Below are 60,259 nucleotides of genomic sequence, written 5' to 3' on the forward strand. Positions count from 1 at the left end.
AGTCTCCCACAGTCCTTCTGGTGAACTCTTGTCCAGATTGAATCTGAGTTTTCTTCAACAGTGTCTTTCTCTTTGCCACTCTCCCATAAAGCTCTGACTGGTGAAGAACCCGGCCAACAGTTGTTGTCTGCAGAGTCTCTCCATCTCAGCTGCTGAAGCTTGGAGCTCCTTCAGAGTAGTCATAGGTGTCTTGGTGTCCTCTCTCACTAGTCTCCTTCTTGCACGCCCACTCAGTCTGTGAGGACGGTCTGATCTAGGCAGATTTACACATGTGACATATTCCTTCATTTCTTCATGATGGATTTAACTGAACTCTGGGGGATGTTCAGAGACTTGGAGATGTTTCTGTCTCCATCCTCTGACTTAGACTTTTCAATAACCTTTTCTCTGAGTGTTCTTTTGTCTTCATGGTGTAATGGTAGCCAGGAATACTGATGAACCAGAGACTGGAGCTTCCAGACTCAGGTGTCTTTATCCTACAATCACTGAGAGACATTCACTGACCTCAGCTGATGCTCATTTCACTGATTCTGAGACTGCTAGAACCAGCTGTCTGAGGGTGAATATTTATGCAGTCTCTGATTTTACATCACAGATTTTCATTAAACTGAAATTACTTTGTAGAAATCTGTTTTCACCAAGTTTTTTTTTCCAAAAAGCCTAATTATATTCACCATGATTGGTTTATAAAATCAATAAACAGGTAAAAAAAATCCAGGGGGTGAGTAGTTTTTATAAATGAGTATCTTGAAGCCCCTTGGAGCCAGAGGACCCTGGCTGTGAAGGTGGTGCCTGCAGTCCTGATGGCTCTCTGCATTTTAAACTGCTGCAGGCTCCTTGGATTCACCTTAAAACAGATTTTACTGTAAATGAGGTAAAACACCTGGATAAGCTCATTTCACTTTATTTATCTTTTTTATTTGGGGCTTTTGTGCCGTCGTTGATAGAGGACAGTGGATCTGGTCAGAAACAGGGATGAGAGGGCAGGGAGAGATATGTGGCAATGGGCCAGGCCAGATTTGAACCTGGGCCTCCTTAAACCACAAGGATTGGCTCATTTTAACACGGCTGCGGGGTTTCTTCTGTTTTGGACTCAGGAAGACTAACAGACTTCCTTTTGTAACAGCAGAGATCAGAACCTTTTTATTAAATACTAGGGATGCACCAAAAAATCGGCCACTGAAACAACAAGGCCGAAACATGACGTTGTGATGATGCAAGCAACAACCGCGGCCAGCACACACTTGGATCAGTGGTTCTCAAATAGGGGTATGCGAGATTTTAAAATACATGCTGGCTATGTAAGAAAAATAGCGCCTTTCATTGCACGTCAGGAGCGACATGTTGTTGCGAGTATATTACTACATTCTAAAATCACATTTGTGCTGCAAACGTCTGCGGTGTGTTTTCTCTGTCCTCTGACAAACAGTGATATTTTTCGAAGCGGAAGCTAAAAGGAGGTGTGTCCCTCTCTGTCCTTCACTCCGTGCGTAACGCGGCACTTTTACGCACAGCCAGGCTGTCAGTGCCGTTTTGTCTCACGGTTTCATTCACTGCCAGCCACGTTTGTAAGAGGAGGGACTGACTTTTCATTCATTCCATGTCAAATATGATCAATAAGAGTTATAATATCGCACACCTGAGGCTCACGGTGAGAGGAGTTAACTCTCCACAGACTGGCTCACCTGTTTGTGTTCCAGACTGGTCAGAGGAGTCATTTAGCTGGTTGATCTGGAGCTTTTATCAGTCATATGTCTGAGGTCAGAGGAGACGGTGTTGGTAAATATTTCACTAAAGTCCCGTTAGTTTAGAAACAGCTCCAGCTGTGTGAGTTTCGCTCCAACGAGCGCACATGGTGGTGGTGGTGCCGATTTTTAAGGCAGACAGAGGAACAGAAACGTCCTCCTCTCCAACACCACCTGATGTTTGATATCTCCTCATATCTGTCTGTATCAGTTCTTGTGTTTTTGCCTCTTTTTTTTAGCCTGGTAGAGAGGGAGACAGGCAGCAGGCAGCCCCACATGTCTATGTGAACGTAAATGCGTTACTTAAATATCAGCAGCAATGTCGTGCTGCCAAATGATGTTGCAGGAGAGGAAGCTTACTTTGACTCCCTACAGGTTCTAAATGTAAATATTTTGTGTAAATAATTTGCATGAAATAAATTGCATATAGAGTGTAAGGACCTTAAGTTTATAAACTGGAGTTAATATTTTGTAGGCTCTTAAATGTAATCACCCTAAACCCCCTGAGTCTCCCCCATGGCAGGATGGTTTGACCCACACTGGAGCATGCCTGTCAGTCACTGCATTCACAACCTCTCCATTCATAAAAAGGTTTATTATTTATTTTTTGTGAAGAAATGCTGATCTATAACTAAGTTCCTGATTTCAGTTTGAGAAGAGAGAAGTCTTTTTATAACTTGTTTATTATTTACAGGTTCTAAGTTCTTTCTAGCTCTGTGTTTTTATTTCCAAATAGAGAGACCGCTGCAGCCGAGCAGAGTTTTGCACACTTCTGGGTTTAAAGCCTTTCAGTCACTGTTTTCAACAGCTACATTCATTTGAATTCCCACATTTAGAGATGAGATGTGCCATGACTTTAGTCATGTATTTTTAACATTTAAAATGTATGGAAAGAAATCTAATATTTGTAATTTCAAAGTGTTTTTCAGTTACAAAGTCTGATAAATCAGACGGCTGTCACAGCACTCTTTAATGTCTTTCTTTTTGGCCAAAAAGCTTTGAGCTGTTTAGGGGGTACTTAGCTGAAAAAATACTTCACAGGGGGTTCATGACTGACAAAAGTTTGAGAACCACTGATTTAATGTAGACATGAGTGAAGTTAAACATTTTATTTTGTATTTTATTTTATATTGTGTATTGTTGGAATGAGGTGCTTAATAAATATTTACATAATTCTGTAATTGATTTATTCTTTGAAGCATTAATTTTAATTTTTGCAATTGCAATTGATTTTAGTGAGGTTAGTACACAGTCATAGCCATAAATGTAATGGTACTAATAATTGGCATAATAATTTCTTTCTGTGTTTTGGTTTTCGGCCTTGGTTTCCTCATTTTCGATTTTTGGTTTTTGGTTTCAGCCAAGAATTTTCATTTCGGCGCATCCCTACTAAATACTTGAATAATTTTCCCTGATAGGCTTTGTGCCAAAAAACTGTTTCCTCTTTCAGTAGCCATGTAATGAAGGAGCTGATAAACTGAGAGAAGTCATCATCATGGAGGAACCCCCACAGTGTCTCTGCTAGTCCGAGTCCTCCTAAACCAAACCACTAACATGTATCGACTGTATTTAACCCCAGACTCCACCTCAGTAGGCTCCTCTCAGCTTTGAAACAAGGACATGTTTGTTCATTTCTTCTGAATGTTATTCTCCTCTAACCTCAGGCTGTTGGTCAGTTTGAGTGAGTAAAGGTACAAAGCTTCAATCAACAAACCAATGGCTAAAGGGTGTTTAGATTTCATCGTTTTGCTCAGAAACTCACCTGTCAGGTGAAAACTGAGGTGATGACACATCAGCATCAACGACTGTTGGATCAGCTGATTGAAGAGTAAACAAATGAGGGGATAACTGACACTAAGATCACCATAGATCAGTTTGAAAACATAAGTAAATAATACTATGCTTATATAGAGATATGAGTTTAGTGATGATAAACACTGCAGAATTATTTTTGGCACAGTCATTTCTTATGTTGGCCACTGTCAGGGGTTGTGGCCACACCCTAGGGTCAAATGTCAAGCTTTTAACAACTCAACCTCTCCAATTCCTCTGAACTGAGCAAAGAAATTCTGGAGTCAATCAGATCTCTGAGGTCTTTTTGTTAAATGCAACCCTGGTGATTCAGCCCAAAAATGGCAGAATTTTGACCTTTTAACTGTTTATGACTGACTTCATGTGCATTTTTCAAACTGGCAATAATCTGTGTCTTGTTCATCTGATGTGATACTAATATTAACCAGCCACGTATGCAGCCACGTGTGCAGCCACGTATGCCACCATGCAACCATGTATGCAGCCAAGTATGCCACCACGTGTGCGGCCACGTGTGCAGCAACGTATGCAGCCATGCAGCCAAGTATGCAGCCACGTATGCAGCCACGTATGCTGCCACGTATGTGTCCACGTATGCAACCATGTATGCAGCCAAGTATGCCACCACGTGTGCGGCCACGTGTGCAGCAACGTATGCAGCCATGCAGCCAAGTATGCAGCCACGTATGCAGCCACGTATGCTGCCACGTATGTGTCCACGTATGCAGCCATGTGTGCAGCCATGTATGCGACCATGTGTGCAGCCATGCAGCCACGTTTGCAGCCACATGTGCAGCCATGCAGCCTGGACCTTGTTGAAGGGCTATCCAAAAACAGACATGGAGTCTGGACAACCCATTGTCTTTTCCTTGCAGAGCCAGCAGAGCCAGTTTTAACCTCCGGTGGAGTGTTTTAAGGAAAAGTTTTTAACATTTGTCAGCGTTCCATCCTGATGTAACCCCGTCAGAGCGAGCACCCCAGGTAGGGCAGGTAGCAGTACAGTGATGGTCATGTGGTAGAGAAGGAGAGAGGGAAAGCATTTGCATGTTAGTGTGGACGTCGGTGAGAGCTGGCGTGGGGGAGGAGGCTCTGATCACCGCCCAGCCTCCTGGAGGTGGGTGGGACTAAATAAGCCAAACTCCGGTGAAAGTGTGTTCCCATTTGACGACCATAATGAGGCGTTGGCTTCCTGCTGCCTGGCGGTCTGAGCTCATGAAGGCGAGTAGTGAGGGCTTCACTGGGTTTGAGGATCTCTAAAGTCAAAGATCAGCCTTTCAGTAGAGCAAAAGCATGTTTTATGAACTAAAGACCAACAGTGAACATTAGTGGTGCATCATTGATGATTTATTTGCACATTATTAGCTGACAATCTACCTCCACTTTAACAGAAGTGGCTTTAAACCACACAGTGCCCCGCCTTAGACTGACTGCAGACAAACCTGGACTTCTGAAAATGTTAAAGAAATAAAAGACGGTCTCATATTTGTATTTAAAGCAGTGATGGATAAAAATAAATAAAAGGCAGAGAAGAGATGAATAAAGAAAACAGCCTGTAGTTGTGCTTTGTCTGATCTGTGACTCCTCTTAGTTCATGATGTTTAGTTTGTGCTCCACTCTGGATTATAAAAAACAGAAGATAAATCAAATCTAACACCACTGTGACATCACACCGAGGCCGCGTTTCCATATTTACACCATAAATAAAATAATAATAATGCATGGATAACTGAACATGTTGTCATGATGTACTGACACAGACTGCAGAGAGATCACATGGTTTATATTTGTCCACAAACATCTTTGTCTAGGCTCCAGGGGGGCTGGACCTGGTCTGATCTGGTCCTTACTGGTCAGCCTCGGTCTCTGCGCCATCATGGCTCGGCCCCGACATCTGCATGAAGAGCTCTCTCAGCTCTGTGATGTCATCATCGAGGGACTGCAGGGGCTGGGCGGGCCGCTGCTCGCGCTCCTCGATGAAATCCCACAGACGGACGCTGTTCATGAACTGGAAGGACACATCATGTCAACCATTTTGGATTACAAACCCCAGAAGCTGTGATTTGATGGACCTGAAGTCCAGATGTAAATAAAAACATGTCTGACCCGGACGCTGCCCTCGGAGCTCAGCTGTTTGCGTGGCCGGTCGGGTTCTGCTCTGGTCCCGTCTGGAAAGGTGTGAAGATACAAACACTTCCCTCCGAACGGACACGAACCCCGACCCTGATCGAAGTACTTACAGGGCTTTTTACTGCAGAGACAAGAACAAACCAGTCCAGTTTTACAGTCAGCTGATGTCAGACAATCACAGTTTATCACAGTCAGCAGCACAAAACAGGAATGAGGGACAGCAATTATGAAGTAAAAGTTTGGAGTTGAAATTATGACATAAAATACAAAATAACTGGTGAAGAAAGTCAAAATATCACTTAACAATTATAATTATGAATCTTTAAGCTCAAAATATTCATGAGAAGTCCAGATTATGAGTGTAAATGCTGAAAGTGTGAAATAAAAAGTCAGAATTCTAAGTTTGAGTCCTAATTGTGAGATGCTAAATAGAAAATGTGAAATTAAAACACAAATAAATCTCTTTTCACACATTCCTGACTTCTTATCTAAATATTTTTACTCCTTACTTTTTCAGATTTTTTGACTTAACAAGGAAATCTTAAATCATCAGGATAAGTTCACATTTTTATACTTGAGGAAATCTGCAGACCTCAGACTGATGGGACAGTTAGAACAGAAATATGATAGAATCTTTGCCGGATTTAACTGTTTCAAGGGCCGGCTTTGGCCCCCGGGACACGTGTGCTTTAACCAATCACCGAAAAGCATTTTTAATCCTGTGTGTGCTACAGATGCTAACGGCTAAAATAATATATGCTAGCTGCTGTTAATCCTCAAACAGCGTCCAGAAGGATAAAAACTATGACAAGGCATTTTGCCTATGTGAGTACTGAAGCCTGAACCTAGAGCCAACCTAGAGTTGGTGTAAACACCAACACTGACATCTAGTGGTGAAGGCTGTAACTGAACCGGGGATAAACCAGTGATGCTTTTCCCAAAGGCTCTATCAGACCTCTGGTTTGGATTCTTTGTGGTATTGATCCGTATTTGCTTCTTCTGCAGCTGGTGGCTTTTGTCTTCTAACCAAGAAGAGAGGAGGTGATTGGTTAATGAGTTTCTCTTCTCCTGTACCTTTGGGATGAAGAACAGCCAGAAGCTGAGCTTTAAAAAAAAAACAAAAAACACCTGAGCTAACTGGAAATATAAAAGCTGCAATCCCCGATGAAGACACCCAAAGAAAAGGATCACACCTGTAGTCTGGCAGGTCTGTCGGCCAATGCCGGACATCTCTGTCCATCAGCCAGTGTCCAGACCTCAGAGGAGTAAGACTGGGAGGACTGACCCACCGTTCATCACTGAGGCCTAGTCTCTGATCTCTGCCTGTACTGGGAACGTTTTATAAACCAGTTTGGGATCAGCTGATTGGAAACACAGACTTTTAACTCACCCAACTCCAGACTTGAAGAGCTCTATGAGGTGGTCTTTGTCGTCCTGGTTCTCCACCCAGTAGACCGAGGGGATGACGAACTCTGAGGCCACGCGACACTCTGGACACGCCCTGATAGAGACACAAAGAGGGACACCTCAGCAGACACGCTCCAACAATGTCCTAATCTACAAAACCCTACCGCAGACATTCAAAGCACCCTTTCTAGTCCCGTAGATCAGTGTTTCCCAACCATTTTTCCTTGGAGCCCTCCCCCCTACATGCACCTTAGAAAAGCAGAGTGCCCCCAGGACCCAAGAGAGAAGAAAAAATGACACACTGGTGCCAAAAATCATCATAAATTTTATTTTTTTCACTGGTACAACCCTAAAAAAATGCCTATGCGTGCTTTTCTTATCAGACGACCTTTGTATAAACTACTTAATAATTGCTTTTTTATGGTTTGGGTCAATATTTGCAAATCTAATTTTGGCAGCCTCAGAGGAAACAACGCCTTGAACCCCAACTAAGAACTCTGGCGCCCCCCCTTGGGGGTCCCAGACCCCAGGTTGGAAACCAATGGCATAAATGTCCAAACCCTGTCCTGATCTCACAGATGCTGTGATTCCACAGAACAGATTCCCTGCCCACTGTCACATGTAGGACTGTTATTTCTCTGCCTGCCTGTCTAATCTCATGTAATCTAATCTGATCTGTTCTAACTGATCTGATCTGATCTAATCTAATCTAATCTAATCTAATCTAATCAGATCTGATCTGATCTAATCTAATCTAATCTAATCTAATCTAATCAGATCTGTTCTAATCTAATCTATTTTAATTTAATCTAATCTAATACGATCTGATCTGATCTTATCTTATCTAATCTAATCTAATCTAATCCAATCTGATCTAATCTAATCTGTTCTAATCTAATCTGTTCTAATCTAATCTGATCTAATCTGATCTGATCTGATCTGATCTTATCTAATCTTATCTAATCTGATCTGATCTAATCTGATCTAATATAATCTCATCTAATCTATTTTAATCTGATCTGATCTTGGCTAATCTGATCTAATCTAATCTAATATAATCTGATCTGATCTAATCTAATCTGATCTAATCTAATCTGTTCTAATCTAATCTGATCTAATCTGATCTGATCTGATCTGATCTAATCTGATCTTATCTAATCTAATCTGATCTGATCTAATCTGATCTAATATAATCTCATCTAATCTATTTTAATCTGATCTGATCTTGGCTAATCTGATCTAATCTAATCTAATCTAATCTGATCTAATATAATCTAATCTGATCTGATCTTATCTGATCTGATCTGATCTGATCTGGTCTAGTCTGATCTAATCCAATCCAATCTAATCTAATCCAATCTAATCTAATCTGATCTGGTCTAATCCAATCTAATCCAATCTAATCTAATCTAATCTAATCTAATCTAATCTAATCTAATCTAATCTAATCTAATCTGGTCTAATCTAATCTGGTCTAATCTAATCTGGTCTAATCTAATCTGATCTCTTTGCAGGGCTGCTTTTATGTTCAGTGTTGTTAAAGCAGGTTTAAATTGGCCAGATGAAAACTAGTAAATGTCAGCAGAAGTAGAGACCAGTCCTCAGTAAACACTCTTACTTGATGATTTTGTTGCTGAAGTTTCTTGTGCAGCGCCACTTCCTGATGCAGGCCAGACAGAAGGTGTGACAGCAGGCGGACAGGATGCCGAACCTGCGGTCCGACGGGTTTGCCTTCTGGACCACCACCTCCATACAGATAGAGCACACCTGAACAACAACAGCAGCAGCAGCTTTGGTAATCTTTATGAGAACGGTCTCTGCACTGAGGTGAAGAGATCCATTTAAAGATTAATCAGGGTCTAAATGAGCATTTTAGCAGCAGATTCACCAACCTTATCCTGACTCAGCTGGGCGGCAAACGCCTTCTCCATGTCAGCCTCAAACGCCAGCATACACATCTGCAGACAGACAGACAAGAGAGACAGACAGTCAGACAGGCAGACAGACAGACAGGCGGACAGGCAGACAGACAGACAGACAGACAGACAGTCAGACAGACAGACAGGCAGACAGACAGACAGGCGGACAGGCAGACAGACAGACAGACAGACAGACAGGCAGACAAACAGGCAGACAGAAAGAGAGAGAGACAGAAAGACAGAGAGAGACAGACAGAAAGACAGACAAGCAGACGGACAGACAGTCAGACAGAGAGTCAGATAGACAGATAAACAGACAGACACACAGACAGACAGTCAGACAGACTGTCAGATAAACAGACAGACAGACAGACAGTCAGACAGACTGTCAGATAAACAGACAGACAGACAGACAGTCAGACAGACTGTCAGATAAACAGACAGACAGACAGACAGTCAGACAAGCAGACAGACAAGCAGACGGACAGACAGACAGTCAGACAGACAGACAGTTAGTCAGTCAGACTGTCAGATAAACAGACAGACAGACAGACAGTCAGACAGACTGTCAGATAAACAGACAGACAGACAGACAGTCAGACAAGCAGACAGACAAGCAGACGGACAGACACACAGACAGACAGACAGACAGGTAGACAAACGGACAGTCAGACACACAGACAGACATTCAGGCAGACAGACAAACAGACAAAAACAGACAGTCAGACAGTTATTCAGACAGACAGACAGACAGTAAGACAGTCAGAGAGACAGACAAACAGACAGAGAGTAAGACAGAAAGTCAATCAGACAGACAGAAAGTCAGAGAGTCAGACAGACAGTCAGTCAGAAAGACAGACAGACAGACAGAAAAACAGTCAGTCAGACGGACAGACAGACTGTCAGTCAGACAGACAGACAGACAGACAGTCAATCAGACAGAAAGTCAGACGGATGGACAGACATTCAGTCAGTCAGACAGACAGACAGACAGTCAGACAGACAGTCAGTCAGACAGTCAGACAGGCAGACAGGCAGACAGAAAGGCAGACAGTCAGACAGGCAGACAGACAGACAGGCGGACAGGCAGACAGACAGACAGACAGACAGACAGTCAGACAGACAGACAGGCAGACAGACAGACAGGCGGACAGGCAGACAGGCAGACAGGCAGACAGACAGAAAGACTATCAGATAAACAGACAGACAGACAGTCAGACAAGCAAACAGACAAGCAGACAGACAGACAGACAGACAGTTAGTCAGTCAGACGGACTGTCAGACAGTCAGAAAGAGAGACAGACAGTCAGACAGACAGTCAGACAGACAGACAGACAGTTAGTCAGTCAGACAGACTGTCAGACAGTCAGACAAGCAGACAGACAGAGACAGACGGACAGTCTGACAGAAAGGCAGACAGACAGACAGTTAGTCAGTCAGACAGACTGTCAGACAGTCAGAAAGAGAGACAGACAGTCAGACAGACAGACAGACAGTTAGTCAGTCAGACAGTCAGACAGACAGACAGGTAGACATTCAGGCAGACAGACAAACAGACAAAAACAGACAGTCAGACAGACAGACAGGCAGGCAGACAGACAGGCGGACAGGCAGACAGACAGACAGACAGACAGACAGTCAGACAGACAGACAGGCAGACAGACAGACAGGCGGACAGGCAGACAGACAGACAGACAGACAGACAGGCAGACAAACAGGCAGACAGAAAGAGAGAGAGACAGAAAGACAGAGAGAGACAGACAGAAAGACAGACAAGCAGACGGACAGACAGTCAGACAGAGAGTCAGATAGACAGATAAACAGACAGACACACAGACAGACAGTCAGACAGACTGTCAGATAAACAGACAGACAGACAGACAGTCAGACAGACTGTCAGATAAACAGACAGACAGACAGACAGTCAGACAGACTGTCAGATAAACAGACAGACAGACAGACAGTCAGACAAGCAGACAGACAAGCAGACGGACAGACAGACAGTCAGACAGACAGACAGTTAGTCAGTCAGACTGTCAGATAAACAGACAGACAGACAGACAGTCAGACAGACTGTCAGATAAACAGACAGACAGACAGACAGTCAGACAAGCAGACAGACAAGCAGACGGACAGACACACAGACAGACAGACAGACAGGTAGACAAACGGACAGTCAGACACACAGACAGACATTCAGGCAGACAGACAAACAGACAAAAACAGACAGTCAGACAGTTATTCAGACAGACAGACAGACAGTAAGACAGTCAGAGAGACAGACAAACAGACAGAGAGTAAGACAGAAAGTCAATCAGACAGACAGAAAGTCAGAGAGTCAGACAGACAGTCAGTCAGAAAGACAGACAGGCAGACAGACAGACAGGCGGACAGGCAGACAGACAGACAGACAGACAGACAGGCAGACAAACAGGCAGACAGAAAGAGAGAGAGACAGAAAGACAGAGAGAGACAGACAGAAAGACAGACAAGCAGACGGACAGACAGTCAGACAGAGAGTCAGATAGACAGATAAACAGACAGACACACAGACAGACAGTCAGACAGACTGTCAGATAAACAGACAGACAGACAGACAGTCAGACAGACTGTCAGATAAACAGACAGACAGACAGACAGTCAGACAGACTGTCAGATAAACAGACAGACAGACAGACAGTCAGACAAGCAGACAGACAAGCAGACGGACAGACAGACAGTCAGACAGACAGACAGTTAGTCAGTCAGACTGTCAGATAAACAGACAGACAGACAGACAGTCAGACAGACTGTCAGATAAACAGACAGACAGACAGACAGTCAGACAAGCAGACAGACAAGCAGACGGACAGACACACAGACAGACAGACAGACAGGTAGACAAACGGACAGTCAGACACACAGACAGACATTCAGGCAGACAGACAAACAGACAAAAACAGACAGTCAGACAGTTATTCAGACAGACAGACAGACAGTAAGACAGTCAGAGAGACAGACAAACAGACAGAGAGTAAGACAGAAAGTCAATCAGACAGACAGAAAGTCAGAGAGTCAGACAGACAGTCAGTCAGAAAGACAGACAGACAGACAGAAAAACAGTCAGTCAGACGGACAGACAGGCAGACAGGCAGACAGAAAGGCAGACAGTCAGACAGGCAGACAGACAGACAGACAGTCAATCAGACAGAAAGTCAGACGGATGGACAGACATTCAGTCAGTCAGACAGACAGACAGACAGTCAGACAGACAGTCAGTCAGACAGTCAGACAGGCAGACAGGCAGACAGAAAGGCAGACAGTCAGACAGGCAGACAGACAGACAGGCGGACAGGCAGACAGACAGACAGACAGACAGACAGTCAGACAGACAGACAGGCAGACAGACAGACAGGCGGACAGGCAGACAGGCAGACAGGCAGACAGACAGAAAGACTATCAGATAAACAGACAGACAGACAGTCAGACAAGCAAACAGACAAGCAGACAGACAGACAGACAGACAGTTAGTCAGTCAGACGGACTGTCAGACAGTCAGAAAGAGAGACAGACAGTCAGACAGACAGTCAGACAGACAGACAGACAGTTAGTCAGTCAGACAGACTGTCAGACAGTCAGACAAGCAGACAGACAGAGACAGACGGACAGTCTGACAGAAAGGCAGACAGACAGACAGTTAGTCAGTCAGACAGACTGTCAGACAGTCAGAAAGAGAGACAGACAGTCAGACAGACAGACAGACAGTTAGTCAGTCAGACATACAGACAGACAGACAGGTAGACATTCAGGCAGACAGACAAACAGACAAAAACAGACAGTCAGACAGACAGACAGGCAGGCAGACAGACAGGCAGGCAGGCAGACAAACAGACAGACAGTCAGACAGTCAGACAGACATACAGACAGACAGACAGGCAGGCAGGCAGGCAGGCAGGCAGGCAGGCAGGCAAACAAACAGACAGACAGTCAGACAGTCAGACAGACATACAGACAGACAGACAGACAGGCAGGCAGGCAGGCAGACAGGCAGGCAGGCAGGCAGACAGACAGACAGACAGACAGACAGACAGACAGACAGACAGTCAGACCTAGAGTCAGACAGACAGTCAGACAGTCAGACAGACAGACGGATAGACAGACAGACATTTCTGGTGTTTAATTACAGACTAATACTCCTGCAGCTCCATTTATATAAATGATGTGTAATCATGCAGACCTTTTCATGAGCTCTCCTCTGCTCGCTGTCGTGAGGGTGGAGCACCTGTAGACCACACACCTCACACAGATCCCCATGGAGATACGTACAGTTCTCCTCATAGTAACAGTGTCCAGCTGCTGCATAGGGACAGAGCTGGGGGAGGTCCTGGTAAGCTCCACCAACAGAGGGAGGGGCTGCAGAAGTCAGTAAAAGCAGAATGAAACTCTGAACATGTAGTCTTAACCCTGATTCAGGTCCTCAGCATCCATCTCAAGGCACGGACCCTGATGTACCCCCAGGAAATACAGCCAGTCTCTATTCATCAGAATATGATGTCAGACTTAACCTTCTATTAATTCTAGATTCATCACATACAAAGTCAAATATATCTAGACGTTTGTGTTTTGATCTTGATGATTACAGCGTACAGCTCACAGAAATCTAAAATCCACTATCTCTGAATATTAAACTATTTTGTCTTTCTTGCACACTCATCAGGAGGTTAAATGGAATACTCAGAGGATGTGACACAGGAACTTAGAAAAATGGCTCCACTTGAATTTGCAAAAAGGAGTCTACATTTACGGATGTTTCTTAAGCTGCATGCTTTAATGGCCTGATAAGATCTACAAAAGAATCCTGGACCTGTACCCTAGACCAACCATGTAGAATCAATGAGCAGGAATGTTTACGGGACCTTTTCCAAGAGTCCTTCTAGGACTAACGTCTCCTAGAGGGCTGATCTAATCTGGTTTCAACCCTGCATTAACGTGATTATTATTGTCAGGTTATATTTATCATTTATTATCTGAACGCTCCCGTCTTGGTTATATTTATCATTTATTATCTGAACGCTCCTGTCTTGCTTATATTTATCATTTATTATCTAAATGCTCCCGTCTTGGTTATATTTATCATTTATTATCTGAACGCTCCTGTCTTAGTTATATTTATCATTTATTATCTGAACGCTCCTGTCTTAGTTATATTTATCATTTATTATCTGAACGCTCCTGTCTTAGTTATATTTATCATTTATTATCTGAACGCTCCTGTCTTAGTTATATTTATCATTTATTATCTGAATGCTCCAGTCTTGCTTATATTTATCATTTATTATCTGAACGCTCCTGTCTTGGTTATATTTATCATTTATTATCTGAATGCTCCAGTCTTGCTTATATTTATCATTTATTATCTGAACGCTCCTGTCTTAGTTATATTTATCATTTATTATCTGAACGCTCCTGTCTTAGTTATATTTATCATTTATTATCTGAACGCTCCTGTCTTGCTTATATTTATCATTTATTATCTGAACGCTCCCGTCTTGGTTATATTTATCATTTATTATCTGAACGCTCCTGTCTTAGTTATATTTATCATTTATTATCTGAACGCTCCTGTCTTAGTTATATTTATCATTTATTATCTGAACGCTCCTGTCTTAGTTATATTTATCATTTATTATCTGAATGCTCCAGTCTTGCTTATATTTATCATTTATTATCTGAACGCTCCTGTCTTGGTTATATTTATCATTTATTATCTGAATGCTCCAGTCTTGCTTATATTTATCATTTATTATCTGAACGCTCCTGTCTTAGTTATATTTATCATTTATTATCTGAATGCTCCTGTCTTGGTTATATTTATCATTTATTATCTGAACGCTCCTGTCTTAGTTATATTTATCATTTATTATCTGAACGCTCCTGTCTTGCTTATATTTATCATTTATTATCTGAAAGCTCCTGTCTTAGTTATATTTATCATTTATTATCTGAATGCTCCTGTCTTAGTTATATTTATCATTTATTATCTGAACGCTCCTGTCTTAGTTATATTTATCATTTATTATCTGAACGCTCCTGTCTTAGTTATATTTATCATTTATTATCTGAATGCTCCTGTCTTGGTTATATTTATCATTTATTATCTGAACGCTCCTGTCTTAGTTATATTTATCATTTATTATCTGAACGCTCCTGTCTTAGTTATATTTATCATTTATTATCTGAACGCTCCTGTCTTGGTTATATTTATCATTTATTATCTGAACGCTCCTGTCTTAGTTATATTTATCATTTATTATCTGAACGCTCCTGTCTTAGTTATATTTATCATTTATTATCTGAATGCTCCTGTCTTGCTTATATTTATCATTTATTATCTGAATGCTCCTGTCTTAGTTATATTTATCATTTATTATCTGAATGCTCCAGTCTTAGTTATATTTATCATTTATTATCTGAATGCTCCAGTCTTAGTTATATTTATCATTTATTATCTGAACGCTCCCGTCTTGCTTATATTTATCATTTATTATCTGAAAGCTCCTGTCTTAGTTATATTTATCATTTATTATCTGAATGCTCCTGTCTTAGTTATATTTATCATTTATTATCTGAACGCTCCTGTCTTAGTTATATTTATCATTTATTATCTGAACGCTCCTGTCTTAGTTATATTTATCATTTATTATCTGAATGCTCCTGTCTTAGTTATATTTATCATTTATTATCTGAACGCTCCCGTCTTGCTTATATTTATCATTTATTATCTGAATGCTCCTGTCTTGGTTATATTTATCATTTATTATCTGAATGCTCCTGTCTTGGTTATATTTATCATTTATTATCTGAATGCTCCAGTCTTGGTTATATTTATCATTTATTATCTGAATGCTCCTGTCTTGGTTATATTTATCATTTATTATCTGAACGCTCCTGTCTTGGTTATATTTATCATTTATTATCTGAACGCTCCTGTCTTGCTTATATTTATCATTTATTATCTGAACGCTCCTGTCTTGGTTATATTTATCATTTATTATCTGAACGCTCCTGTCTTGGTTATATTTATCATTTATTATCTGAACGCTCCTGTCTTGGTTATATTTATCATTTATTATCTGAACGCTCCTGTCTTGCTTATATTTATCATTTATTATCTGAACGCTCCTGTCTTGGTTATATTTATCATTTATTATCTGAACGCTCCTGTCTTGCTTATATTTATCATTTATTATCTGAACGCTCCTGTCTTGCTTATATTTATCATTTATTATCTGAACGCTCCTGTCTTAGTTATATTTATCATTTATTATCTGAACGCTCCTGTCTTGGTTATATTTATCATTTATTATCTGAATGCTCCAGTCTTGGTTATATTTATCATTTATTATCTGAACGCTCCTGTCTTAGTTATATTTATCATTTATTATCTAAATGCTCCAGTCTTAGTTATATTTATCATTTATTATCTAAATGCTCCAGTCTTAGTTATATTTATCATCTATTATCTGAATGCTCCAGTCTTGGTTATATTTATCATTTATTATCTGAACGCTCCTGTCTTAGTTATATTTATCATTTATTATCTGAATGCTCCAGTCTTGGTTATATTTATCATTTATTATCTGAACACTCCTGTCTTAGTTATATTTATCATTTATTATCTGAACGCTCCTGTCTTAGTTATATTTATCATTTATTATCTGAACGCTCCTGTCTTAGTTATATTTATCATTTATTATCTAAATGCTCCAGTCTTAGTTATATTTATCATTTATTATCTGAATGCTCCAGTCTTGGTTATATTTATCATTTATTATCTGAACGCTCCTGTCTTAGTTATATTTATCATTTATTATCTGAACGCTCCTGTCTTAGTTATATTTATCATTTATTATCTGAACGCTCCTGTCTTAGTTATATTCATCATTTATTATCTGAACGCTCCTGTCTTAGTTATATTTATCATTTATTATCTGAATGCTCCCGTCTTAGTTATATTTATCATTTATTATCTGAACGCTCCCGTCTTAGTTATATTTATCATTTATTATCTGAACGCTCCCGTCTTGCTTATATTTATCATTTATTATCTGAACGCTCCTGTCTTAGTTATATTTATCATTTATTATCTGAACGCTCCAGTCTTAGTTATATTTATCATTTATTATCTAAATGCTCCAGTCTTAGTTATATTTATCATTTATTATCTAAATGCTCCAGTCTTAGTTATATTTATCATTTATTATCTGAACGCTCCTGTCTTAGTTATATTTATCATTTATTATCTGAACGCTCCCGTCTTGGTTATATTTATCATTTATTATCTGAACGCTCCTGTCTTAGTTATATTTATCATTTATTATCTGAATGCTCCAGTCTTGGTTATATTTATCATTTATTATCTGAACGCTCCTGTCTTAGTTATATTTATCATTTATTATCTGAACGCTCCTGTCTTGGTTATATTTATCATTTATTATCTGAACGCTCCTGTCTTAGTTATATTTATCATTTATTATCTGAACGCTCCTGTCTTGGTTATATTTATCATTTATTATCTGAACGCTCCTGTCTTAGTTATATTTATCATTTATTATCTGAATGCTCCAGTCTTGGTTATATTTATCATTTATTATCTGAACGCTCCTGTCTTAGTTATATTTATCATTTATTATCTGAACGCTCCTGTCTTAGTTATATTTATCATTTATTATCTGAACGCTCCTGTCTTGGTTATATTTATCATTTATTATCTGAACGCTCCCGTCTTGCTTATATTTATCATTTATTATCTGAACGCTCCTGTCTTGGTTATATTTATCATTTATTATCTGAACGCTCCTGTCTTGGTTATATTTATCATTTATTATCTGACGCTCCTGTCTTTGTTATATTTATCATTTATTATCTGAACGCTCCTGTCTTGGTTATATTTATCATTTATTATCTGACGCTCCTGTCTTGGTTATATTTATCATTTATTATCTGAACACTCCTGTCTTAGTTATATTTATCATTTATTATCTGAACGCTCCTGTCTTAGTTATATTTATCATTTATTATCTGAACGCTCCCGTCTTGCTTATATTTATCATTTATTATCTGACGCTCCTGTCTTGCTTATATTTATCATTTATTATCTGAACGCTCCTGTCTTGGTTATATTTATCATTTATTATCTGAACGCTCCTGTCTTAGTTATATTTATCATTTATTATCTGAACGCTCCTGTCTTGGTTATATTTATCATTTATTATCTGAACGCTCCTGTCTTAGTTATATTTATCATTTATTATCTGAACGCTCCTGTCTTGGTTATATTTATCATTTATTATCTGAACGCTCCCGTCTTGCTTATATTTATCATTTATTATCTGAACGCTCCTGTCTTGGTTATATTTATCATTTATTATCTGAACGCTCCTGTCTTGGTTATATTTATCATTTATTATCTGAACGCTCCTGTCTTAGTTATATTTATCATTTATTATCTGAACGCTCCTGTCTTGGTTATATTTATCATTTATTATCTGAACGCTCCTGTCTTGGTTATATTTATCATTTATTATCTGAACGCTCCTGTCTTAGTTATATTTATCATTTATTATCTGAACGCTCCTGTCTTAGTTATATTTATCATTTATTATCTGAACGCTCCCGTCTTGCTTATATTTATCATTTATTATCTGAACGCTCCTGTCTTGGTTATATTTATCATTTATTATCTGAACGCTCCTGTCTTGGTTATATTTATCATTTATTATCTGAACGCTCCTGTCTTAGTTATATTTATCATTTATTATCTGAACGCTCCTGTCTTGGTTATATTTATCATTTATTATCTGAACGCTCCTGTCTTAGTTATATTTATCATTTATTATCTGAACGCTCCTGTCTTGGTTATATTTATCATTTATTATCTGAACGCTCCCGTCTTGCTTATATTTATCATTTATTATCTGAACGCTCCTGTCTTAGTTATATTTATCATTTATTATCTGAACGCTCCTGTCTTGGTTATATTTATCATTTATTATCTGAACGCTCCCGTCTTGCTTATATTTATCATTTATTATCTGAACGCTCCTGTCTTGGTTATATTTATCATTTATTATCTGAACGCTCCTGTCTTGGTTATATTTATCATTTATTATCTAAATGCTCCTGTCTTAGTTATATTTATCATTTATTATCTGAACGCTCCTGTCTTAGTTATATTTATCATTTATTATCTGAACGCTCCTGTCTTAGTTATATTTATCATTTATTATCTGAATGCTCCAGTCTTGGTTATATTTATCATTTATTATCTGAACGCTCCTGTCTTAGTTATATTTATCATTTATTATCTGAACGCTCCTGTCTTAGTTATATTTATCATTTATTATCTGAACGCTCCTGTCTTGGTTATATTTATCATTTATTATCTGAACGCTCCTGTCTTAGTTATATTTATCATTTATTATCTGAACGCTCCTGTCTTGGTTATATTTATCATTTATTATCTGAACGCTCCTGTCTTAGTTATATTTATCATTTATTATCTGAACGCTCCTGTCTTGGTTATATTTATCATTTATTATCTGAACGCTCCTGTCTTGGTTATATTTATCATTTATTATCTGAACGCTCCCGTCTTGCTTATATTTATCATTTATTATCTGAACGCTCCTGTCTTGGTTATATTTATCATTTATTATCTGAACGCTCCTGTCTTGGTTATATTTATCATTTATTATCTGAACGCTCCTGTCTTAGTTATATTTATCATTTATTATCTGAACGCTCCTGTCTTGGTTATATTTATCATTTATTATCTGAACGCTCCTGTCTTAGTTATATTTATCATTTATTATCTGAACGCTCCTGTCTTGGTTATATTTATCATTTATTATCTGAACGCTCCTGTCTTAGTTATATTTATCATTTATTATCTGAACGCTCCTGTCTTGGTTATATTTATCATTTATTATCTGAACGCTCCCGTCTTGCTTATATTTATCATTTATTATCTGAACGCTCCTGTCTTAGTTATATTTATCATTTATTATCTGAACGCTCCTGTCTTAGTTATATTTATCATTTATTATCTGAATGCTCCAGTCTTGGTTATATTTATCATTTATTATCTGAACGCTCCTGTCTTGGTTATATTTATCATTTATTATCTGAACGCTCCTGTCTTAGTTATATTTATCATTTATTATCTGAACGCTCCTGTCTTGGTTATATTTATCATTTATTATCTGAACGCTCCTGTCTTAGTTATATTTATCATTTATTATCTGAATGCTCCAGTCTTGGTTATATTTATCATTTATTATCTGAACGCTCCTGTCTTAGTTATATTTATCATTTATTATCTAAATGCTCCTGTCTTGCTTATATTTATCATTTATTATCTGAACGCTCCTGTCTTAGTTATATTTATCATTTATTATCTGAATGCTCCAGTCTTGGTTATATTTATCATTTATTATCTGAACGCTCCTGTCTTAGTTATATTTATCATTTATTATCTGAACGCTCCTGTCTTAGTTATATTTATCATTTATTATCTGAACGCTCCTGTCTTGGTTATATTTATCATTTATTATCTGAACGCTCCTGTCTTGGTTATATTTATCATTTATTATCTGAACGCTCCCGTCTTGCTTATATTTATCATTTATTATCTGAACGCTCCTGTCTTGGTTATATTTATCATTTATTATCTGAACGCTCCTGTCTTGGTTATATTTATCATTTATTATCTGAACGCTCCTGTCTTAGTTATATTTATCATTTATTATCTGAACGCTCCTGTCTTGGTTATATTTATCATTTATTATCTGAACGCTCCTGTCTTGGTTATATTTATCATTTATTATCTGAACGCTCCCGTCTTGCTTATATTTATCATTTATTATCTGAATGCTCCTGTCTTAGTTATATTTATCATTTATTATCTGAACGCTCCTGTCTTAGTTATATTTATCATTTATTATCTGAATGCTCCAGTCTTGGTTATATTTATCATTTATTATCTGAACGCTCCTGTCTTGGTTATATTTATCATTTATTATCTGAACGCTCCTGTCTTAGTTATATTTATCATTTATTATCTGAACGCTCCTGTCTTGGTTATATTTATCATTTATTATCTGAACGCTCCTGTCTTAGTTATATTTATCATTTATTATCTGAACGCTCCTGTCTTGGTTATATTTATCATTTATTATCTGAACGCTCCTGTCTTGGTTATATTTATCATTTATTATCTGAACGCTCCCGTCTTGCTTATATTTATCATTTATTATCTGAACGCTCCTGTCTTGGTTATATTTATCATTTATTATCTGAACGCTCCTGTCTTAGTTATATTTATCATTTATTATCTGAATGCTCCTGTCTTAGTTATATTTATCATTTATTATCTGAACGCTCCTGTCTTAGTTATATTTATCATTTATTATCTGAACGCTCCTGTCTTGGTTATATTTATCATTTATTATCTGAACGCTCCCGTCTTGCTTATATTTATCATTTATTATCTGAACGCTCCTGTCTTAGTTATATTTATCATTTATTATCTGAACGCTCCTGTCTTAGTTATATTTATCATTTATTATCTGAATGCTCCAGTCTTAGTTATATTTATCATTTATTATCTGAACGCTCCTGTCTTGGTTATATTTATCATTTATTATCTGAACGCTCCTGTCTTAGTTATATTTATCATTTATTATCTGAACGCTCCTGTCTTGGTTATATTTATCATTTATTATCTGAACGCTCCTGTCTTGGTTATATTTATCATTTATTATCTGAATGCTCCTGTCTTAGTTATATTTATCATTTATTATCTGAACGCTCCTGTCTTAGTTATATTTATCATTTATTATCTGAACGCTCCCGTCTTGCTTATATTTATCATTTATTATCTGAACGCTCCTGTCTTGGTTATATTTATCATTTATTATCTGAATGCTCCTGTCTTAGTTATATTTATCATTTATTATCTGAACGCTCCCGTCTTGCTTATATTTATCATTTATTATCTGAATGCTCCTGTCTTAGTTATATTTATCATTTATTATCTGAACGCTCCCGTCTTGCTTATATTTATCATTTATTATCTGAACGCTCCTGTCTTGGTTATATTTATCATTTATTATCTGAATGCTCCTGTCTTAGTTATATTTATCATTTATTATCTGAACGCTCCCGTCTTGCTTATATTTATCATTTATTATCTGAACGCTCCTGTCTTGGTTATATTTATCATTTATTATCTGAATGCTCCTGTCTTAGTTATATTTATCATTTATTATCTGAACGCTCCTGTCTTGGTTATATTTATCATTTATTATCTGAACGCTCCCGTCTTGCTTATATTTATCATTTATTATCTGAACGCTCCTGTCTTGGTTATATTTATCATTTATTATCTGAACGCTCCTGTCTTGGTTATATTTATCATTTATTATCTGAACGCTCCTGTCTTAGTTATATTTATCATTTATTATCTGAACGCTCCTGTCTTGGTTATATTTATCATTTATTATCTGAACGCTCCTGTCTTAGTTATATTTATCATTTATTATCTGAACGCTCCTGTCTTGGTTATATTTATCATTTATTATCTGAACGCTCCCGTCTTGCTTATATTTATCATTTATTATCTGAACGCTCCTGTCTTAGTTATATTTATCATTTATTATCTGAACGCTCCTGTCTTAGTTATATTTATCATTTATTATCTGAATGCTCCAGTCTTGGTTATATTTATCATTTATTATCTGAACGCTCCTGTCTTGGTTATATTTATCATTTATTATCTGAACGCTCCTGTCTTAGTTATATTTATCATTTATTATCTGAACGCTCCTGTCTTGGTTATATTTATCATTTATTATCTGAACGCTCCCATCTTCGTTATATTTATCATTTATTATCTGAACGCTCCTGTCTTGGTTATATTTATCATTTATTATCTGAACGCTCCTGTCTTGGTTATATTTATCATTTATTATCTGAACGCTCCCGTCTTGCTTATATTTATCATTTATTATCTGAACGCTCCTGTCTTGGTTATATTTATCATTTATTATCTGAACGCTCCTGTCTTAGTTATATTTATCATTTATTATCTGAATGCTCCTGTCTTAGTTATATTTATCATTTATTATCTGAACGCTCCTGTCTTGGTTATATTTATCATTTATTATCTGAACGCTCCCGTCTTGCTTATATTTATCATTTATTATCTGAACGCTCCTGTCTTAGTTATATTTATCATTTATTATCTGAACGCTCCTGTCTTGGTTATATTTATCATTTATTATCTGAACGCTCCTGTCTTAGTTATATTTATCATTTATTATCTGAACGCTCCTGTCTTGGTTATATTTATCATTTATTATCTGAACGCTCCTGTCTTAGTTATATTTATCATTTATTATCTGAACGCTCTGTCTTAGTTATATTTATCATTTATTATCTGAACGCTCCTGTCTTTCTTATATTTATCATTTATTATCTGAACGCTCCTGTCTTAGTTATATTTATCATTTATTATCTGAACGCTCCTGTCTTAGTTATATTTATCATTTATTATCTGAATGCTCCAGTCTTGGTTATATTTATCATTTATTATCTGAACGCTCCTGTCTTAGTTATATTTATCATTTATTATCTGAACGCTCCTGTCTTGGTTATATTTATCATTTATTATCTGAACGCTCCTGTCTTAGTTATATTTATCATTTATTATCTGAACGCTCCTGTCTTGGTTATATTTATCATTTATTATCTGAACGCTCCCATCTTCGTTATATTTATCATTTATTATCTGAACGCTCCTGTCTTGGTTATATTTATCATTTATTATCTGAACGCTCCTGTCTTGGTTATATTTATCATTTATTATCTGAACGCTCCCGTCTTGCTTATATTTATCATTTATTATCTGAACGCTCCTGTCTTGGTTATATTTATCATTTATTATCTGAACGCTCCTGTCTTAGTTATATTTATCATTTATTATCTGAATGCTCCTGTCTTAGTTATATTTATCATTTATTATCTGAACGCTCCTGTCTTGGTTATATTTATCATTTATTATCTGAACGCTCCCGTCTTGCTTATATTTATCATTTATTATCTGAACGCTCCTGTCTTAGTTATATTTATCATTTATTATCTGAACGCTCCTGTCTTAGTTATATTTATCATTTATTATCTGAATGCTCCAGTCTTGGTTATATTTATCATTTATTATCTGAACGCTCCTGTCTTGGTTATATTTATCATTTATTATCTGAACGCTCCTGTCTTAGTTATATTTATCATTTATTATCTGAACGCTCCTGTCTTAGTTATATTTATCATTTATTATCTGAACGCTCCTGTCTTAGTTATATTTATCATTTATTATCTGAACGCTCCTGTCTTGGTTATATTTATCATTTATTATCTGAACGCTCCTGTCTTGGTTATATTTATCATTTATTATCTGAATGCTCCTGTCTTAGTTATATTTATCATTTATTATCTGAACGCTCCTGTCTTGGTTATATTTATCATTTATTATCTGAACGCTCCTGTCTTGGTTATATTTATCATTTATTATCTGAATGCTCCTGTCTTAGTTATATTTATCATTTATTATCTGAACGCTCCCGTCTTGCTTATATTTATCATTTATTATCTGAACGCTCCTGTCTTGGTTATATTTATCATTTATTATCTGAATGCTCCTGTCTTAGTTATATTTATCATTTATTATCTGAACGCTCCCGTCTTGCTTATATTTATCATTTATTATCTGAACGCTCCCGTCTTGCTTATATTTATCATTTATTATCTGAATGCTCCTGTCTTAGTTATATTTATCATTTATTATCTGAACGCTCCCGTCTTGCTTATATTTATCATTTATTATCTGAACGCTCCTGTCTTAGTTATATTTATCATTTATTATCTAAATGCTCCAGTCTTAGTTATATTTATCATTTATTATCTAAATGCTCCAGTCTTAGTTATATTTATCATCTATTATCTGAATGCTCCAGTCTTGGTTATATTTATCATTTATTATCTGAACGCTCCTGTCTTGGTTATATTTATCATTTATTATCTGAACGCTCCTGTCTTAGTTATATTTATCATTTATTATCTGAATGCTCCAGTCTTGGTTATATTTATCATTTATTATCTGAACACTCCTGTCTTAGTTATATTTATCATTTATTATCTGAACGCTCCTGTCTTAGTTATATTTATCATTTATTATCTGAACACTCCTGTCTTAGTTATATTTATCATTTATTATCTGAACGCTCCTGTCTTAGTTATATTTATCATTTATTATCTAAATGCTCCAGTCTTAGTTATATTTATCATTTATTATCTGAACGCTCCTGTCTTAGTTATATTTATCATTTATTATCTGAACGCTCCTGTCTTAGTTATATTTATCATTTATTATCTGAACGCTCCTGTCTTGGTTATATTTATCATTTATTATCTGAACGCTCCTGTCTTGGTTATATTTATCATTTATTATCTGAACGCTCCTGTCTTAGTTATATTTATCATTTATTATCTGAACGCTCCTGTCTTGGTTATATTTATCATTTATTATCTGAACGCTCCTGTCTTAGTTATATTTATCATTTATTATCTGAACGCTCCTGTCTTGGTTATATTTATCATTTATTATCTGAACGCTCCTGTCTTAGTTATATTTATCATTTATTATCTGAACGCTCCTGTCTTAGTTATATTTATCATTTATTATCTGAACGCTCCTGTCTTAGTTATATTTATCATTTATTATCTGAACGCTCCTGTCTTGGTTATATTTATCATTTATTATCTGAACGCTCCTGTCTTAGTTATATTTATCATTTATTATCTAAATGCTCCTGTCTTGCTTATATTTATCATTTATTATCTGAACGCTCCTGTCTTAGTTATATTTATCATTTATTATCTGAACGCTCCTGTCTTGGTTATATTTATCATTTATTATCTGAACGCTCCTGTCTTAGTTATATTTATCATTTATTATCTGAACGCTCCTGTCTTAGTTATATTTATCATTTATTATCTGAACGCTCCTGTCTTGGTTATATTTATCATTTATTATCTGAACGCTCCTGTCTTGGTTATATTTATCATTTATTATCTGAACGCTCCCGTCTTGCTTATATTTATCATTTATTATCTGAACGCTCCTGTCTTGGTTATATTTATCATTTATTATCTGAACGCTCCTGTCTTGGTTATATTTATCATTTATTATCTGAACGCTCCTGTCTTAGTTATATTTATCATTTATTATCTGAACGCTCCTGTCTTAGTTATATTTATCATTTATTATCTGAACGCTCCTGTCTTGGTTATATTTATCATTTATTATCTGAACGCTCCCGTCTTGCTTATATTTATCATTTATTATCTGAACGCTCCTGTCTTAGTTATATTTATCATTTATTATCTGAACGCTCCTGTCTTAGTTATATTTATCATTTATTATCTGAACGCTCCAGTCTTGGTTATATTTATCATTTATTATCTGAACGCTCCTGTCTTGGTTATATTTATCATTTATTATCTGAACGCTCCTGTCTTAGTTATATTTATCATTTATTATCTGAACGCTCCTGTCTTGGTTATATTTATCATTTATTATCTGAACGCTCCTGTCTTAGTTATATTTATCATTTATTATCTGAACGCTCCTGTCTTAGTTATATTTATCATTTATTATCTGTACGCTTCCTGTCTTGGTTATATTTATCATTTATTATCTGAACGCTCCTGTAGTTGTTATATTTATCATTTATTATCTGAACGCTCCTGTCTTTGTTATATTTATCATTTATTATCTGAACGCTCCTGTCTTGGTTATATTTATCATTTATTATCTGAACGCTCCTGTCTTAGTTATATTTATCATTTATTATCTGAACGCTCCTGTCTTGGTTATATTTATCAGTTATGATCTGACCGCTCATGTCTGAGGTATATTTATCATTTATTATCTGAACGCTCCTGTCTTAGTTATATTTATCATTTATTATCTGAACGCTCCCGTCTTGCTTATATTTATCATTTATTATCTGAACGCTCCTGTCTTAGTTATATTTATCATTTATTATCTGAACGCTCCTGTCTTAGTTATATTTATCATTTATTATCTGAACGCTCCTGTCTTGGTTATATTTATCATTTATTATCTGAACGCTCCTGTCTTGGTTATATTTATCATTTATTATCTGAACGCTCCTGTCTTAGTTATATTTATCATTTATTATCTGAACGCTCCTGTCTTAGTTATATTTATCATTTATTATCTGAACGCTCCTGTCTTAGTTATATTTATCATTTATTATCTGAATGCTCCAGTCTTGGTTATATTTATCATTTATTATCTGAACGCTCCTGTCTTAGTTATATTTATCATTTATTATCTGAACGCTCCTGTCTTGGTTATATTTATCATTTATTATCTGAACGCTCCTGTCTTGGTTATATTTATCATTTATTATCTGAACGCTCCTGTCTTGGTTATATTTATCATTTATTATCTGAACGCTCCTGTCTTAGTTATATTTATCATTTATTATCTGAACGCTCCTGTCTTAGTTATATTTATCATTTATTATCTGAACGCTCCTGTCTTAGTTATATTTATCATTTATTATCTGAACGCTCCTGTCTTAGTTATATTTATCATTTATTATCTGAACGCTCCTGTCTTAGTTATATTTATCATTTATTATCTGAATGCTCCAGTCTTAGTTATATTTATCATTTATTATCTGAACGCTCCTGTCTTGGTTATATTTATCATTTATTATCTGACAGCTCCTGTCTATGTTATATTTATCATTTATTATCTGAACGCTCCTGTCTTAGTTATATTTATCATTTATTATCTGAACGCTCCTGTCTTAGTTATATTTATCATTTATTATCTGAACGCTCCTGTCTTGGTTATATTTATCATTTATTATCTGAACGCTCCTGTCTTAGTTATATTTATCATTTATTATCTGAACGCTCCTGTCTTGGTTATATTTATCATTTATTATCTGAACGCTCCTGTCTTAGTTATATTTATCATTTATTATCTGAACGCTCCTGTCTTGGTTATATTTATCATTTATTATCTGAATGCTCCTGTCTTAGTTATATTTATCATTTATTATCTGAACGCTCCTGTCTTGGTTATATTTATCATTTATTATCTGAACGCTCCTGTCTTGGTTATATTTATCATTTATTATCTGAATGCTCCTGTCTTAGTTATATTTATCATTTATTATCTGAACGCTCCTGTCTTAGTTATATTTATCATTTATTATCTGAACGCTCCCGTCTTAGTTATATTTATCATTTATTATCTGAACGCTCCTGTCTTAGTTATATTTATCATTTATTATCTGAACGCTCCCGTCTTGCTTATATTTATCATTTATTATCTGAATGCTCCTGTCTTAGTTATATTTATCATTTATTATCTGAACGCTCCCGTCTTAGTTATATTTATCATTTATTATCTGAATGCTCCTGTCTTGGTTATATTTATCATTTATTATCTGAATGCTCCAGTCTTGGTTATATTTATCATTTATTATCTGAACGCTCCTGTCTTGGTTATATTTATCATTTATTATCTGAACGCTCCTGTCTTAGTTATATTTATCATTTATTATCTGAATGCTCCAGTCTTGGTTATATTTATCATTTATTATCTGAACACTCCTGTCTTAGTTATATTTATCATTTATTATCTGAACGCTCCTGTCTTAGTTATATTTATCATTTATTATCTGAACACTCCTGTCTTAGTTATATTTATCATTTATTATCTGAACGCTCCTGTCTTAGTTATATTTATCATTTATTATCTGAACACTCCTGTCTTAGTTATATTTATCATTTATTATCTGAATGCTCCAGTCTTAGTTATATTTATCATTTATTATCTGAACGCTCCTGTCTTAGTTATATTTATCATTTATTATCTGAACGCTCCTGTCTTGGTTATATTTATCATTTATTATCTGAACGCTCCTGTCTTAGTTATATTTATCATTTATTATCTGAACGCTCCTGTCTTAGTTATATTTATCATTTATTATCTGAACGCTCCTGTCTTGGTTATATTTATCATTTATTATCTGAACGCTCCTGTCTTAGTTATATTTATCATTTATTATCTGAACGCTCCTGTCTTAGTTATATTTATCATTTATTATCTGAACGCTCCTGTCTTAGTTATATTTATCATTTATTATCTGAATGCTCCAGTCTTGGTTATATTTATCATTTATTATCTGAACGCTCCTGTCTTAGTTATATTTATCATTTATTATCTGAACGCTCCTGTCTTAGTTATATTTATCATTTATTATCTGAACGCTCCTGTCTTAGTTATATTTATCATTTATTATCTGAATGCTCCTGTCTTAGTTATATTTATCATTTATTATCTGAATGCTCCTGTCTTAGTTATATTTATCATTTATTATCTGAACGCTCCAGTCTTGCTTATATTTATCATTTATTATCTGAATGCTCCTGTCTTAGTTATATTTATCATTTATTATCTGAACGCTCCTGTCTTAGTTATATTTATCATTTATTATCTGAATGCTCCTGTCTTAGTTATATTTATCATTTATTATCTGAATGCTCCTGTCTTAGTTATATTTATCATTTATTATCTGAACGCTCCTGTCTTAGTTATATTTATCATTTATTATCTGAATGCTCCAGTCTTAGTTATATTTATCATTTATTATCTGAATGCTCCTGTCTTAGTTATATTTATCATTTATTATCTGAATGCTCCTGTCTTAGTTATATTTATCATTTATTATCTGAATGCTCCTGTCTTAGTTATATTTATCATTTATTATCTGAATGCTCCTGTCTTAGTTATATTTATCATTTATTATCTGAACGCTCCTGTCTTAGTTATATTTATCATTTATTATCTGAATGCTCCTGTCTTAGTTATATTTATCATTTATTATCTGAACGCTCCTGTCTTAGTTATATTTATCATTTATTATCTGAATGCTCCTGTCTTAGTTATATTTATCATTTATTATCTGAATGCTCCTGTCTTAGTTATATTTATCATTTATTATCTGAATGCTCCTGTCTTAGTTATATTTATCATTTATTATCTGAACGCTCCTGTCTTAGTTATATTTATCATTTATTATCTGAACGCTCCCGTCTTGCTTATATTTATCATTTATTATCTGAACGCTCCTGTCTTAGTTATATTCATCATTTATTATCTGAACGCTCCTGTCTTAGTTATATTTATCATTTATTATCTGAATGCTCCTGTCTTAGTTATATTTATCATTTATTGTCTGAACGCTCCCGTCTTGGTCTCAGCGTGTTATCAAGCACATGCCAAAGAAAGAGACGGTGAAGTTAACCCCGTCAGGATTTCTGAGTACAGAACAAACAGACGAGTCAAACAGGAGCATTCATCTTCATGGTTCAAACCCTCCTCTATTGGTTAGACCAAAGGCTACAGTCAGCCAATCAGGATCCAGAGTTAAGTAACCAACCTTGTTCCTGTGCTGAGGCATCAAGGCCCGTTCTGATGGCGTCCACATATGACTGAGGAGCCGCCGCTGCCGCTGCTGTGAGTCCTGAACCCAAACTGTCAGCCGGACCCCCAAATGAGCTGTCAGCACCCAGGACTAAGAGACAGAGAGAGAGAGAGAGACAGAGAGAGAGGGACAGACAGAGAGAGAGAGAGAGAGACAGAGAGAGAGGGACAGACAGAGAGAGAGACAGAGAGACAGAGAGAGAGGGACAGACAGGTGGATGAAGGGTTTAGTGTTGGTTAAATTCTCAAGGCAAGGACAGGAATGTTTCCACTATCCTGGTTTGGTTTCCTGCTGTAGCTGAGAGCCTGTAATATAATAATAATAATAATATCATTATTATTATTATAACAATAATCCTGTGTTTTAGAGATGGAGAGTATCTCTGTTATGCCATCAGGTCTGACTCATGTCTCTCGGTCCTCGGTTGAACCAGAGGTAGTTTATGTCAGCTGTCTTAGAGACGGTCTAAAAGCTATTAAAGAGCTGGGAAGACAGAGGACTGATGAAGCTGTCATCACTAACAGAGGAAAGCATGTCTCAGGTCTTTGTAAACAGACTCTCTCAGTCCTCCATGTGTCTCTGCTGGTAGGAATAAGACGCAGAGACTTCAGTGGGAAAACGATCTAAAGATATTTCAGATGAAAAGTCTCTTTTTGGTCAGCACGTAACACAGTTTTGTCAAGATAGCAAGCTGGCTCTCTCCAGCAAAATACTCTTGCCTGTAGACAGTTACACACATGTTAGTGAAGCATGGCACACAACGTCCTGGCTTGATCAAATTATGTGTACAGCCGATGCTCAAGACAGCTTGGAAAATGTTGAAATTTTGTATGGATTTGCTACAACAAATCATATCCCTGTCTCCATGTTGGTAAATGTTGGTAGTCTTCCTGAATGCAATAGTATTAATAACCTTGTGCAGAGTAGGAAATTTGACTGGAACAGCCTTACAGATGATGACCTTCGACATTACAGGTCACTGACTGATTATAGCCTTAGTAACATTGATTTACCAATTGAGGCTATAATATGTAGTAACATTAACTGTAAGAACCAAAAACATAATAAGGATCTGTGTACCATGTTTGAAGCCACTGTGAAGTGTCTACTGAATGACAGCAAATCTTTCTGCCATAAAAGGGTTAAACATAATATAAGGCCTGGGTGGAATGAATATGTGCGTGAACTACATGCGAAAGCTAAAGAAGCCTTCTACAACTGGGTGACATCAGGAAAAGCAAGGCATGGCCCAGAGTGTGAAAGGAAGAAACTAGCGAATGCTAGATTTAAGTATGCCGTACGATCTATAAAAAGAAACGAGGATGTAATGAGGTCTAACTCAATGGCCAAAACACTTCAGAAGCATAAGGCATATGAATTTTGGAAAGAAGTTAAAGCTATTAACAGCAGCAAGATGCCTCTACCATCTAGCATCTCCGGTATATCTGGATCTGAGAATATTGCTGAGCTATGGAGGAAACATTATTGTGATATTGTACTTCATTGTATACAGCACAACTATGGTGCAGGTACAGTGTTGCAAAAATGAAAAAGCTTCAGGTGGCATCTAATGATGCATTTAGGATTTTATTCAAGCATCCAAGATGGATAAATACAAGCCATATGTTTGTAAGTAGTAATGTGCCCAATTTTCACGCTGTTCTTAGAAAGTGTATATACAGTTTTATGTGTCGACTTAACCAGTCAAAGAATGAAATCATTATGGCCCTAGCGATAACGGCACAGAGTGACACAAAATATATGTCATTCTTCTGGAAGCACTGGAATAGATGCCTGTATGTATTTCAAATCTATTTGTGTTGTTTTTTGTGTTGTTTGTGTTCTTGTATGTATTTTATATGGACCTGAGTCTGGAAATAAAGTTTATCTAAAGAGACTGAAGATGCATCCGTTCACTTTGCACAAGAGAGATGACGTGTGTCGTCTCCTTCTGTTGTCCCAAAGTGAAGCCAAAAGCCTGCAGGAGTGGCAGTCACAATTGAACCTCATGTGACTGTCAGTGTCTGCAGCAGCTAACTATAGATGAACATCATCATCATCATCATCAACATCATCATCATCATCATCATCAGAGAGGAGATGATCTGCTGCAAACACAGACCTGGTCTGTTTGAGCTGACGTGGGTCTGTCGTTCACTGCTGTCTCTGAGGACCATGGTCTTCTTGACTCCTCCTCTGACTGGAGCCCCGCCCCCAGACCCTCCTACAGCTGCATGGTTCTCTGGAGGTCCTCCCCCGCCTCCTCTAAATAATTTGACGTGGTCGTACCTGCAGAAAAGGAAAGCAGACCTGAGCACACAGAGGAAAAACCACAGACCAGCAGCAGAAGGAGAACAGGACCGGAGGGCTGGAGATAAAGGATGCCTTATTTTACTGCACATCTGAATGCAGACGGACAAACAGCATAGAAGAAATACTTCACATGCTGAGCATGGTCATCTGGAGCTACAGGGGCCTGCAAAAGTATATAACGCTGGAACCTTTCCACAGTTCTTCATATTACAACCACAAACGTAAATATGTTTTATTGGGATTTTACATGATAGATGAACACAAAGTGCTGCATAATTGTGAAGTGAAATGAAAATTATACATGGCTTTCAAAATGTATACAAAAGTGAAAAAAGGAGCACCCTTCCAACAATAAACTTCTAAATGGTGCACGACAAAAAGACTAAAACTGAGAAGGTCTGCACTCAGAAACGTCCTTTATAGCAGTTTTATTAGGGTAAGGCTCACAGATGCGTTTAGTGACCTTCAATGTTGTCACAACGCTGAAGGTCACGAGTCGTGCAACTGGAAATTCAGAACTGAATGTGATGAAATTCTCACAGTGTATGCTCGGCTTTAGGAAAACAGTCCACCACGGCCGGTCACGCCGGGAATAAAACTGCGGCATTAAATGTCACGGTGCAGCACGTCCCCATGTATCTGGCCGTTGCAAACGTGGGTTCTGTTCATAGAAAAATGAAGGGGGATGACTGTTCGGACGCACGCTGGATCGGGCGGGTGTGTTTTGTTTGGACTTTGCAGAGGAGACTAAAAACAACACAGGCAATGATAGAAGGCACAGGTAAAGAAGAAACCACAGCACACAAAACAGATCCAGCAAACGTTCACCAACCAGGTCAACACTGTCCACTGGTCTTAAACAGAAGAGAGAACTACAGAGCTGGAGCAGTGACCTTAAACCAGATTGTGGAACAGCCCACAGATCCTGATCAGAGGAGCGAAGAGTCCTGCTGGGATTGTGATGCTGCAGAAGTTCTGTTTGGTCCATGCAGGTAGCCTTACAGACAGGTGGATATGCCCGTTTCCGTGTTTCTCACTGGTGAATCCATCTTACAAAGCTCCAGTCTGAACCGTGTGGGCCCATTTAGAAAGTGACAGGACCTGGGGAGCAGGTGGCCTAGCGGTTTAAGGCACTCCCCATGTAAGCGGGCGGCCCAGGTTCCTGAGGCCTGACGCCCTTTACGGCATGTCTCTCCCCACTCTTGACCCTGTTTCCGACTCTATCCACTGTCCTCCTCTGGCTAATAAAGGCACAAAAATGCCCAAAAATCTAATCTTTGAAAAGGAAGTGACAGGACCAATCAGCAATGAGGGGCAGTACTTTCAGGTTGGTGGAGCAAGCAGCGAGAAGAGGCCGGTGCAGTTATGGAGGAAGAGATTAGCGTGGATGCTGCTAAAGCGCCAGTTTTATCAGAACTTGACAACATTTCTTCATTAAGAGAAGAACAAAGAACAGCAGTGAGTTGATTTCTTTCAAAAACCACAAAAGTCGTGTACTGACATGTCTACAGTCGCCATGGTTACCGTTATGCAGTTCTCTATGGAGTTTACTTCTCGGTAGCGGCTATGTCACGTGTTTTGTTGCTCTGATTGGCCCGTAAAGATGTGACAGACAGAATGATCATCCAATCACCCATCCAGTTTTTTTTCAAAGGCTCTGCCCTTTCCCAAACACTGTCTATGAGAGGTTTACCAGATGGATGTGTGACACAAATTCCCATACAGGCCTTTCAAAGTAAAAACTAGAATCCTGAAATGTAGAGGAGGCAGTGTACACTCTCCTTAATGTAGCCCAGCTAAAGTTCAGTTCATTTAACTACAAACACCTACTTCCTACAAGTGCTTCAAAATAAAAGTCCCTAGACTACTTTTATTATGAAAGAGCCATATCAGGAAATGCAGCTGAACACAGCTCAGCAGGAGAGAAATGAAACTTCAAAGCACAGATTCAGTGAGAAGTTACACCATAGCGGGACTCGTGAAATCATCTGTCCATGGTTTCAATCACAGACGTGAACTAATGTCAGCACTTAACCACAGGAGGAGAATGTGAGCAGTAAAAATACTGTCCTATCAAATATCAGCTGTCTCCAGCTCTACTCTCAGGTGAGTGTTACCTGCAGCGGTCTCCGTAGGCGCACACTCCTCTCTGGTAGAACTTACAGATGGTGGACGGTTTGCTGTTTGACGGGTCGTGAGAGAACATACAGCGATTTCCCTCCCTGCACACGCCGTGGAGGAAGTACCTGTCAGAATAAAACACCTGTTATACCTGCAGTTTCTCATGAATGCACAGTGTTACCATGGTAACAGAAAAACAGCTGTTCTGTGATTGGCTGATGGTTTACTCTACACTGCTTTATCTTTCTAAATCAGAAGGTTAGTTACCATAGCAACTCTTTGAAGAACGTTTGACATCTTTCAAGTTTGAACTGGAATCCTGTTAGAACCACAGACATAATACATGTAGACGGCTCATTGACTGTGTTTGCCTGCTGCCGTTATACGTCAACATGTCCGCCATATTGCCAGAGGCAAGAGCATCCCATTAACAAATGCACGTATATATGAGATATGAAGGGTTTTGTCACTGTTGGAAATGTTATTCCATGCGATCTTGTCAGCCCTACGCAGTAGAGCCCTGCGTGGGACTGTTTTCTTCATCCCGCTCCTGCCCGCCTCCACTGAATTTCTGACCATTGCCATCCGCAACCCCAACGTGTGTGTTACACTCCCGCCTGCTCCCCTAAAACCCTGAGAATTCAAGCCCCCGCAATAATAGAGATGCATTGATTTGGTGTCTTCTCTCGTCCTGCGGGAGAAAACACATAATTTTAAAGGCGTTTAATAGGGATTCATGGGCAGTGCTCAATTTGTAAATCTTCAGGTCCCAGAACGCAGACCGGGTGTTGTTCCAGCAGTAAAGGGGAAACAAAAGTGTCCTGGAATACATCAAAAACGAAAAACAGTGCCTTGTGCAAAAACGGGCCAAGGAGATCATGTGAGTGCAAACAACCTATTAACCTAAATGATTAAAAAAGAATCAGCTGCAGAAAAGCACGTACAATCAGCCATCGACGGAGAGCATCTCTCTCTGAGCGGCAGCTGTCAGTCATCTGCCACGTTTCAGCACCAAGGACAGCTCATTTAGCCTCTCTCAGCATAAACATAAATGTTCACAACACAAAAACCTGCTTTTTCAGTTGAAATGATTATTTATGAAACTGTACTTGTCATGTCATGAAGTATTCAGCAGATATTAATCTGTTATTCCATCAGAGCTTGTCTGCAGAAACAAAACTTGTCAGACTTGCCTTGTTTTCTTTTTCTGTTGTAAAGACCTTGTTTGGGCTTCTTTTCTACATCACTTGTTGACTCCATCGTCCTGTCGCTAGGCTACATCCCGATCCCGCAGTGGGTTTTTTTAGCCACCCCATCCCGCCCGCACCAAAGTTCAAACCACCCGCTCCCGTGAGATTTGCGTTGGGTGACCCAATCCCAATGCAGTCCTCTACTACGCAGCACAGGAGTGAGGCATCTTGCCCAGGAATGCCTCTGGTAAAATGGTGGTGGCATTGACGTACAGCCCACTGGCCAATGCGGCGTCTACGTATGTTATGTCTATGACTAGAAGTTTCCACAAGACTTCAGGTAGCCTCTGGTGGTCTGGGGTTTATTTCTTATTTAGTATGTTCTTCTCTGCATATCAGGGAGCCTGATTTTTCTTATCTAATGCACAGTAGCATCAGCATAACATTGGCATGTTTGGATGGTAGCTATAAAACAGGGGTAATCAACTAAAGCTCACAGAGGTGCAGTCAGAGAAAGTGTGTTAAACCAAAGGTCTGGAACATCATAATGTCTAACTTGAGTTAGTGTGATACCTGGATCTGGGTGGGATTTCAGGGACTTGTTGCGCTGATAAAATATGAAAATTTTCTTTGTCTACAGCTCACCGGTTTCTCCGTCTGTGAATCTCTCCTTTAGGGCCTTATGAAATCTGTTTCATGTTTTGCCAAATTCAGTTTTAATATTTTGGAATTCTGTTTTTTAACCTTTCCACTAATTTTACCATAAAAAGAGTGTCTCATGTTTATGTAAATGATTAAATGTTCACTATGTAAGCTTAAATAGAAACAACCTTAAATTTATTGAAAAAGGGCCACAGTTGGCCCATGAGCCACAGTTTTGATAACCCTGATATAAAATAATTATAACCAGTGCAACTGTCAAATATTTCTAACGTAAGACACATCCACATGTATAATCACATCCTAACTGATGTTTTTGATGTAAACATCAGTGATAGTAACTTAATAAGAAGGTCACATTAAAGTTAAATGGTTAAAGTAAACCTGTAAATGTTCTTTACTCTCTCAGTCTGATGCTGCCTTGTTCTGCTCCTGACTGTAACCGTTCTCTCCTCATCTCTCTTCATCCTCGCTGTCTGTCTGTCTGCCTCATATTAGACTCTGTTAATGCAGACATGTACTGCCTCATTACGCAACCAGAGGGAACTACAGTATCTACAGGAGGAATCATTAAGCTAATTGTTACTTGAATTTAACATCATTTAGACTGCAGGACTTCAAGACCGTCTGACTCGAGTTTGAAGCCCTGGAGGAGTGAGGGGGTGTGAGGCGTGTCTGTGCCTCGGGCAGAGTCTCTCTGTGACTCTCAAGGGAGGTAAAATAACTCGTAGCATGTATGAGTTTTCTTGAAGGTTCAACATTATGTCGTCCCGTACTGCCCCGCTTTGAACGAATGTTTGCCGGTGTTTCCTGCAGCTGCTTTGACATGCTGTTACTGTTTGGGAGGGGGCGGGGTGAGTGTTTGTTATGTGAGGCACAAGTTGTGCCCCGCTTTAGTGTCCCCCCGGAACATATTCCTCAGATATACGTTCCTCCTAAATAAAAACATAGCATTTCAGTCAGATCCATTCCAATTTTCATAATGTCCACGTTAAACAGTATATTCCATTTTTATTGGCGAATTCCGCGACTCTGTCCGCGATTCCGCTAAAGCGGAAACCTTAGGATCCTAGACTCCATGTCTCAGCTAACTCATCTTTTCGTCTAATCTCGTTGTTTTTCTAAAGATTGTAGGCCCATGTCCATATCTGATGGCGTCTGGGTCCAGACCCCGACCGCTGTCCAACATTTGGTGACCCCTGCTATACACCATAGACTTTACCGAAGAGACTGTGCCCCATAGACTATACACCATAGACTAAAGACCATAGACTGTACACCATAGACTATACTCCATAGACTATACTCCATAGACTATACTCCATAGACTATACACCATAGACTATACACCATAGACTGTACTCCATAGACTATACACCATAGACTTTACCGAAGAGACTGTGCCCCATAGACTATACACCATAGACTATAGACCATAGACTGTACTCCATAGACTATACTCCATAGACTATACACCATAGACTATACACCATAGACTATACTCCATAGACTATACACCATAGACTATACTCCATAGACTATACACCATAGACTATAGACCATAGACTGTACTCCATAGACTATACTCCATAGACTATACTCCATAGACTATACACCATAGACTATACACCATAGACTATACTCCAGAGACTATACTCCATAGACTATAGACCATAGACTGTACTCCATAGACTATACTCCATAGACTATACACCATAGACTATACTCCATAGACTATACTCCATAGACTATACTCCATAGACTATACTCCATAGACTATACTCCATAGAATATACTCCATAGACTATACACCATAGACTATACTCCATAGACTATACTCCATAGACTATACACCATAGACTATACTCCATAGGCTATACTCCATAGACTATACACCATAGACTATACTCCATAGACTATACTCCATAGACTATACACCATACACTATACTCCATAGGCTATACACCATAGACTATACTCCATAGACTTTACTCCATAGACTATACACCATAGACTATACTCCATAGGCTATACACCATAGACTATACACCATAGAATATACTCCATAGACTATACACCGTAGACTATACTCCATAGGCTATACACCATAGACTATACACCATAAAATATACTCCATAGACTATACACCATAGACTATACACCATAGAATATACTCCATAGACTATACACCATACACTATACTCCATAGACTATACACCATAGACTATACTCCATAGACTATACTCCATAGACTATACACCATAGACTATACTCCATAGACTATACTCCATAGAATATACTCCATAGACTATACACCATAGACTATACTCCATAGGCTATACACCATAGACTATACACCATAGACTATACTCCATAGACTATACTCCATAGAATATACTCCATAGACTATACACCATAGACTATACTCCATAGACTATACTCCATAGACTATACACCATAGACTATACTCCATAGACTATACTCCATAGAATATACTCCATAGACTATACACCATAGACTATACTCCATAGACTATACAATGTTACAATGTTACAATGTCATTTAGCAGACGCTTTTCTCCAAAGCGACGTACATTTGAGAGCAAGAACAACACAAGCAATGATCTAGACAAGAAGAAACAACATCAGTAAGTGCCATCAAGTGCTTCAGGTTCAATTGGACGCAAGTGCTGCCATGTAGAGTTTAAGGCAGAGTACCTAAAATATAAGTTGTTTATGTAGTACACCATAGACTATACTCCATAGACTATACTCCATAGACTATACACCATAGACTATACTCCATAGACTATACTCCATAGAATATACTCCATAGACTATACACCATAGACTATACTCCATAGACTATACTCCATAGACTATACACCATAGACTATAGACCATAGACTGTACTCCATAGACTATACTCCATAGACTATACTCCATAGACTATACACCATAGACTATACACCATAGACTATACTCCAGAGACTATACTCCATAGACTATAGACCATAGACTGTACTCCATAGACTATACTCCATAGACTATACTCCATAGACTATACACCATAGACTATACATCATAGACTATACTCTATAGACTAAACACCATAGACTATACACCATAGACTATACTCCATAGCATATACACCATAGACTATACACCATAGACTATACTCCATAGCATATACACCATAGACTATACACCATAGACTATACTCTATAGACTATACACCATAGACTATACTCCATAGCATATACACCATAGACTATACACCATAGACTATACTCTATAGACTATACACCATAGACTATACACCATAGACTATACACCATAGCATATACACCATAGACTATACACCATAGACTATACTCTATAGACTATACACCATAGACTATACACAATAGACTATACTCTATAGACTATACACCATAGACTATACACCATAGACTATACTCTATAGACTATACACCATAGACTATACTCTATAGACTATACACCATAGACTATACACCATAGACTATACTCTATAGACTATACACCATAGACTATACACCATAGCATATACACCATAGACTATACACCATAGACTATACACCATAGACTATACTCCATAGCATATACACCATAGACTATACACCATAGACTATACTCTATAGACTATACACCATAGACTATACTCCATAGCATATACACCATAGACTATACACCATAGGCTATACTCTATAGACTATACTCTATAGACTATACACCATAGACTATACTCCATAGCATATACACCATAGACTATACTCCATAGCATATACACCATAGACTATACACCATAGACTATACTCCATAGCATATACACCATAGACTATACACCATTGAATATACTCCATAGACTTTACACCATAGACTATACTCCATAGCATATACACCATAGACTATACACCATAGACTATACTCCATAGACTATACACCATAGACTATACTCCATAGCATATACACCATAGACTACACACCATAGACTATACACCATAGACTATACTCCATAGACTATACACCATAGACTATACACCATAGACTATACTCCATAGGCTATACTCCATAGCATATACACCATAGACTATACACCATAGAATATACTCCATAGACTATACACCAAAGACTATACTCCATAGCATATACACCATAGACTATACACCATAGACTATACACCATAGACTATACTCCATAGACTATACACCATAGACTATACACCATAGACTATACTCCATAGACTATACACCATAGACTATACACCATAGAATATACTCCATAGACTATACACCATAGACTATACTCCATAGGCTATACTCCATAGCATATACACCATAGACTATACACCATTGAATATACTCCATAGACTCTACACCATAGACTATACTCCATAGACTATACTCCATAGCATATACACCATAGATTTTACACCATAGACTATACTCCATAGACTATACTCCATAGCATATACACCATAGACTATACACCATAGACTATACACCATAGAATAAATTCCATAGACTTTACACCATAGACTATACACCATAGACTATACTCCATAGACTATACACCATAGACTATACACCATAGACTATACTCCATAGACTATACACCATAGACTATACACCATAGAATATACTCCATAGACTATACACCATAGACTATACTCCATAGGCTATACTCCATAGCCTATACACCATAGACTATACACCATAGACTATACTCCATAGCCTATACACCATAGACTATACACCATAGACTATACTCCATAGCCTATACACCATAGACTATACACCATAGACTATACTCCATAGCCTATACACCATAGACTATACACCATAGACTATACTCCATAGGCTATACTCCATAGCATATACACCATAGACTATACACCATAGACTATACTCCATAGCCTATACACCATAGACTATACACCATAGACTATACTCCATAGCCTATACACCATAGACTTTACACCATAGACTATACTCCATAGCCTATACACCATAGACTATACACCATAGACTATACTCCATAGGCTATACTCCATAGCATATACAGCATAGACTATACACCATAGACTATACACCATAGACTATACTCCATAGCCTATACACCATAGACTATACACCATAGACTATACTCCATAGGCTATACTCCATAGCATATACAGCATAGACTATACACCATAGACTATACACCATAGACTATACTCCATAGCATATACACCATAGCATATACACCATAGACTATACTCCATTGAATATACTCCATAGACTATACACCATAGACTATACTCCATAGCATATACACCATAGACTATACACCATAGACTATACTCTATAGACTATACACCATAGACTATACACCATAGAATATACTCCATAGACTATACACCATAGACTATACTCCATAGGCTATACTCCATAGGCTATACTCCATAGGCTATACTCCATAGCATATACACCATAGACTATACACCATAGACTATACACCATAGAATATACTCCATAGACTATACACCATAGACTATACTCCATAGGCTATACTCCATAGGCTATACTCCATAGGCTATACTCCATAGCATATACACCATAGACTATACACCATAGAATATACTCCATAGACTATACACCATAGACTATACACCATAGAATATACTCCATAGACTATACACCATAGACTATACTCCATAGGCTATACTCCATAGCATATACACCATAGACTATACACCATTGAATATACTCCATAGACTCTACACCATAGACTATACTCCATAGACTATACTCCATAGCATATACACCATAGACTATACACCATAGAATATACTCCATAGACTATACACCATAGACTATACACCATAGAATATACTCCATAGACTATACACCATAGACTATACACCATAGAATATACTCCATAGACTTTACACCATAGACTATACTCCATAGACTATACTCCATAGCATATACACCATAGACTATACACCATAGAATATACTCCATAGACTATACACCATAGACTATACACCATAGAATATACTCCATAGACTATACACCATAGACTATACTCCATAGGCTATACTCCATAGCATATACACCATAGACTATACACCATTGAATATACTCCATAGACTCTACACCATAGACTATACTCCATAGACTATACTCCATAGCATATACACCATAGACTTTACACCATAGACTATACTCCATAGACTATACTCCATAGCATATACACCATAGACTATACACCATAGACTATACACCATAGAATAAATTCCATAGACTTTACACCATAGACTATACTCCATAGACTATACTCCATAGCATATACACCATAGACTATACTCCATAGGCTATACTCCATAGCATATACAGCATAGACTATACACCATAGACTATACACCATAGACTATACTCCATAGCCTATACACCATAGACTATACACCATAGACTATACTCTATAGACTATACACCATAGACTATACACCATAGAATATACTCCATAGACTCTACACCATAGACTATACTCCATAGACTATACTCCATAGCATATACACCATAGACTATACACCATAGACTATACACCATAGAATAAATTCCATAGACTTTACACCATAGACTATACTCCATAGACTATACTCCATAGCATATACACCATAGACTATACACCATAGACTATACACCATAGAATAAATTCCATAGACTTTACACCATAGACTATACTCCATAGACTATACTCCATAGCATATACACCATAGACTATACACCATAGACTATACTCCATAGACTATACACCATAGACTATACACCATAGAATATACTCCATAGACTATACACCATAGACTATACTCCATAGGCTATACTCCATAGCCTATACACCATAGACTATACACCATAGACTATACTCCATAGCCTATACACCATAGACTATACACCATAGACTATACTCCATAGCCTATACACCATAGACTATACACCATAGACTATACTCCATAGCCTATACACCATAGACTATACACCATAGACTATACTCCATAGGCTATACTCCATAGCATATACACCATAGACTATACACCATAGACTATACTCCATAGCCTATACACCATAGACTATACACCATAGACTATACTCCATAGGCTATACTCCATAGCATATACACCATAGACTATACACCATTGAATATACTCCATAGACTCTACACCATAGACTATACTCCATAGACTATACTCCATAGCATATACACCATAGACTTTACACCATAGACTATACTCCATAGACTATACTCCATAGCATATACACCATAGACTATACACCATAGACTATACACCATAGAATAAATTCCATAGACTTTACACCATAGACTATACTCCATAGACTATACTCCATAGCATATACACCATAGACTATACACCATAGACTATACTCCATAGACTATACACCATAGACTATACATCATAGAATATACTCCATAGACTATACACCATAGACTATACTCCATAGGCTATACTCTATAGCCTATACACCATAGACTATACACCATAGACTATACTCCATAGCATATACACCATAGACTATACACCATAGACTATACTCCATAGCCTATACACCATAGACTATACACCATAGACTATACACCATAGACTATACTCCATAGCCTATACACCATAGACTATACACCATAGACTATACTCCATAGGCTATACTCCATAGCATATACACCATAGACTATACACCATAGACTATACTCCATAGCCTATACACCATAGACTATACACCATAGACTATACTCCATAGGCTATACTCCATAGCATATACAGCATAGACTATACACCATAGACTATACACCATAGACTATACTCCATAGCCTATACACCATAGACTATACACCATAGACTATACTCCATAGGCTATACTCCATAGCATATACAGCATAGACTATACTCTATAGACTATACACCATAGACTATACTCCATAGCATATACACCATAGACTATACACCATAGACTATACTCTATAGACTATACACCATAGACTATACTCCATAGCATATACACCATAGACTATACACCATAGACTATACTCTATAGACTATACACCATAGACTATACACCATAGAATATACTCCATAGGCTATACTCCATAGGCTATACTCCATAGGCTATACTCCATAGCATATACACCATAGACTATACACCATAGACTATACACCATAGAATATACTCCATAGACTATACACCAAAGACTATACTCCATAGCATATACACCATAGACTATACTCCATAGAATATACTCCATAGACTTTACTCCATAGACTATACACCATAGACTATACACCATAGAATATACTCCATAGACTTTACACCATAGACTATACTCCATAGACTATACTCCATAGCATATACACCATAGACTTTACTCCATAGACTATACACCATAGAATATACTCCATAGACTTTACACCTTAGACTATACTCCATAGACTATACTCCATAGCATATACACCATAGACTTTACTCCATAGACTATACACCATAGAATATACTCCATAGACTTTACACCTTAGACTATACTCCATAGACTATACTCCATAGCATATACACCATAGACTTTACACCATAGACTATACACCATAGAATATACTCCATAGACTTTACACCATAGACTATACTCCATAGACTATACTCCATAGCATATACACCATAGACTTTACTCCATAGACTATACACCATAGAATATACTCCATAGACTTTACACCTTAGACTATACTCCATAGACTATACTCCATAGCATATACACCATAGACTGTGCCCCATAGACTATACACCATATACTACATGGAAACAAGTATTCAGCTGCTTGACCGTTACACCCACAGGAACTGTGGTGACAATATATTTAAATACATGTACTTTAATATGGAGTTTTCCAGATCTAACAGCCTCCACTCTTTTTAGAAGGCCTAGCCCAAACCCTGAAAACTATCCCTATACCAGTATCCCTCTGCCACCAGACTTCACAGCTGAAACAGTGCAGTCAGGCAGGTAATGTCTGACCCACTGATACAGGTGTACAATCATCATTTAGTCATGCAGTTTCCATTTATAAAATAAGTGTGATCCTAAAAGTGTCGTTCTGCAGAGCTTAGAGACTCCAGCGTGGTTCAGTGATGATGACACCTTTGACATAATTCATCCCTGCTGGATATTCCAAGGTCAGCTGTCAGTGATGTTATTAGGAAGTGGAAGAGTTTAGGAACAACAGCAGCTCAGCCATGAAGAGGAAGACCAGGTCAAACCACGGAGCAGGCTGCTAAGGATCATGGGTAAAAGTCTCCCAGTCTCTGCTGAAGAGTTCTGAACTTCCTCTGGCATTAATGTAAACACTAAAACTGCAGCAGGAGCTTCATGGATGGGTTTCCATGGTAACAGCTGCATGCTAGCCTCACATCACCAAGTCCAGTACCAAGGATCTGATGGAGTAAAACACACCAACCCTGGACTGAGGAGTGACCAATCATCTTCTCTGTTTACAGTCAGATGGTGAGTCTGGGTCTGGAGGATGCTGGGAGAACTTTACCTGTCTGACTGTGAAGTTTGGTGGAGGAGGGATCATGGTCTGGGGCTGGTTTTCAGGGTATGGGCTGGACCCCTTATATCCAGTGAGGGACCATCTTAATGCTTCAGCAGACCAAGACCTTCTGGACAATGCTATGCTTCCAACAGTCTGGAGAAGGCCCTTTTCTATTCCAGCAGGACTGTGGCCCAGAGACCAGAGAAGGACTAGAAAGACCTGGTCTGATGAAGACCTGGACTGGTCCACACAGAGTCCTAACCTCATAAATGCTCTACAGGATGAATGGTCACACATTCTCACAGGAACACTCCAGAATGTTCTGGAAAGCCTTCAGAGGAGAGAGGAGGCTGTTAGAGCTGCTGTGGTGTCACTGCAGTCCCTGCTGGCTGAATACTTTTGTCCACTTACTGTAACTGTATGATATCTATTTAATACTATCTAGTACTGAGCTTTAACAGTGTTGTTCAGATTAAAGCTAACAGGAGGGCTCTGGTCCTCTCAGTGCTAGAATCTTCTTCATGGCTTTATTTGTAACTGGAGCGTTAATCTGCTGCTGCTGGTTCTACTGGACCTCTAGACCAGAACTGGGACCGTTTTCATCAGGGGGCCTCGATAATCCGTCAGACCGCTCCCATTAGTCCTTCAGGAGGGTTAATGTCGAGGACAGCCGGGACAGGTGGGTTCAGGTCAGAAGGACTGAGTTTGACTCCAGACTGGCTCAGAGGACAGCGGATCACAGGCTAACAGCTAGCAGCTAACGGCTAAAAACATTAGCACGAGGCTAACGGGTCCCGGTCAGGAACAGAGCACGAGACAGACAGAGGGACAGACAGGTGAGACACTGGCAGACAGGTGACACACTCACCTACACGTCACCTGTTTGGTGCTCATCTTCCTCGCGGGGCTTCACAGATTCAGAAATGACGGCTGTTTCCAAGTTGTCACGTTGGTGCCCCGGTCAGACAGATCCGGGTAGAAACCACAGTCCCAACAGGAAGGTTCCTACTGAGTTCAAAGGTTAACCAGTCAGAAATACTTACTCCGTCGTGGAGAATTTACCCTTTATTCCTCTATTTACTGAGGTCTGCCCTTTAAAAGACAATGAGTCACTTAACAATACCATTTAAAACCCCAAATGTTTGTCTGCGTAAAACAGCGGTTCTCAAACTGGGGATCAGGACCCCCTGCGGGGTCAGGACCCTGACTGAGTGGGGGTTGTGAGATGCCTTCCAGAAGAACACACACAAACCAACCATTGTTGAATGGTTTTAAATTATCCATTCAATTATTAAATTAATTAAATTATCCGTTTGTATCCACCTCATTCCTGGGGCCGCGACTGTAAATCTGAATGTGGGGGAAACTTCTGGTGCTAAAGTGGAAGAACATTAAATACATGGATTCTAGTACAGCTAACAATAGATGCTAACTACCAACTACAGTTGTTTCATTAACAATTCAAATGGAGTTTGTAAATATTGGTATATTTTTGTAATTACAAGTTCACATTGGTTGTATTGTAAACTGTAAATTACCATAGCTATGAATGCAGGTCTACTGTAGCTATGAATGCAGGTCTACTGTAGCTATGAATGTGGGTCTACTGTAGCTATGAATGCAGGTCTACTGTAGCTATGAATGTGGGTCTACTGTAGCTATGAATGCAGGTCTACTGTAGCTATGAATGTGGGTCTACTGTAGCTATGAATGCAGGTCTACTGTAGCTATGAATGCAGATCTACTGTAGCTATGAATGCAGGTCTACTGTAGCTATGAATGCAGGTCTACTGTAGCTATGAATGTGGGTCTACTGTAGCTATGAATGCAGGTCTACTGTAGCTATGAATGTGGGTCTACTGTAGCTATGAATGTGGGTCTACTGTAGCTATGAATGTGGGTCTACTGTAGCTATGAATGTGGGTCTACTGTAGCTATGAATGTGGGTCTACTGTAGCTATGAATGTGGGTCTACTGTAGCTATAAATGTGTGTCTAATGTAGCTCTAAATGTGGGTCTACTGTAGCTATGAATGTGGGTCTACTGTAGCTATGAATGTGGGTCTACTGTAGCTATGAATGTGGGTCTACTGTAGCTATGAATGCAGGTCTACTGTAGCTATGAATGTGGGTCTACTGTAGCTATGAATGCAGGTCTACTGTAGCTATGAATGTGGGTCTACTGTAGCTATGAATGTGGGTCTACTGTAGCTATGAATGTGGGTCTACTGTAGCTATGAATGTGGGTCTACTGTAGCTATGAATGTGGGTCTACTGTAGCTATGAATGTGGGTCTACTGTAGCTATGAATGTGGGTCTACTGTAGCTATGAATGTGGGTCTACTGTAGCTATGAATGTGGGTCTACTGTAGCTATGAATGTGGGTCTACTGTAGCTATGAATGTGGGTCTACTGTAGCTATGAATGTGGGTCTACTGTAGCTATGAATGTGGGTCTACTGTAGCTATGAATGTGGGTCTACTGTAGCTATGAATGTGGGTCTACTGTAGCTATGAATGTGGGTCTACTGTAGCTATGAATGTGGGTCTACTGTAGCTATGAATGCAGGTCTACTGTAGCTATGAATGTGGGTCTACTGTAGCTATGAATGTGGGTCTACTGGTGCTATGAATGCAGGTCTACTGTAGCTATGAATGTGGGTCTACTGTAGCTATGAATGCAGATCTACTGTAGCTATGAATGTGGGTCTACTGTAGCTATGAATGCGGGTCTACTGTAGCTATGAATGCAGGTCTACTGTAGCTATGAATGTGGGTCTACTGTAGCTATGAATGCAGGTCTACTGTAGCTATGAATGTGGGTCTACTGTAGCTATGAATGCAGGTCTACTGTAGCTATGAATGTGGGTCTACTGTAGCTATGAATGCAGGTCTACTGTAGCTATGAATGTGGGTCTACTGTAGCTATGAATGCAGGTCTACTGTAGCTATGAATGTGGGTCTACTGTAGCTATGAATGCAGGTCTACTGTAGCTATGAATGTGGGTCTACTGTAGCTATGAATGCAGGTCTACTGTAGCTATGAATGTGGGTCTACTGTAGCTATGAATGTGGGTCTACTGTAGCTATGAATGCAGGTCTACTGTAGCTACGAATGTGGGTCTACTGTAGCTATGAATGCAGGTCTACTGTAGCTATGAATGTGAGTCTACTGTAGCTATGAATGCAGGTCTACTGTAGCTATGAATGCAGGTCTACTGTAGCTATGAATGCGGGTCTACTGTAGCTATGAATGCAGGTCTACTGTAGCTATGAATATGGGTCTGCTGTCGCTATGAATGTGAGTCTACTGGAGCTATGAATGTGGGTCTACTGTAGCTATGAATGTGGATTTACTGTAGCTTTAAATATGGCTCAAATGTAGCTATGAATATGGGTCTGCTGTCGCTATGAATGTGGTCTACTGTAACTATAAACATGGGTCTACTGTAGCTATGAATGTGGGTCTACTGTAGCTATAAATGTGAGTCTACTGTAGCTATCAATGTGGGTCTACTCTAGCTATAAATGTGGGTCTACTGTAGCTACAAATGTGGGTCTACTCTAGCTATAAATGTGGGTCTACTGTAGCTATAAATATGGGTCTACTGTAGCTCTAAATGTGGGTCTACTGTAGCTACAAATGTGGGTCTACTCTAGCTATAAATGTGGGTCTACTGTAGCTATGAATGTGGGTCTACTGTAGCTATGAATGTGGGTCTACTGTAGCTATGAATGTGGATTTACTGTAGCTTTAAATATGGCTCAAATGTAGCTATGAATATGGGTCTGCTGTCGCTATGAATGTGGGTCTACTGTAGCGATGAATGTGGGTCTACTGTCGCTATGAATGTGGGATGACTGTAGCAATAAATGTGGGTCTACTGTAGCTATAAATGTGAGTCTACCTGTAGCTATGAATGCAGGTCTACTGTAGCTATGAATGCAGGTCTACTGTAGCTATGAATGTGGGTCTACTGTAGCTATGAATGCAGGTCTACTGTAGCTATGAATGTGAGTCTACTGTAGCTATGAATGCAGGTCTTCTGTAGCTATGAATGCAGGTCTACTGTAGCTATGAATGCGGGTCTACTGTAGCTATGAATGCAGGTCTACTGTAGCTATGAATGTGAGTCTACTGTAGCTAAGAATGCAGGTCTACTGTAGCTATGAATGTGAGTCTACTGTAGCTATGAATGCAGATCTACTGTAGCTATGAATGTGGGTCTACTGTAGCTATGAATGTGGGTCTACTGTAGCTATGAATGTGGGTCTACTGTAGCTATGAATGTGGGTCTACTGTAGCTATGAATGTGGGTCTACTGTAGCTATAAATGTGAGTCTACTGTAGCTATGAATGTGGGTCTACTGTAGCTATGAATGTGGGTCTACTGTAGCTATGAATGTGGGTCTACTGTAGCTATGAATGTGGGTCTACTGTAGCTATGAATGTGGGTCTACTGTAGCTATAAATGTGGGTCTACTGTAGCTATGAATGTGGGTCTACTGTAGCTATGAATGTGGGTCTACTGTAGCTATGAATGTGGGTCTACTGTAGCTATGAATGTGGGTCTACTGGAGCTATGAATTTGGGTCTACTGTAGCTATGAAAGCAGATCTACTATAGCTATGAATGTGAGTCTACTGTAGCTATGAATGTAGATCTACTGGAGCTATGAATGTGGGTCTAATGTAGCTATGAATGCAGATCTACTGTAGATATGAATGCAGATCTACTGTAGCTATGAATGCAGGTCTACTGTAGCTATGAATGCAGGTCTACTGTAGCTATGAATGCAGATCTACTGTAGCTATGAATGCAGGTCTACTGTAGCTATGAATGCAGGTCTACTGTAGCTATGAATGCAGGTCTACTGTAGCTATGAATGCAGATCTACTGTAGCTATGAATGCAGGTCTACTGTAGCTATGAATGCAGGTCTACTGTAGCTATGAATGCAGGTCTACTGTAGCTATGAATGCAGGTCTACTGTAGCTATGAATGCAGATCTACTGTAGCTATGAATGTGGGACTACTGTAGCTATGAATGTGGGTCTACTGTAGCTATGAGTGTGGGTCTACTGTAGCTTCAAATGTGGGTCTACTGTAGCTAACAATCTGGGTCTACTGTAGCTATGAATGTGGGTCTACTGTAGCTATAAATGTGTGTCTAATGTAGCTCTAAATGTGGGTCTACTGTAGCTATGAGTGTGGGTCTACTGTAGCTTCAAATGTGGGTCTACTGTAGCTAACAATGTGGGTCTACTGTAGCTAACAATGTGGGTCTACTGTAGCTAACAATGTGGGTCTACTGTAGCTAACAATGTGGGTCTACTGTAGCTAACAATGTGGGTCTACTGTAGCTAACAATGTGGGTCTACTGTAGCTATAAGTGTGAGTCTACTGTAGCTCTAAATGTGGGTCTACTGTAGTTATGAGTGTGGGTCTACTGTAGCTATGAGTGTGGGTCTACTGTAGCTTTAAATGTGGGTCTACTGTAGCTAACAATGTGGGTCTACTGTAGCTTTAAATGTGGGTCTACTGTAGCTATGTATGTGGGTCTACTGTAGCTATGAATGCGGGTCTACTGTAGCTATGAATTCGGGTCTGCTGAAGCTATAAATGTGAGGCTACTGTAGCTATGAATGTATGTCTACGGCTGTAGCCATGAATGTTGGTCTACTATAGCTATGAGTGTGGGTCTACTGTAGCTTCAAATGTGGGTCTACTGTAGCTAACAATCTGGGTCTACTGTAGCTATGAATGTGGGTCTACTGTAGCTATAAATGTGTGTCTAATGTAGCTCTAAATGTGGGTCTACTGTAGTTATGAGTGTGGGTCTACTGTAGCTATAAATGTGGGTCTACTGTAGCTATGAATGTGGGTCTACTGTAGCTATGAGTGTGGGTCTACTGTAGCTATGAATGTGGGTCTACTGTAGCTATGAATGTGGGTCTACTGTAGCTATGAATGTGGGTCTACTGTAGCTATGAATGCAGGTCTACTGTAGCTATGAATGTGGGTCTACTGTAGCTATGAATGCAGGTCTACTGTAGCTATGAATGCAGGTCTACTGTAGCTATGAATGCAGGTCTACTGTAGCTATGAATGCGGGTCTACTGTAGCTATGAATGCAGGTCTACTGTAGCTATGAATGTGAGTCTACTGTAGCTATGAATGTGGGTCTACTGGAGCTATGAATTTGGGTCTACTGTAGCTATGAGTGTAGATCTACTGTAGCAATTAATGTGGGTCTACTGTAGCTATAAATGTGAGTCTACTGGAGCTATGAATGTGGATCTACTGTAGCTATGAATGTGGGTCTACTGTAGCGATGAATGTGGGTCTACTGTCGCTATGAATGTGGGATGACTGTAGCAATAAATGTGGGTCTACTGTAGCTATAAATGTGAGTCTACTGGAGCTATGAATGTGGGTCTACTGTAGCTATGAATGTGGATTTACTGTAGCTTTAAATATGGCTCAAATGTAGCTATGAATATGGGTCTGCTGTCGCTATGAATGTGGGTCTACTGTAGCGATGAATGTGGGTCTACTGTCGCTATGAATGTGGGATGACTGTAGCAATAAATGTGGGTCTACTGTAGCTATAAATGTGAGTCTACTGGAGCTATGAATGTGGGTCTACTGTAGCTATGAATGTGAGTCTACTGGAGCTATGAATGTGGGTCTACTGTAGCTATGAATGCAGGTCTACTGTAGCTATGAATGTGAGTCTACTGTAGCTATGAATGCAGGTCTACTGTAGCTATGAATGTGGGTCTACTGTAGCTATGAATGCAGGTCTACTGTAGCTATGAATGCAGGTCTACTGTAGCTATGAATGCAGGTCTACTGTAGCTATGAATGCGGGTCTACTGTAGCTATGAATGCAGGTCTACTGTAGCTATGAATGTGAGTCTACTGTAGCTATGAATGCAGGTCTACTGTAGCTATGAATGCAGATCTACTGTAGCTATGAATGCAGGTCTACTGTAGCTATGAATGCAGGTCTACTGTAGCTATGAATGCAGGTCTACTGTAGCTATGAATGCAGATCTACTGTAGCTATGAATGCAGGTCTACTGTAGCTATGAATGCAGGTCTACTGTAGCTATGAATGCAGGTCTACTGTAGCTATGAATGCAGGTCTACTGTAGCTATGAATGCAGATCTACTGTAGCTATGAATGCAGGTCTACTGTAGCTATGAATGCAGATCTACTGTAGCTATGAATGCAGATCTACTGTAGCTATGAATGCAGGTCTACTGTAGCTATGAATGTGGGTCTACTGTAGCTATGAATGTGGGTCTACTGGAGCTATGAATGTGGGTCTAATGTAGCTATGAATGTGGGTCTACTGGAGCTATGAATGCAGGTCTACTGTAGCTATGAATGCAGGTCTACTGTAGCTATGAATGCAGGTCTACTGTAGCTATGAATGCGGGTCTACTGTAGCTATGAATGTGGGTCTACTGTAGCTATGAATGTGGGTCTACTGGAGCTATGAATGTGGGTCTAATGTAGCTATGAATGTGGGTCTACTGGAGCTATGAATTTGGGTCTACTGTAGCTATGAATGTGGGTCTACTGGAGCTATGAATTTGGGTCTACTGTAGCTATGAAAGCAGATCTACTGTAGCTATGAATGTGAGTCTACTGTAGCTATGAATGCAGGTCTACTGTAGCTATGAATGTGGGTCTAATGTAGCTATGAATGTGGGTCTACTGGTGCTATGAATTTGGGTCTACTGTAGCTATGAATGTAGATCTACTATAGCTATGAATGTGAGTCTACTGTAGCTATGAATGTAGATCTACTGTAGCTATGAATGTGGGTCTAATGTAGCTATGAATGTGGGTCTACTGGAGCTATGAATTTGGGTCTACTGTAGCTATGAAAGCAGATCTACTATAGCTATGAATGTGGATCTACTGTAGCTATGAATGCAGATCTACTGTAGCTATGAATGTGGGTCTACTGTAGCTATGAATGCAGGTCTACTGTAGCTATGAATGTGAGTCTACTGTAGCTATGAATGCAGGTCTACTGTAGCTATGAGTGCAGGTCTACTGTAGCTATGAATGTGGGTCTACTGTAGCTATGAATGCAGGTCTACTGTAGCTATGAATGTGAGTCTACTGTAGCTATGAATGCAGGTCTACTGTAGCTATGAATGTGGGTCTACTGTAGCTATGAATGCAGGTCTACTGTAGCTATGAATGCAGGTCTACTGTAGCTATGAATGCAGGTCTACTGTAGCTATGAATGCGGGTCTACTGTAGCTATGAATGCAGGTCTACTGTAGCTATGAATGTGAGTCTACTGTAGCTATGAATGTGGGTCTACTGGAGCTATGAATTTGGGTCTAATGTAGCTATGAAAGCAGATCTACTATAGCTATGAATGTGAGTCTACTGTAGCTATGAATGTAGATCTACTGTAGCTATGAATGCAGGTCTAATGTAGCTATGAATGCAGATCTACTGTAGATATGAATGCAGATCTACTGTAGCTATGAATGCAGGTCTACTGTAGCTATGAATGCAGGTCTACTGTAGCTATGAATGCAGATCTACTGTAGCTATGAATGCAGGTCTACTGTAGCTATGAATGCAGGTCTACTGTAGCTATGAATGCAGGTCTACTGTAGCTATGAATGCAGATCTACTGTAGCTATGAATGCAGGTCTACTGTAGCTATGAATGCAGGTCTACTGTAGCTATGAATGCAGGTCTACTGTAGCTATGAATGCAGGTCTACTGTAGCTATGAATGCAGGTCTACTGTAGCTATGAATGCAGGTCTACTGTAGCTATGAATGCAGGTCTACTGTAGCTATGAATGCAGATCTACTGTAGCTATGAATGCAAATCTACTGTAGCTATGAATGTGGGTATTTTTGGGGCCACGGGTTGAAAACTTTGTGAACTTATGGTATAAAAGTTTGTGATTATTTTCTTCTCCTGTCTGTATTATTGCGTGGCCATACTTGATTATACCACTGATGAGTGATAATTAGGTCTGTCAAAATTAACATATTAATGTGGATTAATCCATCATCGTGATTAATTTGATTGAAAGTTTTACTCATTTGACAGCACTAATGATAATACATTATGAAGGAAAAAGAAACCATTTTAAGTAAGAGAGTTTTTCAAAGCTTTGTAGATGGCCGCTGTCCTGGTGGCTTTCTGATTGGTCCTCTAGTGTTTAAAGAACATTTACATTTCCTTTTTGAATCAGTGAATTATAGGTTTATACTCAAATAACATTTTTATGTAATACTAGCTGTGTAACAGAGGGAGACTTACAAATAAAAATAGCTGATTCATATAATATTTGGAGAAATTCAAGGCACTATGAGCAGCAGCATTAACAAAAAGCAAAGAACAGGAGTCTAAGATCTTAAATAAGAAAATAAAGATATATATTTATGAGAATAAGAAGTTTCTGAAATAAGTGTATGTTTGTTAAAAACAGATAATGTGATGTAAAGGTCTCAGAGATCTGATCAGTAACAGTTAAACATGTTTATGAGCTCTACAGGACTTTTTCAGTTACCTAGAACCACATTTGGTTTCAAATCAACCCAGAAAACATAGTATATATGCATTAATAGACAAAGACATCGTTTTTGAATAACCAGATGAAATGATGAGTGTTGGTCTATCAGGCCTTGTTTAGAATAAATACCACAGTAAAGTCAGGAGCACGAAGCTCTGCTGTTCTCAGCGTGGTCACTGAAACATGATAAAGGTTTGTTTCACACGTGACGCCGTTTGTCCGACCGTCTGCACCACACCTGATCTGACAGATCACCAACACGCCGACAGCTGAGATGGAAACAGCTGACCTACATTCAGACTGAAAACACGGCAGTCTTTTATTTTGAAAGGATCAGTGGTTCATGAGGCTTTGAGCTCAGCACATGTGATAAACATGTTTTTATTACCCTGGTAATTATAGAGATAAAACAGACACTTGTTTAGACGCTTAATCCTGAGATATCTGAAGTTTTGAATATCAGACAGACGAGATGAAGGCTGAAACACCATCACCTCTCAGCAGGGCCTCAGGCTGGTGGCCTTCGTCTGTGAAGCATTTTACACAAGAAACACACGGTCTGAGCCAACACGGAGGCATAAAAATACACTTTCAATAATATTCTCATTTATGAGATGTCGGGTCACTGGGTAAAATCTAAACAAAAACAGAAGTCAGTCATAAACCCATATTTGATCCACAATAGAACAGAAACAGCAGATCAGAGGTCAAACTGAGACTTTTTTTTAAAGATTTATTTTTGGGCTTTTTCATGCCTTTATTTGACAGCGGAAGGACAGTGGATAGATTCGGACACAGGGAAGAGAGTGGGGACAGACATGCGGTTCAAACCCGGGCTGCCCGCGTACATGGGTAGCGCTTTAAACCACTCGACCATCTGCGCTCCCAAACTGAGATGTTTTAACATTTTATAGAAATATCAGCTCAGCTTAAATCTGATGGCAGCAACACGTCTCAGAAAAGTAGAGACAGGAGCATGTTTACCATGGTGTAGCATTCTCTCTTCTTTAACAACAGTCTGTTAACGTCTGGAAGTGAGGAGAGCTGATAGAGAGGAATGTTGTCCCATTCTTGGCTTTTGTAGGATTCTATCTGGGTCTTCTTTGCTGGATTTTTCCTTTTCTGATGCTCCAAATGTTTTCTATGGTGAAAGGTCTGGACTGCAGGCAGACCAGTTCAGGACCCAGACTCTCCTCCTGTGAAGCCATGCTGTTGTGATGGATGTGGTCTGTGGTTTAGCATGGTCTTGCTGACAGAGACGTTGATGGGAGCATGTGTGTCTCTAAAAGCTCTCTCTACTGTTCAGCATTGATAGTTCCTTTCCAGATGTTAGAGCTGCCCACGCCATAGGCACTAATGCAACCCCATCCCATCAGAGATGCAGGCTTTAGACCTGAGCCAGGAGAACCAGCTGGATGCTCCCTCTGCTCTTTCTTGACCACAGAACAGTTTTCCATGTTTCCTCTGACCACAGAACAGTTTTCCATGTTTCCTCAGTCCATGTTAAATGAGCTTTGGTCCAGAGAAGACGGACCTCTGTGTTTCTGGATCCTGGTCACATATGGCTTCTTCTCTCCATGATCCAGCTTTAACTGTCATTGGTGGATGGCACAGCCAACTGTGTTGACAGACGATGATTTCTGGATTGTTCCTGAGCCCATGCAGTGATTTCACTACAGAATCATGGCTGTTTTTAATGACGTGGCCCCTGAGGGCCCCTTCAGCCTGATCCCTTGCTCTCAGAGATTTCTCCAGATTCTCTGAATCTGTTGATGATATTATGGACTGGAGATGGAGGGAGATTCAAAATCTGAGCTATTTTACACTGAGGAACATTCGTTGGAGACTCTGTCTCTCTAAAATGCTCCTTGTATACCCAGTCATGTCACTGACTGGAGGACATTTAACCTTATTAGTGCTAAAATGCTCCTCCACCTGTTTGTCATTAGTAACACTTACTTTTCCAGCCTTTCATATCCCTGTCCCTACTTTTTTGAGATGTGTTGCAGCCATGAAATTTAAAATGAGCTAATATTATTCCTGAAATGGTCGAATGTCTCAGTTCAACATCTGACCTGTTGTTTCTGCTCTAATTTGAGTCAAATATGAGAATTTACAATCACTGACTTCTGCTTTTATTTACACTTTACACAGCGACCCAACTTTTTTGGAATTGTAGTTGTACTTTCACATTCACACCACCAGGTACTCAAATGAAAGCTTTAGAGTTATAGATTCAGTCTTTTCTACTGAAGGCCAAAAGTTGTATTATTTCTAAACGTTATTTGATTTTATTTTGAAAGGGTTTTCTTCAGCAGGTGTCTGATGTTTAGATTTAATATTTGATTTTATTTTGAAAGGGTTTTCTTCAGCAGGTGTCTGATGTTTAGATTTAATATTTGATTTTATTTTGAAAGGGTTTTCTTCAGCAGGTGTCTGATGTTTAGATTTAATCGTTTTCCTGGATCAAGAACTTATTCTGGAAAGCAGTCACCTTTACAGCCACACAAACCCCGCCCACAGGTCAACGTCTGTCTCCATGACGACACCAGCAACACAGTCCGAAGGTCACCTGCTCAGACTGAAGCAGGAACAGGTGAGCCGGGGTCACATGGCTGTCAGTCAGACAGATCCTACCACATGATAGGACGGAGCCACGCAGTGGAGACGCTGGATAGGCTGTTACCTAGCAACCAGGTGTGAGCATGAGGAGGGCAGGAGAAGGAGGAAAAGGTAAGAGAGGGACAGACGAGAGGAGGAGAACACAAGGTAGAGAGGTGAGGAGACGACAGGAGGAGAAGATTTCAGGACTAAAAGAGAACAGAAGTTTAACTGAAGGACTGAGAGGAGGAGTCAAGGAGGAGCAGAGGAGAACAGGGAGCACTACAGGACTGAGAGGAGGAGTCAAGGAGGAGCAGAGGAGAACAGGGAGCACTACAGGACTGAGAGGAGGAGTAAAAGAGATCAAACTCCTGACAGAAGGAGCTGAGAAGTTTCCAAAGGACCAAAGCAGAAGCATGAGGAGAAACAGGAGGACAGGGTGTTAACAAGAGGAGCACTTCAAAGAGGAGTAAAAACAGACTCAGGAGGAGTAAGAAGACTGGTTGGAGCTGAACCAGGACTACAAGGACTGAAGCGAAGACTGGAGTTAAAGGAGGATTTTAGGAGTTAAAGGAGGAGTCTAGGAGTTAAAGGAGGATTTTAGGAGTTAAAGGAGGATTTTAGGAATTAAAGGAGGATTTTAGGAGTTAAAGGAGGTGTCTAGGAGTTAAAGGAGGAGTCTAGGAGTTAAAGGAGGAGTCTAGGAGGTAAAGGAGGAGTCTAGGAGTTAAAGGAGGATTTTAGGAGTTAAAGGAGGATTTTAGGAGTTAAAGGAGGAGTCTAGGAGTTAAAGGAGGAGTCTAGGAGGTAAAGGAGGATTTTAGGAGTTAAAGGAGGATTTTAGGAGTTAAAGGAGGATTTTAGGAGTTAAAGGAGGAGTCTAGGAGTTAAAGGAGGAGTCTAGGAGGTAAAGGAGGAGTCTAGGAGGTAAAGGAGGAGTCTCGGAGTTAAAGGAGTATTTTAGGAGTTAAAGGAGGAGTCTAGGAGTAAAAGGAGGAGTCTAGGAGGTAAAGGAGGAGTCTAGGAGTTAAAGGAGTATTTTAGGAGTTAAAGGAGGAGTCTAGGAGGTAAAGGAGGAGTCTAGGAGTTAAAGGAGTATTTTAGGAGTTAAAGGAGGAGTCTAGGAGTAAAAGGAGGAGTCTAGGAGGTAAAGGAGGAGTCTAGGAGTTAAAGGAGTATTTTAGGAGTTAAAGGAGGAGTCTAGGAGGTAAAGGAGGAGTCTCGGAGTTAAAGGAGTATTTTAGGAGTTAAAGGAGGAGTCTAGGAGGTAAAGGAGGAGTCTAGGAGTTAAAGGAGGAGTCTCGGAGTTAAAGGAGTATTTTAGGAGTTAAAGGAGGAGTCTAGGAGTAAAAGGAGGAGTCTAGGAGGTAAAGGAGGAGTCTAGGAGTTAAAGGAGGATTTTAGGAGTTAAAGGAGGATTTTAGGAGTTAAAGGAGGATTTTAGGAGTTAAAGGAGGAGTCTAGGAGTTAAAGGAGGAGTCTAGGAGGTAAAGGAGGAGTCTAGGAGGTAAAGGAGGAGTCTCGGAGTTAAAGGAGTATTTTAGGAGTTAAAGGAGGAGTCTAGGAGTAA

At 38.6% G+C, this 60,259-nt stretch overlaps 1 protein-coding gene across 1 annotated transcript; it reads right to left on the bottom strand.

The window, feature by feature from the left end:
- Positions 1-4,883: 4,883 nt before the first annotated feature.
- On the bottom strand, positions 4,884-47,527 carry mkrn2 (makorin, ring finger protein, 2). The gene is made up of 10 exons (XM_041815059.1): positions 47,391-47,527; positions 35,073-35,201; positions 32,765-32,931; positions 30,598-30,732; positions 13,227-13,402; positions 8,984-9,049; positions 8,710-8,858; positions 7,075-7,185; positions 5,661-5,805; positions 4,884-5,562 (listed from the first exon to the last, which is right to left on the bottom strand). The coding sequence occupies exons 1-10, from the start codon at positions 47,414-47,416 to the stop codon at positions 5,401-5,403; spliced, it is 1,266 nt and encodes a 421-aa protein (XP_041670993.1). The 5' UTR covers positions 47,417-47,527; the 3' UTR covers positions 4,884-5,400.
- Positions 47,528-60,259: the final 12,732 nt, after the last annotated feature.

This window comes from Cheilinus undulatus, linkage group 3 (genome assembly GCF_018320785.1).
Source record: "Cheilinus undulatus linkage group 3, ASM1832078v1, whole genome shotgun sequence".
Taxonomy (NCBI): Eukaryota; Metazoa; Chordata; class Actinopteri; order Labriformes; family Labridae; genus Cheilinus; species Cheilinus undulatus.

Excerpts from the sequence above, each read along its gene's own strand:
- mkrn2 (XM_041815059.1), bottom strand. The coding sequence starts at position 47,416 with ATGAGCACCAAACAGGTGACGTGTAG. Across the intron at positions 30,733-32,764 it reads CGTCAGCTCAAACAGACCAG|TCCTGGGTGCTGACAGCTCA; the intron begins GTCTGTGTTTGC and ends TCTGTCTCTTAG. Across the intron at positions 13,403-30,597 it reads TGCCTCAGCACAGGAACAAG|CCCCTCCCTCTGTTGGTGGA; the intron begins GTTGGTTACTTA and ends TGACTTCTGCAG.